Raw genomic sequence first — 72,089 nt, forward strand, 5'->3', positions numbered from 1 at the left:
AAAGCTTAACATGAGCCGGCAGTGTGCGATTGCAGCCCAGAAAGCCAACCGTATCCTGGGCTGCATCAAAAGAAGCATGACCAGCAGGTCGAAGGAGATGATCCTGCCCCTCTACTCTGCTCTGGTGAGACCTCACTTGGAGTACTGCGTACAGTTCTGGTGTCCTCAACATAAAAAGGACATGATGCTGTTGGAGCGAGTCCAGAGGAGGGCCACGAGGATGATAAGAGGGCTGGAGCACCTCCCGTATGAAGACAGGCTGAGAGAGTTGGGGCTGTTCAGCCTGGAGAAGAGAAGGCTGCGTGGAGACCTCATAGCAGCCTTCCAGTATCTGAAGGGGGTCTACAAGGATGCTGGGGAGGGACTCTTCCTTAGGGACTGTAGTGGTAGGACAAGGGGGAATGGCTTCAAACTTAAACAGGGGATGTTTGGATTAGATATAAGGAAGAAGTTCTTTACAGTGAGGGTGGCGAAGCACTGGAATGGGTTGCCCAGGGAGGTTGTGGATGCTCCATCCCTGGCGGTGTTCAAGGCCAGGTTGGATAGAGCCTTGGACCACATGGTTTAGGGCAAGGTGTCCCTGCCCATGGCAGGGGGGTTGGAACTAGATGATCTTAAGGTCCTTTCCAACCCTTACGATTCTATGATTCTATGATTCTGCATACCGTCTCTCCTGCCCTGAAAGACTATTACAAGAGATGGAGCCTGTCATCATGGACTGGATGAGTTCAGCAATTTTACAGGGATTGGTCCATGGACTAGGGAATGATATCTTTCTTTGTGTGTGGGTGTGGGTTTATATATATGTGTATATATGGGATGGGGGCGATGGTGTGTTGAGAGATGTGGGATCTGAGCATGACGTGAATGGTATGGAATAAGGGGTGGATACTGTCCTGGGTTCAGCTATAGCAGTCATTTTTCTCCTTCTTAGTAGATGGTGCAGTGCTGTGTTTTTTAACTTTCACCCTGGGAACAATGCTGATAACACTGATGTTTTTAGTTGTTGCTAAGTAATGTTTATTCCAACCAAGGACTTTCTCAGTCTCATGCTTTGCCAGGGAGGAGGGGAAGCCGGGAAGAAACAGAGACAGGACACCTTACCCAAACTGGCCAAAGGGGTATTCCATACCACAGCACGTCATGCCCAGTATATAAACCGGGGGGAGTTACCCGGAAGGCCCAGATCACTGCTCGGGTCAGGCTGGGTATCGGTCGGCGGGTGGTGAGCAATTGTATCCTCTCCCCTTGTTATTTCACCAATCGTTATTATCATTGTTGGTAGCAGTAGTGGTTTTGTATTATACCTTAGTTGCGGGACTGCTCTTATCTCAACCCGTGGGAGTTACATTCTTCCAATTCTCCTCCCCATCCCTCCAGGAGCGGGGGGAGGAAGAAGGGGGGGAGTGAGTGAGCGGCTGTGTGGTTCTGAGTTACCGGCTGAGCTCAAACCACGACAAGGAAGAACTTTTTAATTGGCCTGGCAGGGAGAAATTATTTGGACTGTCCTGACAGATGAATAAACTCTCTAGATTCCTGACCACCAAGAACTGACCAAATGCATCAAAGTAACTCAGCAGTGAGCTAGTAGACAGTATTAACATTTCAATAGCTGAAAAAGTCACTTTTTAAAAGTTTCCTCCAAACTGCTTTTGGTTAATTTCCCTGAAGGAGAAGTACAGACAAAAGCCTTATTAAAACTGCCTGTCCTCACGTTTTTTTTCTCAGTATGTTGGTGCAGTAAACTTAGTTCAAGATTAAGCTACAAACATGAAACAAAAACTCTGTTGTGCCAGCCTCACAGATACACTCATTCATTACTACCCGTGTGGAAGCATTAGTGAAAGCATTACAGTTAATATTATCTGGCAGCTGTACTTCAGGCTATTTTAAGTAGTAATCTTCAAAAATAATTCTCTGCTGAGGCTTTGCTGCATTTTTCTCCTGCAGACATTTTGTCATCAAAAAAAAAAAAAAAAACCCCACCAAAAAAACCCCACCGAAACTCCTCTTAGTTGGCTTAAACCACAACAATTGTAATTTTCTTCTTAAGTCCAGAGGTAAATGATTCAGACACAAACATTTTGCAGGAGTACAAAGCTTTTACCTGCTGATGTGAAGTTTTAGTCCCAGAGCTGTATCTGGAAGGAACTTTCGTGGAATGGTTTGTGTTAGAAGGGACCTTAAATATAATCTGATTTTTTATTTTTTTTTTCTTTCCCGATCATCTATGAATTTGAAGCTGAAAGGGGTATTTGTTTCTCTCTGCTGTTTTCCTTTAAAAACGCACTTTACGAGACTCGCCCCTGCTTCCCTCCGCCCTACTCTACTCCCCTCCGCTCCCGGTAAGCGAGGCTTTTTCGGCGCCGGGACGGGTAGGGTCTGCTGAGGTTTTGCAGACTGCGGCTGGTGCCGCGCCCCTGCTCTCCCGCCCGGCACTCTGGTAGCGGCGGCAGCACCACTACCGAGCACGTACTCGAACAGGGCCAAGAAAGCGAAGATGGCCACCAAGTCCTGCCCGGAGGGCGACCAGCAGGTGGGGCGGCCGCCGGGCCCGCTCCCCGTTCGGGCCGGGGGGTTTAGTGACCGCGGGGTTCAAAGGGCGGCCCCGCGAGCGGGGAGGTCACTTCCCCCCCCCCCCCCCGCGCCTGAGGCAGGGTACGGAGCCCGCCCCGCCAGCCCGTGGTCGGGGCTGGCTGTTTCAGGCCGATGGGGAGTTCTGTGGTGGAGGACTCGCCGGCTGCCTCAGCGAGGACAGGTGTCGCCGCGGCTGACGGGAGGGATGGGAGCCGGGGGAGGTCCGCGTCCCTCGGCTGCGGTCGGTGAGAGCGGCAGGGCCGAGTGGAGCTTAGGCCGCTCGCAGCCGCCTTCCCGCTTCCCGCGCCAGCGCATCCTGCTGGGCTTCCTGCTTCCTCCTCGCCGTGTAACACCCACCGCCGCGCACCAGGCGTCTGTAGCAGTGGGGCGAGGAGCTGTCGGCCTAGCTGCTTGGTTCTGAGGTGGGGGGAAAACACTAAATCGTCTCCGTTCCGCTGTGAAGCAACGTTCGTATGAGGCAAATAACTGTTGCCTTTGCAGTCTCTGCCTGGAATGTGAGTGAAACACTGTGTTCTTCTTGCGAGGTAGTGTGATAGTTATATTATGCTGAAGTATTTCTGTGTGATGTGAAGTGTTTATGTGCTAGTATTGTTTAGAAACAAGGTAATTTATTAAGAATATAACGAACTTGGTAATTTATGCAATGGTGTTTGTCCTTTAGATGAATAATGAGCCTAAGGCTACTCGGAAGAGCCTTCAGTTTTCTCATGGAGCGGTTCATAAACGGCAGGATTTAGACCTTTGTTGCCATTTCTATCGTGCAAATGTAAATGTGATTTGTTGTTTGTGCCTCACTGTGGTTTTGTTATGGGTGCAGAATGGAGCTACTTAAACGTTAACAGCAGCTTATTTTCACTGTTAGAGTATCAGGACTTGACTTCATCTGTGCTCTTTGCTGGTGATGATTTTGCTGTTAAAACCAGGCCGTGTGATGGGGACAGCAGCATCCCACTGCAGGAGGCTGCCAGGGGCTTCTGTGTGTGACCCTGAGAATAACAGGGGTTTTTTGTTTGTGGTTTTTGTTTTTGTTTGGGTTTTTGTTTTTCTGTTTTTGTTTGGTTTTTTTGTGGGGTGTTTTTGTTTGGTTTTTTGTTTTTGTGTGGTTTTTTTTTTTACTTACGAAGACTAAAAAAGAGTCATTTGTTCTGACTTGCATAGATTTTATAGTGTTCCTGCTCATTCTGGAGTGGTTTGGAATGTTAAGCTGTGCAGGGCCATCCTTTCATGTTTTAAGCAATAGATGAAACTTTGCAAATGCTCACGTGTTGAGCATGTCACTGAAGTACTATTTCTGAGGAAAAAAATCATGTGCCAAGTTCTGTTTGTTCAGTTGGTGAAAGAAGAAATTAAAATGAGCAAGGAGTTGAATATGACAGGGGTGCTGGGGTTTTTTGAGAATAACTGTGATGAATATCAAACCACCACCAGTAGGAAGAGCAAGTAAGCAAACATTACAGGCTCTTTAAACTGATGCTGAGCCTTTCAAGTTGTTCTGTGCTTTAAAACTGAAACACATGGTATGCATGTGTCAATTCAGGACAAGAGGAAACTGCCTCAAGCCACACCAGGGGAGGTTCAGACTAGATATTAGGAACAATTTCTTCCCTGAAAGGGTGGTCAGGCATTGGAACAGGCTGCCCAGGGCAGTGGTGGAGTCACCGTCCCTGGAAGTGTTCACAACCTGAGTAGATGAGGCCCTCAATGACATGGTTTAGTGGTGGCCTTGGCAGTGCTGGGAAAACAGTTGGACTTGATGATCTTAATGGTCTTTTCCAACAGAGTTGATTCTATGATTCTAATGTAGATTTTCTGTTAGCAGCTCTTCCGTGGCTAACATAGAATTAATGTGCATTGCATGTGTCCTGCCCTGGCACAAACATTGCTTGTAGGACCTTGCTCTCCAGTCCCAAATGTTTGAGAGGGGATGAAAAACTAAACCCACAGTACAAGTCAGCCCTTTGCAGAGTGTGGGGAAGCTCCTGTGTGACTCTTAAGTGGTTGTCCTGTGCTAGCATTTCTTAAATTTTTCCATAAACAAGGGCTTTGCATTTGTTTCTGATTTCTTCACTAGAAGTGGCATGCATGGAAATATTTATACAACCACGATTATTGGAATGTAACATTGAGTAACACTACTTAGGCTTTTAAACTTTTTCTGTTCTAATTTAGATCATATGTAGTTGCCATTTAGGCTTCTTTTAATTAAAAAAAAAAAAAAAATTTGATATTTTCCCAGTCAAAGCACAGCCCTATTTAACTAGGGAGCCTGAAGTACTTGCAGTCAGAATAAATAATTATCGTTTCTTAATTCAGGTGAACTTTCTTGTACAAGAAGCTAATTTTCTTTTTGCTTATGAAAATGTTAAATAGAGCAAAATAGTGTTTGTAGGGCTATGTTGCATTAGTTATGTTACAGAATGCTATCAGTGTAGGTCTTCAAAAGATAACTGGTACGTTTCAGTGAATAAGCCCTTTCCCACCTAATCCCCTCATGCCCCCAAACACACACACACACACCACCTACATGCCAAACCTGTAACACAAGAACAATCTTGTTCTGTTAGGTACCGTTAAGTTCATTGAAAAATATGGGTCTGTTCCAACCCCCTTGGGTGATTTTCACCAAATTATTTTAGGCTGAATCGGGAAACATAATTATTGGAGAGACCCTGGTGTTCTAAGCTAAGATTAAATGGATACTCCTCTATCACCCTAATGATACAATCTATCTGCTAGATAGTGTTTTCTAGTACTCTTATACTGACATATGAATAAGGAGATAAGTGTGCACACAGTCTGCTAAATTCTGAGCTTTAAGGTTCATTAAACCTTGATTAGTCTCGATAAAGGGAATTAAAAGGTCTCTAGTTATAGAAAACCTGTATCAAAATTCTATCTGTAAGCTGTTTGTAGGGTCAAGTACAAGAGTTAAGATGTGCTACAGAAAGCAAAATAACTTGTTTATTCTGAGTAGCAGTTAAGTTCCCCTTTACAAATTCATGTACTAACTTGGCAAGTCTTTTCCTAGCCAGTAGAACACTGGAATTTGGTTCTTGTGCGTGTCCAGTAAAACTGAGCAGGCAGTCATGGTTTTGTACTCCTCTTTGTTTCTGTGGACATTGGCAAACTTGCAGAGACCTGTCTTAAAGAATTACCCTTCAGAAATTATCACCTGCTTTTTTCCCCCCCACTGTCTTGCTTCAACATGACTTGACTTTAATGTGTGATGTTAATCTTTTCCAGATCTTTGTTTAAACTTGCTTTGATTTGTGTTTTCAGTCTTAAGCCTAATCAAAGCAATATTGTGTATTCCTTACTGCTTTAAAAGATCTCAGCTTTAAGTGAAAGTAATGAAATTTGTAATTTATCAGCATCGCTTTTTTTAATTGCTCAGAGTAAGGTTTTTGTCTTTTTTTTTTTTTTCTTTTTCCATGTAAGTGTGGTATTTCCAGCTGTTCTCATTGTGATAAATTAGTCGAGTCCCAAATAGGAATTTTAGAATTTATTAAACAAATAAAGGCAAGCAAACAGCGCTGGGTGCGCCGGGAGTCTCTGCCCACCAAGACGCGCACCCCACAGTTCCCGCCCCTGGTTTATATATCTTTCAGGGATAGGCGTGTCTCAAACTTTCCCGCTTCGGACTTTTCCCGCCTCGGCTAGCAGCGACCTTCCAGGGGTAGGCGTGTCTCCAACTTTTCCCGCGTCGGCTAGCAGCGACCTTCCAGGGATAGGCGTGTCCTGAACTTCTCCTGCTTCGGCTAGCAACAAAACCGGCCCGACCGGTTTTAGGCTGGTATGCTGCAATGCCTGCCAAACGACCTCGCAAAAACCTTTGCAAACATAGGAACTATATACATTACAGATGTCCATCACGAGTCTTATCGCCATCTTAGCCCTCACACATTACCGCCATTTCTTATATGGTTATTTGCTCACTGTATAGGTTTCACAACATTCTATAACAGAATACATTTCCAGGTTTCCTAACCCCTTAAAAGCATCTAAGCAACCAAACAAGGAACAAAGCACTTCTTTTTAGCAATTGTGTGATTAACCAAGAAAATTATTCCCTTGTCTCTTCTTTCCCTCTCACTGTCCCTGTCGACAGGGACATTTATCATATTCTTTCCACATAATGATCACTAAGACTTCCTATTTATTGACACGAATCACTCCTATGTTCCTCACAAATCCCCCCTTTGTTTTTGTGTAAATTATTGATTCGTGTCTTTAGCTTCCAATTTAATAACTGCTCTACGAGCTGCGGATAACATCGGAGTCGTTTTCGTTTTTAATGTCATTAATGGGTAAGTTTCTTCCTTGTTTGGTTCCAACGGCATAACAGTTAATTGCATGTTTTGTGCAACCGCATGTATTAGCTTAGTGAAACACGGAATCATACATGGAATAATTAACAATCCTCCAAATATTCCCAATATCACTATGCCAACTTTAGTTATCCAGCTCCCATTAAAAAATTGTTCCCAGGATCCCATTCCCCCAAGATTGATTCCATCCCATGTTTGCACTGGAACATGGGCTATCTTTTTAATTTCTTTTACAAGTTCATTTACAGCTTTCCCTTCATCATCAATTTCTAGGCAACAATTACTAAGATTAAATTTTCCACAAACTCCTCCTTCCTGAGCTAGTAGATAATCTAAAGCCAAACGATTTTGATATATTGCAGTTCTCATTTTGGTATTTTGTTTTGCAATCAATCCTAATGCACCTCCTGTTTTATTAACTACTATTTCTACTACAGCTTGTAACCTGATAATCCTATTTAACATATATACAGGAGTCCTATATCCCCAGGACCCATCTTCAGCCCAAGTCGCCGGATCATAGTAAGAGATTATTCGTTCGGGCGGCCACTCGTTATCTTTCCAATTACCGATTTGCAGTTCCCTTTTATATCGTGTTTTCCTTAGTTCCTCTGTTTCTGTGTATAACTGGACTCCCAAGTGTTCCCCTCGGTTTATAGGTAATAAAAAGAAACTAGGTCTAATCGTTCCTAAGATACACGATCCTGTCCAATTTCGAGGTAAGAATGCAAAGGCTATTTTACCACAGATCCAGTAATGTCCATCTGGGGTGGGCCAGCCCTTTGGTATATTAGTTCCGTTAGTCCAGTTACTAAATTGTTGATTTATTTCCATAGGATCTCCCCATTTTTCCCAGTCTTTCTTTGTTTTGTTCCATATATATCCCCCTTCACAAAGTAAATTCCCTACTGGTTCCCCATCATTTTCTAGGTTCTGCCAACAACTTTTCCCAATTATACTCGTTTGTAAAACCCATTGCTGTCTTCTATTGTTCCCTTCTCGATTTTTCCAGATGGCTGGGTCGCTTATATTACTCTCCATCGCCTCCCAGGGCCATCTCTTCCCCTGGTTAGTTCCCCCACAAACATAACAGTTAGTTACATTCAATGCCTTAGCTATATTTTCAGCCAAGTTTACCAAAAGATTTCTAGCAACTGTGGGAATTTCATACTGGACTCCTGTTTCCATTTCATGATAAAAAGAATTGAATAATAAATGGTGTTGCACAGATTCTCTTTTCTCTTCTTTGATTTCAATATAAATGATCACACCCGGGTCTTCTCCTGACCCATATATCTTGAGTCCAATTTTGGTTACTCCTTTCTGTTTCCAATTTCCTGAATTTATAAGAGTTAAATTTACTGGATTGCAAGTACGGGTCGTACAATTACTGTCCGTTTGCATCCTTGCGATTGAAGCTTGCAAATCCCCACATTGATAATCATATCCCCAGCCTGCAGTATCCTAACATACACAGGACCAATCTCTCCTTCCACATAGGTGTGTCGATTGATATCTTGCTGTTGGACCAGGTACATAATTGGGATCTATTTGACATTGATATGCACCGGGGCAGGTGTATTTTGGTTGATTACTATAATATCGTCTCCACTCCAAACTTCCACAATTAGTATCTAGATCATCATCTATAATATCGCATGCATCAAAGATTACTGACACTGATGCATTCAAATTGGCTATGGCCTTACTTGTTCCAATTAATCTCCCTGCTTCCGAATTTGTCTTCATTTCTACCCAATATTGATAAGGGAGTTCTTTTGGGTTAAAGCATACCGTTTTGCTTTTCCTCTCTTTACAAAGTCCATACTAGGTTTGGTTATGTATACAGTAGCCAATTATTGTTCCTTTACATTCATATACAGTGTGATAAACCAGTGTTTGAGAGGTTACTCTCCCTCGTCTTGTTGTGGTAACACATTCACTGCAGTTGTTGGGAATGTTCTCGGAAGCCACGGTATTTTCTCCTATGGTTCCTATCAGAACCCACACCAAAAGAGGTCTGGTCAGGATCATAGCGCTTAGCGGTCACAGCCCTAGGGGTTGCAGACCTTTCCAGCTGCAGCACCAATTCCCTCCGGTCTTGCCCTCTCTGGTAGGTCAAGGGTATATTTCCCGTCGGCTATTATGATGAATAATATTTGTCCCACAACAACTGTTCCAACAAGGTTGTGGTCTCACACTGAATGCAAGGAACAATTTTCTTACTCCCCTGTGGTCTCACACCGAATGCAAGAAACCATGATCAATCTCTCACAAATTGTTCTTAGTTTTTCCCACGAGTAATAATATAGTTTCAATTATACCTACATTCCTATATCACTTTTACAGGAGTCCATATGAATTCCCTCAGTTACCTTTAGGTCCTTTTAAGCATTATCTTAGTGTCTCCCGGCTCGGTCATGACTTTCCATTCTTTCACAGGTCCTTTTACTCGCGACGCATGAGTCCAACCCTTTTTGGCGGTCCTTACAGCTGTCTCTGTAGTTAGAAGAACAAGAAAAGGTCCTTCCCAACGAGGGGACAAACTTTCTTCTTTCCAGCTCTTTACCAATACCCTGTCCCCGGGCTGAATTTTATGTATTGAGAATTCCAAAGGAGTGCTTTGAGCTAGCATTCCTTTGGCTCTGAGTTCTTGTATGTTTTTATTCAAAATAGTGATATATCGTTGGATAGTCTCATCTTCCAATTTGGGGTGACTTATTGGTAGCCCTTGAGTGTAGGGCATCCCATATAACATCTCAAAAGGTGAGATTCCAGTTATCGAATTTGGCATAGTTCTAATATTCAATAGGGCTAGAGGAAGGCATTTTGTCCAAGGCATTTTAGTTTCTATTATTAATTTTGACAATTGATGTTTTAGGGTCTGATTTACTCTTTCTACCCTCCCAGAACTTTGGGGATGCCAAGGAGTATGATAATCCCATTGGATTCCCAAAGCTGATATAACATCTTTAAGGACTTTAGAGGTAAAATGAGATCCCTGATCCGAATCTATTATTTCGATCATCCCATATCTGGGAATTATTTCCTCCAATAATTGCTTCGCCACCACCTGAGCCGTTGCCCTTGCAGTGGGGATGGCCTCAACCCAATGTGTTAATTGATCTATTATTACTAACAGGTATTTATACCGTCCCACCTTTGGCAATTCGGTAAAATCGACCTGTATTCTTTCAAAGGGTCGATGGGCCAAAGGCCTCCCCCCCTCTGGGGCCTGTCTCATTTGTTTCTTATTAATTTTCTGACATGTTAAGCATCCTTGTACTTCTTGTTTTGCCATTTCAAAAAGTCCAATACACCCATATAATTTTAAGAATTGATCAACAAGTGCTCTTGTTCCCCAAGGTGTTTGCTGATGTAATCTGCGTAATATCCTCCTAGCAAAACCCTTAGGTAACATTTCTCTCCCATCTGGTAATACCCATTTATCGTTTTCAAATTTGGCCCCTAATTTTTCGTGAGATCCCTTTAACTCATTTTGAGAGTATGTTTTTGGTTCGTTTATCTGTTCTCCCTCTTTTTCTAGATGTTCACCAGTGGTTAAGGCTAAAAGAGCTGCCCGCCTGGCTTCTTCATCTGCCAGATTGTTTCCTCTGATTCTAAAATGGAGCCCCTTCTGGTGTCCAGTTTTCCTATTTCTCCCTTATTGTGCCAGACTTCTAAATTAATCCGCTCCTCATCCTTTTCCGTTAATTGATATAAGTTTACAGCAATCATTCCCTTTTCCACCTCTAAATTTATTCCTAAGTTTATAATTAAATCTCATCCTAATAGGTTACTCTCTGCTTCTTCCACTAATAGAAAATCCCCTATACAAATTTTCTTTTCAGCTTCTATTTCTACGTTTTTGATAATAGGGACCCTAAAGGGTTCCCCTTTTGCTCCCACCACTAGGGTGGTATCTTTACTTATCTGACATCCCATTGGAAGATGTCGAACCGTAGATCTCTCGGCTCCAGTATCAACTAAAAATATTATTTCTTCTCCCTGGGGACCTATCTTTAATTTTATCAAGGGCTCTAACGATGTTCTTGTCCCCAGAATATAGAGTCCCTGACACCCCTATTCCTCGTCTTGAAACATCTTCTCATCCCGCATCCGCTTTCTACAATCCCTCTTAAGGTGTCCTTTTTTTCCACAATAATAACATTCTAGTACCTCTCTAGAGAGGGTCCTAGCCTCTTCCTTCTGTTCTGTCTCTTTCCCTTCTCGATACCCAGGTCCTGAAACCTTGGGTATTGATCTTGGCTGTTCTCGTTTCTGAGTTTCTCGCACTGCTGCTACAAATATTTTTGCCTTTGCTTTCTGTTTCTCCTCATCCCTCCGTACATAGACTTTTTGGGCTTCCCTTAGTAACTCCTGCAATCCTCGATCCTGCCAATCATCTAATTTCTCCAACTTTCTTCTGATATCTCCTCAGGATCGTGCTACAAATTGGGTTTTTAAAAGTGCCTCTCCTACCGGGGAAGCCGGATCAACTCCAGAATACATCTGCAATGTTTTCCTTAATCTTTCTAACCAGTCGGTAGGAGATTCATCTTTTTCCTGATGTTCACTAAAGGCTTTATTAATATTTTGTCCTCTCGGAACTGCTTCCCGAATTCCCTGTATAATAATTTCTCTCAAATCGGTCGTGTTTTGTCTATCATGACCATTTTGATTATTCCAATTAGGATTTTGATTAGGCCATTTTTGTTCTCCGGGAGGACCCTGCTGATGTCATCTCTCCCAATTTCACATTCCGGCTTGCCTAATCATAGATCTTTCTTCCGCAGTAAATAATATTCCCAATATTGACTGCATTGTAATGGCAAGCACTTAAGCCAGTTGGCCCTTCCAGTCCTCCGGAATTTCAGTCTTGAAAAAATGTGGAATCTGGAAAAACTAATAAAACACTTAGACGAGGTGTGCTGTCATTCTGGCAATACCAGAGAGGGACAAATCATGGCAATGTGCTAGGGTTTGGCCTATGCCTATAGGGCCCTCTTCTGTAAGGAGCAGGAAAAAGATGTCCCTGGATCTGATGGTGAAGCAACAGCCAACGCAGCTACTCAAACCCCAAGCAGAGCAGCTACACCAACCCCAGCGACAAGCAGAGGAGCTACTCAAATCTTGACAACAACAGACAAGAAAGCTACTCAACCTCCAAGCACTGCAGCCACTCCAACCCTGGTGGCAGATGCTTGCAGCCACTCCAACTACAGTCATAGACAGTGCAGATGAACCAAAGGACCAATCTGAGCCAACATCAGTTGCCCCTATAAGCAAGGGGAAAATCAAACAATAGCCACAACAAGGAACCCATGCAGTGAAGATAGATGAAGACCCAATGCACTTAGTACAGGGGATGCCATCTGAACGAAAGTAATTAAGACAGGAATTAGAGGAAGAGGTGACTTCTCGATCCCGGACCTCGACCGAGCTGCGGAATATGCGAAAAGGTTTCACCCGTCTTCCAGGGGAGCACAGCGTCACTTGTTTGCTCCAATGCTGGGACAATGGGGCTGACGGTCACAAACTAGAAGGTAGGGAAGCCAAGCAGCTGGGATCACTTGCTAGGGAAGGGGGAATTGACAAAGCGACTGCAGAAGAGAAATGAGTCCTCAGCCTTTGGAGGCGGCTCCTGGCAGCTGTGAAGGAAAGGTTTCCCTACAAAGACGATATTATGAGTTGCTCAGCCAACTGGACCACGATAGAGAGAGCCATCCAGTCCCTGAGGGAACCAACCATTCTAGAGATGATCTATCATAGGCCGGATACCAGGAATGCACCTGTAGATCCAGATGAAGTCGAATGTACACGACCCATGTGGCAGAAACTTACATGGGGTGCACCATCATCATATGCCCACTCATTGGCATCAATGACCTGGAGTGAGGCAGCACCACCAACAGTGGATGAAGTGAGTCATCAACTCTGAGAGTTCGAAGACAAACTCACCCCTTCGATCATTTCAGATGTGGAAAAACTCCTGTCCCAGGAGTTCAAAGAAGTGAGAGACGATTTATCCGATCTATCCAGCTCCCCACGTGTACCAACCCATGTCTCAACTGTTAACAGAAGGTGCCCTGCTGCTCGAGACAGAAGATAGAGGAGGAACACGCCATGGGCCACCCTATGGTTTTACCTGCAGGATCACAGAGAAGACATGAGAAAGTGGGATGGAAAACCTACCTCAGTTCTGGAGGAATGGGTGCATGAATTGGAGAACAGGGGTCAAGGATAACCCTCCCAAGAAAGTTGCTGCTCCAGTCTCTGGTGAGCAGCTTCCCAGATGGAGTGGAAGAGCTGATTTTACTCCAACTCTTATGAGAAGGAATATTAATCCCGTTCTACAAGACATAAGTGGAGAATCTTATGATCACTATTAGAGGGGCCCTGCCTCCAGCCAGGTGGAGGAGAGGGACAATCGGGTTTACTGGACTGTGTGGATCAGATGGCCTGGCACATCAGTCCCACAGGAGTATAAGGCTCTAGTAAATACCGGTGCACAGTGTACCCTGATGCCATCAAGGTATCAAGGGGTGAGACCCATTTTTATTTCTGGAGTGACAGGAGGATCCCAAGAGTTGACTGTACTGGAGGCTGAAATCAGCCTGACTGGAAAGGAGTGGCAAAAGCACCCTGTTGTGACTGGTCCAGAGGCTCCATTCATCCTTGGCATAGACTATCTCAGGAGAGGGTACTTCAAAGACCCAAAAGGGTATAGATGGGCTTTTGGTATCGCTGCCTTGGAGACAGAGGAAATTAAGCAGCTGTCCACCTTGCCCGGTCTCTCAGAGGATCCTTCTGCTGTGGGGTTCCTGAAGGTCGAAGAACAACAAGTACCAATTGCGACCACAACAGTGCACCGGCGGCAATATCGCACCAACCGAGACTCCTTGATTCCCATCCATAAGCTGATCTGTAGACTGGAGACCCAAGGAGTGATCAGCAGGGCACACTCACCCTTTAATAGCCCCATATGGCCAGTGTGAAAGTCTAACGGAGTGTGGAGATGGACAGTGGAGATGAACAGTAAACTACTGTAGCCTGAATGAAGTCACACCACTATTGAGTGCTGCCGTACCAGACACGTTAGAACTTCAGTGTGAACTGGAGTCAAAGGCAGCCAAATGGGATGCCACAATTGATATTGCCAATGCATTTTTTTCAATCCCTTTGGCAACAGAGTGCAGGCTACAGTTCGCTTTCATTTGGAGGGGTGTCCAGTACACTTGGAATGGACTGGCCCAGGGGTGGAAACACAGCCCTACCATCTGCCATGGATTGATCCAGAGTGTACTGGAACAGGGGCAAGCTCCAGAACACCTGCAATACATTGATGACATTATCATGTGGGGCGATACAGCAGAAGAAGTTGTTTTTGAGAAAGGGAGGAAAATAATCCAAATCCTGCTGAAGGCCGGTTTTGCCATAAAACAGAGTAAGGTCAAGGGACCTGCACAGGAGATTCAATTTTTGGGAATAAAATGGCAAGATGGACGCCGCCAGATCCCCACAGACGTGATCAACAAGATAACAGCAATGTCTCCACCAACTAACAAGAAAGAAACACAAGCTTTCTTAGGTGTTGTGGGGTTCTGGAGAATGCACATCCCAAATTATAATTCTGATTGTAAGCCCTCTCTACCATGTGACCCGGAAGAAGAATGATTTCAAATGGGGCCCTGAGCAACAACAAGCCTTTGAACAAATGAAACGAGAGAGAGTTCATGCAGTAGCCCTTGGACCAGTCCGGACTGGGCCAGACGTGAACAATGTGCTCTATACTGCAGCTGGGGAGAATGGTCCTACCTGGAGCCTCTGGCAGAAAGCTCCAGGGGAGACTCGAGGTCGACCCCTTGGCTTTTGGAGTCTGGGATATAAAGGATCCGAGGCCGGCTATGCTCCCACTGAAAAAGAGATACTGGCAGCCTATGAAGGGGTTTGAGCTGCTTCAGAAGTGACTGGCACTGAAGCGCAGCTCCTCCTGGCGCCCCGGTTGCCTGTGCTGGGCTGGATGTTCAAAGGCAGGGTCTCCTCTACACATCATGCGAGCGAAGCTACATGGAGTAAGTGGGCCACACTAATTACACAACGAGCTCAAATAGGAAATGCCATTTCTCTAGGATTTCTAGAAGTCATCCTGGACTGGCCAGAGGGCAAAGATTCTGGCATGTCACCAGAAGACGAGGTGATGCATGCTGAAGAGGCCCCACCATATAATAAACTGTCAGAGAGTGAAAAGAAATATGCCTTGTTTACTGATGGGTCCTGCTGTATTGTGGGAAAGCGTTGGAGGTGGAAGGCAGCCGTGATAAGTTGCAGAAAATGCGAAAGGAGAGGGTGAATTGAGTCAGTTTGCAGAGGTGAAAGCCATCCAGCTGGCCTTGGACATTGCTGAACGAGAAAAATGGCCAGTACTTCATCTCTCTACTGATTCATGGATGGTGGCAAATGCCCTGTGGGGTTGGTTGCAACAATGGAAGCAGAGCAACTGGCAACGCAGAAGTAAACCCATCTGGGCTGCTGCATTGTGGCAAGATATCGCTGCTCGGGTGCAGAACCTGGTGGTGAAGGTACGCCACCTAGATGCTCATGTACCCAAGAGTTGGGCCACTGAGGAACACCAGAACAACCAACAGGTGGATCAAGCTGCTAAGATTGAAGTGGCTCAGATGGATTTAGATTAACAACATAAGGGTGAATTATTTTTAGCCTAGTGGGCCTATGACACTTCAGGCCATCAAGGCAGATATGCAACATATAGGTGGGCTTGTGATCGAGGGGTGGACTTAACAATGGACACTATTGCCCAAGTTATTTACGAATGTGGAAAATACTGCAGTTAAGCAAGCCAAGTAGTTAAAGCCTCTCTGATATGGAGGATGATGGCTGAAGTACAAGTATGGGGAGGCCTGGCAGATTGACTATATCACACTCCCACCGACCCACCAAGGCAAGCGCTATGTGCTTACCATGGTGGAAGCCACCACCGGATGGCTGGAAACATACGCTGTGCCCCATGCCACTGCCCGGAACACTGTCCTAGTCCTCGAGAAACAAGTCTTGTGGCAATCCGTCACCCCAGAGAGAATTGAGTCAGACAATGGGACTCATTTCCGGAACAACCTTATAGACACTTGGGCCAAAGAGTAAGGTATCAAGTGTGTACATCACATCCCCTACCATGCAGCAGCCTCTGGGAAAATCAAATGGTACAATGGGCTGTTAAAAACTACCCTGAGAGCAATGGGTGGTGGGACTTTCAAACACTGGGATACACATTTACCAAAAACCACCTGGTTGGTTAACACTAGGGGGTCTGCCAACAGGGCTGGCCCAGCCCAATCAGAACTTTTACGTACTATAGAGGGGGATAAAGTTCCTGTGGTGCACATAACAAATTTGTTGGGGAAGACAGTCTGGGTTATTCCTGCTTCAGGTAAAGGCAAACCCACTTGTGGGATTGCCTTTGCTCAGGCTCCCAGGTATACTTTGTGGGTAATGCGGGAAGATGGGGAAGTCTGATGTGTACCTCAAGGGGATTTAATTTTGGGGGAAAACAGCCAATGAACTCAATTGTGTGCTGTTGCCTGCTCTATAACACTTTTATAACCCATCAGCTAGATGCCCATCTCCACCATTCTTGCCAAATTATTCCCAATTTCTTGATCAGAATTACCTCTTTGATGCCATTTGCAGAATCAGTCCATGTATTTATCCATTTACCTTTTGCCAACTCCAAAGCCCTAGTCAGTGCTGTTATTTTAGTTTTTTGTGTAGATGTATTACAGGGCAAGGGTTTTGCCTCTATCACCCATAAGATTGCGGTTACAGCATAACTTGCTTTTTGTTTATCGTTTCTCATGAAGCTATTGCTGTCAGTAAACCAGGAATCTGCATTTTCCAAAGGTGGTTCTTTTAAATCTGGTCGACTGGAGTCTACAGTTTCTGTTGTGGTCAGACTGTCATGAGTTAATGGTTCAGTGGGATTCTCCTGAAGCAAAGATGCTGGGTTCACACCATTAGTAACCGTGATTTCAATGTCATCTTGTTCCAGAAGAGTGGCCTGATATTTTAGAAAATATGATGGGGACAACCAATGAGTCCCTTTTTGTTCCAGAACTGGTGATACCTCATGTGATACCAGCACAGTAATTTTCTGTCCCAAGGTAAATTTGCGGGCTTCTTGGATGTTAGTGATGTCTGCGGCCACTGCCCTTAGGCGTCCTGGCCAGCCTTTGCTCACTTCATCCAATTGTTTCAAAGAAATAGGCTACTGCCCTTTTATAAGGTCCTAATCTCTGGGCTAGGACTCCTAGAGCTACTCCTTGCTTTTTTCATAGGAGTATAACCAAAAGGGCTTAGTCACATCCAGAAGTCCCAAAGCCAGAGCTCTCATGAGTTCTGTTTTAAATGTTCAAATGCCTCCTCGGCTTGATCAGTCCATTCCAAAAAGGAGGGATTTTCTTTTAACAGTTCGTATAACGGTCTTACCAGTATATCATAATCATGGATCCAGAGTTGGCACCATCCAGTCATACCCAAGAATGTTCGAAGGTCCTTGGTTGTGGATGGCCTTGGCGCTTGGCAAATAGCTTCTTTTTGGGCTGTTCCAAGTTCTCAAAGTCCTCCTGTTATTTCATATCCTAGATAAGAGACTCGAGTTTGAATTTATTGTGCCTTCTGTTCGGACACTCGGTATCGCTTAGTCCCAGAGAATTCAACAATTCAACAGTCCACTGTACACGTTCTTCCTTAGCTTCAGTAGCAATTAACAAATTATCAACATATTGTTGCAAAGTTCCTGTCTGAGTGGGTGCATTCCATGATTCTAGTTCTCGTGCTAATTGGTTTCCAAAAATCATTGGACTGTTTTTAAATCCTTGAGGTAACACTGTCCAAGTTAACTGAGTTTTTCTTCCCATATCGGGGTTTTTCCCATTCAAAAGCAAATAAATTTTGGCTTTCTTTGGCTGAGGACAGGCAGAAGAATGCATCCTTTAAGTCCAGGATGTTAAACCATTTTTGGTTATTGTTTAATTTGGTTAACAAGGTATATGGATTAGCCACTAGTGGATGAATGTCCTCCACAATTTTGTTGACTGCCCTTAAATCCTGAACTAACCTATAACTCTTTCCATCTGGTTTCTTTACTGGTAAAATGGGAGTATTATATTCTGATTCACATTCAATCAATAATCCATACTTTAAGAATTTATCTATAATTTCTTTGATTCCTTTCCGATTTTCCAATTTTAAGACATATTGTTTTATTTGAACTGGGTGGGCCCCCCTTTTTACTTCCACTTTAACAGGCAAAGCATTTTTCACCTTACCTGCAACCTCAGATGCCCATACCCCCGGATATACCTGGTTAAAGACTACTTCTATTTCAGGGAGGTCCTCCTTTTTTGCTTTTCTGTTGAATTAAAGATAAACCCAGGATTTCAATTAATTGTTCCTCCTTAACTCTTAATTCCATTTCTCCTTCCTTAAACATTTCCAAATGCTCTAGTAAATCTCGCCCCAACAAAGATTTTGGAGAATTTGGCATATATAAAGACTTATGCATTCCTATTTGTTTCCCCAGTTTGTACTTTAAAGGTTTCAAAAAGAACGCTTTTTTTCTTGGCTGCCAGTAGCCCCCACAACCATAACAAACTCTTTTGCTAATGGGGTGAAACTCTGGTTCAACACCAAGTAAGTTGCTCCTGTATCCGCTAAAAATTCCACGTCATTTTCTCCAGTCCCTAGCTTCAATTTAACCAGTGGATCCCCTAGGGTAGATTCCCCAGGTCCCCATCAATGCAGCTCCAGTTCTGTCACCGGATCTATCTGGGCATTCTTCAACTTAGGACAATCTTGCTTTCAATGTCCATTCTCCTTAAAATATGCACACGGATCTGATCCCACAAGAAAAGGATTCGCTCTTTCACTTCTTCCTGACATTCCTCTACCAATCCCTGCTTGTGCTAAAGCTGCCACCATGGCTGTGGCTATAGTATGACCCAACTTTTTCTTCTCTCTCTGTTCTCAATTACTGTACACTCTCCACACTTCTTCTATCATTTTTTTTTATATCACAATTATCTGGTTCTTTAAATTTCTGAAGCTTCTTTCTAATATCTTCTGATGATTGCCCTAAAAATAGATTTGCTATCTGGTGCTTCCCTTCCTCTGAGGAGGGGTCTAATATAGTGAACTTTCACGTTGCTTCTTTCAACCTATCCAAAAACTCGGTGTTTCAGCCTGCCCTTGTTTTACAGCATACAAGGCTGACCAATTTACTGTTTTTGGAATTGCCTTTCCCAATCCAAATTTTATCCAATTTTGATAGCTTTTCAAAGCAGCATAATTTGCAGGCATATCATAGTCCCAATCTGGTGTTGTGGTGGGAATATGATCTTCCACTCTGCCTGCTAATGCTCCTGCAGTAATCTGAGCACTTACATGAGTGTGGGCGGTTTTTAACACCAGCTGTTTTTCTGTTTCAGTTAATGCATCCAGCATTACATCTACGTCTCCCCGGTTAGGATCTTGGCTTTTAATGATTAACTCAAACCTTTTGCCACTCTGTTGGTTTCATATTACTAATTCTATACACTCACACACGGGATCCCACAAGCACACTTTACACGACTACACTACCTAAAACACAAACAAAATCCAACTAAACAATCACAATATGCAGTACAGCCTTAACCATATCATATTGTCAATATCAAAATCATAGAATCATAGAATAGTAAGGGTTGGAAAGGACCTTAAGATCATCTAGTTCCAACCCCCCTGCCATGGGCAGGGACACCTTGCCCTAAACCATGTGGTCCAAGGCTCTGTCCAACCTGGCCTTGAACACTGCCAGGGATGAAGCATCTACAACCTCCCTGGGCAACCCATTCCAGTGCTTCACCACCCTCACTGTAAAGAACTTCTTCCTTATATCTAATCTAAATTTCCCCTGTTTAAGTTTGAACCCATTACCCCTTCTCCTACCACTACAGTCCCTAAGGAAGAGTCCCTCCCCAGCATCCTTATAGACCCCCTTCAGATACTGGAAGGCTGCTATGAGGTCTCCACGCAGCCTTCTCTTCTCCAGGCTGAACAGCCCCAACTCTCTCAGCCTGTCTTCATACGGGAGGTGCTCCAGCCCCCTTATCATCCTCGTGGCCCTCCTCTGGACTCGCTCCAACAGCTCCATGTCCTTTTTATGTTGAGGACACCAGAACTGTACGCAGTACTCCAAGTGAGGTCTCACAAGAGCAGAGTAGAGGGGCAGGATCACCTCCTTTGACCTGCTGGTCATGCTTCTTTTGATGCAACCCAGGATACGGTTGGCTTTCTGGGCTGCAAGCGCACACTGCCGGCTCATGTTAAGCTTCTTGTCAACCAACACCCCCAAGTCCTTCTCCACAGGGCAGCTCTGAATCTCTTCTCTGCCCAACCTGTAGCAGTGCCTGGGATTGCCCTGACCCAGGTGTAGGACCTTACACTTGGCTTGGTTAAACTTCATAAGGTTGGCATCAGCCCACCTCACAAGCGTGTCAAGGTCCCTCTGGATGGCATCCCTTCCCTCCAGCGTATCAACCGAACCACACAGCTTGGTGTCGTCAGCAAACTTGCTGAGGGTACGCTCAATCCCACTGTCCATGTCGCCGACAAAGATGTTGAACAGGACTGGTCCCAACACCGATCCCTGAGGGACACCACTCGTTACAGGTTTCCAACTGGACATGGAGCCATTTACCACAACTCTTTGCGTGCGGCCATCGAGCCAGTTTTTTATCCACCGAGTGGTCCATCTATCAAATTGATGTCTCTCCAATTTAGCATCAAGGATGTTGTGCAGGACAGTGTCGAACGCTTTGCACAAGTCCAGGTAGATGATGTCAACTGCTCTGCCCCTGTCATTACCATGATAATCTGCAAAACTCGGTCAAATACCGGCAAGTCACAAACAGAGTTCCAAATAAATCCAAATCTGTACCAATTGGGTGCTAGCAGCTGGGTATATGCTTCTACCTATGAAACTTTCTCTGTCTCGATTTATGGGAGGCACCAAACGGGTAGCTCATAGGGTTCTTTTTTGCAGAATACCCCCACCACAGCTAGGGTAGCTCATAGGGCGTTTTATTACCAAAACACCCCCACCACAGCTAGGGTAGCTCATAGGGCGCTTTATTACCAAAACACTCGCACCACAGCTAGGGTAGCTCATAGGGCGCTTTATTACCAAAACACCCCCACCACAGCTATCCCAGGTTAGCTCATAGGGCACTCTAATATGGAGTCCCCCCACCACGGCTAACCTCCTGTAAGAGCTCTTTTTCCTTGACCATTACACCTATATAATATACCTTATAAGCGATGGTCCTTGTCTGCTCCTGCAGTGAACTGAGTGAGTCAAGGGGTCCCTCTGGGAAAAATTCCCTGGGGGCCCTAGGGAGCTCTGTTCTCAGCGGGTCCTGCAGCTGAGCAGAGAGGGTCCCACCTGGGTCGCCAGACTGATTTGTAGAACTCATTAAGAACTCGCCAACAAAGTTTTAAGTTGACAAGCAGGTATTCTTTATTGCGGTGCCGGGGAACGCGAGGGATAGCTCCTCCTAGCGTGTCCCATCCGAGCATCAAACAAACTGTGATTATATCATTGTTAATCATACATATTCATTATATTATATGCATATTTATGAAGTTGCTTATACATGACATCACATTTCTAGATTATTCTTCCCGCATGCGCACTCTATTATGGTAGTGGTCTTTGGGACCCCTGGTGGTCGTTTCTTCATCATCTTCCTCTTCATCACCTTGTCCTTTGGCTGAACTTCAAGTTTGGAAAGTCCTATCCTCAAGCCAACTACCACCAGTCCAGTTCTGGCTGGTTATTATGCACCTCATTTCTGTTACTTACTTCTTTCTGTTGTTCAAAACCACCAAGCTCAACATCCCATAACCACAAAAGAAAACTGAGTTTACTTATTTACAAAAGATCATTTTTCATTTTGTACTTTACTGTCTCAACATACACATAAATATATATATATGTATGTCATTTTGTGTGTGGAATTTCCCCATTATTCATGTATGCAAACTGGTGTCCGAAGGCCAGACAAGAACATGGCACTACTTTTGTTACACTGTGCTATTTTTCTCCTAAGAGGTGGAGTGTCAGGATGAGGCAGGAGAGCGTAGAAGCTTTCACTATTGTGGCCTCTTTGCAAACATTCAGGAACATCTTTGTGTGCAATTTATAGGCAATGTTACCTCCAAACTGGTTGTTATAATGGCACTAAACCCAGAGGGACTCCCTTGTGTTTTCCCTATGGGATTTAGGCTCTGGCTGGTAGCTATAGGTGCTGTGCTGCGGGTCCATCTGTGTTAGACAAGTCTAACAAGGAGGAATTGGTCCGTGGTGGCCCACCGCTATCAATCATCTAAAATGAGGAACTGGTCCGTGGCGGCCCACTCCCAATACTCCACTAACTTCCTCTATTTTCTGGAAGCGGTTACTGAGGTGACGACGAAGAAGGAAGGGGAGGAGGAACATCTCCACAGATGGAGGCGATTAGTCCACACACAGATCATGCAGTGGCATGTGTTAGACGGGTCTAACAATGAGGAATTGATCTGTGGTGGCCCACCCCGATCATCTAAAATGAGTGTGCATGGCAAAGAGCCAACAAGGCTACTCCTCCTGGTGCAGGCTGGCCCCCTGCGTCACGATGAGTCTGCACTTTTGTCGTGGTTTGAGCCAAGCCGGTAACTCAGAACCACGCAGCCACTCGCTCACTCCCCCCCCTTCTTCCTCTCCCCCCTGCTCCCGGAGGGATGGGGAGGAGAATCGAAAGAATGTAACTCCCACAGGTTGAGAAAAGAGCAGTCCAGTAACTAAGGTATAATACAAAAACCACTACTGCTACCACCAATGATAATAACGATAAGGGAAATAACAAGGGGAGAGGATACAATTGCTCACCACCTGCCGACTGATACCCAGCCCAACCCGAGCAGTGATCTGGGCCTTCTGGGTAACTCCCCCCAGTTTATATACTGGGCATGACATGATGTGGTATGGAATACCCCTTTGGCTAGTTTGGGTCAGGTGTCCTGTCTCTGCTTCCTCCTGGCTTCCCCTCCTCCCTGGCAGAGCATGAGACTGAGAAAGTCCTTGGTTGGAATAAACATTACATAGCAACAACTAAAAACATCAGTGTTATCAGCGTTGTTCCCAGGCTGAAAGTTGAAAACACAGCACTGCACCAGCTACTAAGAAGGAGGAAAAATGACTGCTGTAGCTGAACCCAGGACAACTTTTTAACAGATAAAAGCCCAGGGTTCGGGAGAGACGGATCCAACTACCACCAAGGTCAACGTTACCTCCGCAGGGACGCCCGCTAAAGTAGTGCCTACCACCCCATCTCTTCACGATGCACCTTGGAGCTGGCCTCTTGGTCATTGGACAAGTGCGTGGGTCTGTAAGAATCTGTGCCCAAGCTATATTTGGTAACCTTTAGTTATCTCTCTCTAGCCTGTTATATCTCTGGATTTTTATAACTATTTTAGATTTTGTAATAAACTTTTTAGCAGCTTTGTGTGTGGGTGTGTGTGCGTGGCTTACGTTCTTCTCCACCCGGGATCCTTCGATCCCTGGAACATAATTTTTGATGACGAGGATGGGATTCCGGTATTGAGAAGGCAGCCACACCCGGGTTTGGTGAATAGTGGGGCCGTGTAGTGGAGTGCACAGCTACCGGATCGTGCCACTGTAGTCCATGCGTTTGTCTGTTAGAGGTTGTGTAATCATGTTTAAGAGTCCGGCAGCGGCCCCTGCCGCTCCACCGGTGGAGTGGCCGGGGTGGGAACCGGAACCCTGGAGTACTTTGTGGGATAGGTGGGAAACCTGTACCCAAGTACGTCCAGAGCCCTGGAATGAGCAGAGTCCCATGGACTTATTGAAATATTGGGGACAATTCGTAGAGCTGCCCCAGACAAAAACAAAGGAAAGGTTACAGCATGCTGGATGCATGGGGGGCAGCCTACTCAGTGCCTTTAAGATCATTTGGGGACACAATCAAGCGTTAGAAAAAAAGATAGGACAATTAGAAAGAGAATTGTAGGCAGAAAGGGCCAAAGGCATTGTGCAGCAACAAGCTTTAGTGGCTGCCACCCAGGCAGGGGCTGGGTGGCAGGAAAAATTGGAAAAATTAGCTGCCTCCTATGCAGTACAGGCAGCACAGCGCCGAAGAAGGCATCCCAAGAAAATTGATGACCCTGGACCATGAGTACGTACAGTCATCACCCAGCCAGAATGGGATCCAGAAACGTGGGATGGAAATATCTGGAGCTCCTCGGAGAATGAGGAGGAGGAGGACTCAGAGCAGGGTGTTGAATCGGCTTGGGCCGCTCTGGTGGTTAAGAGAAAAGGGGCCCTGGACCCCCTCTCGGGGTGGTGGGCAAGGGCAGATGTTATGGAGGATTTTTCACCAGAAGATGTTAAAAACCTACTGGCTAAGTATAGTCAGCAGTTGGGTGAACGGCCACAACAGTGGCTAGTACGCCTGATGGAGGAGGGTGCGGACAGTGTCTTGCTGGACAGTATGGATGCCACTGGTTTTAATGGATTGTCCAATGATCCATATGTGCAGCAGGCACTACGAGCATTACCAGCGGGGATGAATGTCCCCCTCATTACTGTGATAGCCTATGGGCTGAATCAACGCTATAATTCTGATGGTGCTTGGCCCCTCATTTCCAGTCAATGGGTAATGTTAGCACAAGCAAAGACCTTGTTAAAATGGGAAGGGATGAAGATGGCAATACAAGGAGAGGACCCAGGCAGGTATTTGGCTGAGCCATTTACAGCTTCAGTTCGCAACCTTTTACTGGAAGGGTGTCCAGCAGCCTGGAAACCATATTTGATCCCAGTAGTCATGACAGCGCAGGGGTTAACTCTCAGCGATATGATAGAGAAGCTAGGGCAACTGGGTGAATTGCCTGGACTAGAAAAGCCAGGTGGGCTTCCAAGATCAGACTTCTCTCGACCAAGGGGGCAGCGAGGGCATGGCGACTGGGGGGAACCTAGTGAGCATGCTCGTTTATTCTGCCAACTCCTCCAAGATGGCGTTCCAAAAAAGGACATCGGCAGGCAACCGATTAGCGTGTTGCGTTGTATGGTGAAAGAAAAGGGGCATAACATTTTTGTGTTTTATTCCCTTCAGGCTTTTAGCCTGGCCTGTGATACAGCCTCGAACCAATGTATGGATCACCCTTGCCAATCTCACCCACCATGACACTCTCTGTTTAAGTACCACAACACTGTCGAATCCATTTTCGACATGTCTAGTGGGTGTTCCCTTGCCGATAGAAGAACTCTGGAATGTTGTTAATACTTCCCTCTAAGGAGCATGCTCCCCACCCCCCCTGCCACGTGGTGCCACGGAACTTGGAACCCGTGGCGGTGCAGCACGGCAGTCTGACGTCTGGCCGGGCTGGCGCTACCCGCATACGCTGAAGTTGGCAACCGGGTAAAAATTGGAAATTGAATACTCCCAACAAAGTATAACTGACTAGATGCAAATCGATGGCACCATCATGATTGTCACTGCCCCTGATGGCCACAAGTGGGTCATGCCAGTAAAATGCCTCTGTGAGAGCAAAATGCTTAATAGATGTGAATTAGGCGCAGAAGCTTCCTGGTATAATCAGGATTATGGAGTTTGTGCACACCTCCAGGTGTGGCGTCGAGGAAGCTTAAGCATAGACATGTCCCCTGAGCTTGGAGGGAAGTGGTGGATGGGAGGTCCTGACAGATTTAAGAAGGAGTTTACCATCATTGCTGTCTTACGCCCCTTCATCTCCAAAATAGGCCCTTACGTAGTCAAGCAGAATCGCATCCAAGAGCTGTTGACGGGGCCTGTCCACTCACTGAAGAAGGTGGTGTTGTCTCTATTCACTGTCAACATTTCATCCATCAAACCTCACTGTGCCCCCTTCCTCTCCATGCTCCACGCGGGCTGGCTGGCATGGCTCCACAGCCGCTCCATCCAGGGCACCCGGGCCAGGAGAGACCTGCTGGCCATGGTGCTGGGAGGAGGAGGTGCTGGGCTGGGAGTCCTCAACACTGTGAATGTTGAGGTTTTAGCCAACAAATTGGAGGCTGTCACCTTGGGTGTTCAGGGGCTCCTTAAACCCCTGAATTCATCCCTGGCCAGCCTTGGGATGGGGCAGTGGCTCGTGTCAGAGGTGTTGCCTACCTGGGAACTAATAAATGAGAAAGACCACCAGATGCTGTTGCGAGTGTTGGGCATCGAACAAAATAACGTCTCTCTTGCTCATCACTGCATCCAGGCCCAGATGTGGGTGCAGACTGTCATTGCAGGTGTCCTGAGAGATGGGGACAATGGCATCCTCCCCACCGAGATCCGAAAGATCGTGTGAGATGCGGCCGCAAAGAAGACGCGGCAGCTCCAAGCCTGGTGGTGGCTTGTCAACTTTGCCCACAACCAGGTCTTCAACGCAGTCATCACCTACGTCCTGACTGTGACAGGGGCTCGCATTGAAAAGATCTACCCTGTTGGGGCCCTGGGGGTTAACACAAATGGGTCTGTGGTCTACCCCCTGGACCACCGCCTGTGGGCAAGGGTGTCTGGTGGGAAATGGCAGTCAGTAGATTTGGAAGCCTGCATTTTGGAAAGGGGGCTGGGATTCATATGTGAAGATGATGCCCTTAAGGTGAGCGCCAACCCCTATTGGTATGGATTTGTCACTTGTAAAAGAGATGTCAGAGCATGCAAATTTACAGCAGCTGTTAGAAAATGCTAAGGCAAAAGCTAGAAGGATCTCAATAACTGTACATCATGATGGTAGTGTTATAAAGCAGGTAATGGAACGAATTAAGAGGGTGGGAGAACACCACTGGTGGAAAATTTTCTTTGGCTGGTCCCCCATGGCCACCAGCATCCTCAGCGTGCTGCTGCACCCTGTAGTAGTTATTCTGCTAATGCAAATCTGTGTGTGCTTTGCCATGGTAGTAACTTGTTACTGGATGAGGCAGGTGAAACTCTGCATTGACAACGAGGTGCAAGGACTGAGGCTGGCCAAATGCCTCCTACCATAGTCAAGGGCAAGACTGGGTGGCCTCTGTGTTTGCCACCAAGAAGAACCTTTAGCTCCGCTGTTGGCTGCAACCCAGTAAGCGTTGAGCGGTGGGGACATATGCCATGACAGACCTTGATGTGAGGGATGGCCTCCTCTGTTATAAGAGGGCCATCCAGGAGGGAAGGGCAGGCCAATCTGCCTGCGGTTGGCACGAATCACAGAATGGTGGAGGTTGGAAGGGACCTCTTGACATGATCTGGTCCAAACCCCCTGCTCAAGCAGGGTCACCTAAAGCAGACTGCCCAGGACTGTATCCAGCTGGGTTTTGACTTTCTCCACAGATGGAGATGATTAGTTCGACTTGGAGATGGACCACACACACGGACCACGCAGTGGCATGTGTTAGACGAGTCTAACAAGGAGGAATTGGTCCGTGGTGGCCCACCCCGATTGTCTAAAATGAGGAACTGGTCTGTGGCGGCCCACTCCCAATACTCCACTAACTTCCTCTATTTTCTGGAAGCGGTTACTGAGGTGACGATGAAGAAGGAAGAGGAGGAGGAAAATCTCCACAGATGGAGGCAATTAGTTCGACTCGGAGATGGTCCACACACGGATCATGCGGTGGCATGTGTTAGACGGGTCTAACAATGAGGAATTGGTCCGTGGTGGCCCACCCCAATTGTCTAAAATGAGTGTGCGCAGCAAAGAGCCAACAAGGCCACTCCTCCTGGCTCAGGCTGGCCCCCTGTGTTAGGATGAGTCTGCACTTTTTAACAGATAAAAGCCCAGGGTTCGGGAGAGACGGATCCAACTACCACCAAGGTCAACGTTACCTCCACAGGGACGCCTGCTAAAGTAGTGCCTGCCACCCCATCTCTTCATGATGCACCTCAGAGCTGGCCTCTTGGTCATTGGACAAGTGTGTGGGTTGGTAAGAATCTGTGCCTAACCTATATTTGGTAACCTTTAGTTATCTCTCTCTAGCCTGTTATATCTCTGGATTTTTATAACTATTTTAGATTTTGTAATAAACTTTTTAGCAGTTTTGTGTGTGTGTGTGCATGGCTTACATTCTTCTCCACCCGGAATCCTTCGATCCCTGGAACACCATCCCAGCTGCCCACTGAGCGCTGCCTTGGAGGCTCTGCCTGTTCTGTGCACTGAGGATGGCCCAAGGTGTTTGAAGCAGTGGGGAAACACTTGCTGTTACCTGTGGAAGTCAGTGCTTGTTCATCGTGGTGGTGAACTTGGAAAGAGGCAGCAGGTTCTGAAGCAGCTGGTTAGTTTGGATGGGACAGGGGCTGTCTGAGCCCCAAACGAAGTTATTGGTTTGGGGAGGGAGGCTGATGGATGATGGGAAGGCAGAACCTAGAGCAACGCCAGGGGAAGATGCAGCCTTCCTGCACAGGAAACCCACTATGTGTTTGTGTGTGGAGTCACATGAGGGTGGTGAATGCCTCTCTAAAATGAATGCAACTTTCAATGAAGTCTGTAAGCCCACACAGAAGTGTCAGAAGGACATTGTGTTCCCCTACTTGGAGAAATGCCGAGAGTCCTGCCGAGTTCAGGCTTGACCAGATAGCAGTGGAAGTATTTGCTTGGAGCTGCTCTGATGGCTCACTCGGGTGCAGCTTAGATTCATAGCACAACACAATGGTGTTAAAGGTGCTGAAAATGGGACACTTCAGAATCCTGTTATGTGAAAGCAGTAGCATTTTCTAATATCTTTTGTAACAACATTGCTCTGCCAAAAGAGGCAGTAACTTTTGTGAAAATGAGATATGTTCTCTCCTAGACATCAGAAATTCTTTACTTGCTGTTGTATAAAATCTACTTTACAACTTCACAATTTTCAATTCAGCCTCACTGAAATCAGACTGTGTTCATGACGGAGCAGTAAGAGTTGACTCAAAAATTGTCATACAAATGTCTTTGGATTTTAGGAGCATAGAGAATTGGTTTTAACATGTTCTTCTTAGACAACAGAAGAGGAAAAAATATTAAACTAACTTTTGCAGTAGCTAGAATGCCAAGAAAATAATATTGATGGAGTAAGAGTTTACGGAAGTTACATTTTTAACAGAAGGCAGTGGAAAGAATGCTGTCCCATCAGAAGACACAAACACAGATGTCTGAGTGTGCAGGGAACCAGCTGGAAGAGGACTAGGATGGATGCAAACCTCTGGATTTGTAGAGCCATATGAACAGTCAGCCATTTAGATGATCAGCCTGTAATTTGTGAAGGCAATCACTACCCCCTCTCAGCCCAGACAAGTGGCATTTTATTAGACCAACTGTAATAGTCACATAAAGCTGGTAAGCTTTGAAATGTGGGATTAACTCTGCAGTGTGAGACATTTTGTGTTCAGCAGAAGGCAGGAATACACACGGATGAGGACCCAGAAAAACACCAGCATGCTTTAAGGTGCTTTTCCTTTAGTGTTGTATTTCCTAAAAGGATTTGTACAGTTAGATTTTTTTTTTTTAATGCTGTAGAAATATGTGGTTTGGGGAGCTTACAGTCCTGTCCCATCCCATCCCCCCCCCCCAGTTACAAAAGCAAGGCTAGTCATCTGCATAAAATGTCAACTGTTTGCTCTGCAGGATATCCATCATTGTACATATGACTGAAATGAAAGAAAAGATTGAGATGATCAAGGAAGGAAACTTAAATGATCCCAAAGTAAAATCCCCACCCTCCACACCAGCAGAAGTGGAAGGAGTCAAAGAGCTGCCTGACAAATTAAAACTTCAACAGTCCTAAAAACATTAGCACTGATCCAAATCAAGAAGTGACAGGGGTCAATAAGCAAAATGAACCCGCACCTCAAAATGGGAAGCAACAGCCATTACTAAGCAAGCCCAAATCAGGTAAAAAGGCTGAAGAGAAATCAGAATTAAAATGCAAGCCCATGACCTCACAGAATATGTCTGCAAAGGAGCCTGCAAAGGAGCCTGCAAAGGAGCCTACAAAGGATCTGGGGGTAGGGGGGAAAATCCATCAAGAAACAGCAAAAGCAAAAGAATCCCAAACAGATACCAATACTGAGAAGAGAGAATTCAAATCTGCATCTTCAGGGGGAAGGGAAAATGATGCTTGTCAGTGTGCAGGAATGGCACCAGAGAAGACTGAGACACTGGAACCCAGCAAAGAGCTACCCACTCAGGATGAAATGATCATCGGTAAGTTACAGTTACTCTTGGAAACTTCTACACTGAGGATTTAGTCCTACTCTTGTGTTACATGTACAATAATAGCTGGAGCAGTGCTCAGTAGACCACCTGTGTATTACAGTTCAAGACCATTTTGCCATGGGTATCTTTGAATATGTAAATAACTGAATTAACTTTTGTACAAATGCTTTTAATAGTAATTTTCCTTTTAAAGTGGTTTTTTGGGGAAAAAAAAGTTCCATTGAAATAAATTTGGGTGAAATGTACATGTGACCAGAAGTATGAGCCATCTTGAAAACATCCATTTTCTTTCTATTAAAGCATTTATTCCTTGAGATAGAGTATGCAAACCAGGTATGCTTTAACAACTATGGACTGGAGATCCAGAGAGCAGCAAAATATTGTGGGAGGAGTATCTTGCCGTAGTCCTTGTTGTGTTATTGGCTGTAGATCTCAGTTACTGTGTGAACACTCAACTGCATAGTTTCAGGGAGTACTCTCTCCTAGAGTGTAAATATGTCCAAGAATGTACTTCCATGTGTAGATGTCATGACCTAGATCTGACTTTCTCAGCAGTGACTGGAGATTAGTTGAATACATGTTAAATTGCAGCCCAAGATATCTGGAGGTTAATTGTAAAATTGTTTTGAATGTGGGACACCAAAAGTGAGTTTATGGAAGCTTCACCCTAGAAAAACTTGGACATTAAGTGCATCATGGTTAACTGATGTAGCTTATGTGTTAAAAAATGAGGGGTGAGATTCAGGAGGTGGGATCCTGTTCTCTGGCACTTTATTCCTCATCTGTAAAAAGCTGTTAGCAGTAAAAGTCCCTCACTTGAACTAACAGGGCAGTTTTGGATCTTTTCACCATCTCCCTTTTTGCAGCTTGATGCAAGTGCAATGGTTATTTTACTTGCATGCCACTCTAAAAATAGTAAAAGGAATCACATGCTTAATGTTATCCAAATACTTCAGTGCTTGTCTGAATTCAAGTAGAAGAAAAAATGATGGCATGGTAGAGAACATAAAGCAAAGAGAAAAGGTGGGAGAGGGCAGTGAGTGCACTTGAGTATAAAGTTGTGTCTTGAGTTTTTGCATTGGCAGCTGTCATGGTTTAAGCCCAGCCAGTAACTCAGAACCATGCAGCCGCTCACTCACTCCCCCCCTTCTTCCCTCCTCCCCTGCTCCCAGAGGGATGGGGAGGAGAATCGAAAGAATCTAAATCCCACAGGTTAAGAACAGTCCAGTAACTAAGGTACCATACAAAACTACTACTACCACCACTAATAATGATAAGAGAAATAACAAGGGGAAAAAATATGAAACTAAAAGGGGAAAAGGAATAGAAACCAATAAACACAAGTAATGCACAATGCAATTGCTCACCACCCACCGACCAATACCCAGCCTGACCTGAGCAGCGATCTGGGCCTTCTGGGTAACTCCCCCCAGTTTATATACTGGGCATGATGTGCTGTGGTATGGAATACCCCTTTGGCTAGTTTGGGTCAGGTGTCCTGTCTCTGCTTCCTCTCGGCTTCCCCTCCTCCCTGGCAGAGCATGAGACACTGAAAAGTCCTTGATCAGAGTAAGCAGTACTTAGCAACAACTAAAAATATAAAAACATTGTTCTTGGACTAAAGTTGAAAACACAGCACTGCACCAGCTCCTAGGAAGGAGAAAAATAACTGCTACAGCTGAACCCAGGACAGGAGCATATTGGCAGAAGTGGCAGGCTGGCTTGTCTGTGTACATGTTGGCACTGGAGTTGCTCCCTTAGAGCCCCACACAAGCACCAAGGGCTGCATCAGTGATGCCACGCTGAGAAACAGTTCATCCCTTCAGGAACAGTGATGCCAAGGGTAGGGGGAGCACAAGGGTATAGTTTGGTGGAGCTGTGGATACTGGGAGCGCAGAAGGCAGTTCAGAATTCTTATTACACTTAGCAAACACAGCAAGGTGATGTGTGTGTCCTGTGGATAGAAATCACTGGTGTGAGGGAGATGGAATCAAGTGCAGTGATGTGTGCAGAAACATCTGAATGACTGGCTTGTCTCCTCTTTATATGACAGCCCTTCTCCTCCGGCTCCTTTCGAACATCGCGTGGTGAGTGTCAAACAAACAGAGGTGACAACGTGCTACTTGGCGTGTTGGCACGAAGTACTGGGGGGGTAAGTATTCCTGTCCCTAATGCTGCACTGCTGTTGGTAGCTAAGGCATGGAGAAATGCAGTGAGCTGGAGAGCTAGAGCTTTCTTCTTCAGACAGCCCCAAGGTGTGTGGGTGAGGTGCGACAGGGTCACAGCAGCCAGAGCAAGCAGGTTCATCCTTGAGACCTTTTGGGCCATCATAGTTGCTGGGTTCCTTGTATCAACCTTCTATAGATTTTGGGAAGCGTGTGTGTGGTATCCCTTAGGTGACTGGTTTCTGCCCCAGGTCCATTTTCAGATCCCTAACAGTGATCTGGGATGACTGGTTTTGCATTTGTCACAACAATCCTGGCCATAGCTGGTGTCAGTAGGAAAACCTGTACCTTTCAGGCAGACATACTCAGAGCAACTGAAATCAGCAAAGCCCACTGGGTCAGGCAGATTCCAATTTTTTTTTACCATGCTGAACTGCACATTAAAGAAAACTAAGGGAGCAGTTATTATTTTGGCCTTATGTTTAATTTTCACTCTTAAGAAGTTTGCAGCCTTTGTGTTCTTGTATCCTTACTTATCTGACAAAGTTTGATTTACAGGTTGATCCAAAAGTACAAATAGAGCTTAATAAGTATAAGCAATATGATGCCATAGCAGAGAAGATAACGTTTAGAAATCATCCCGAGGGGCATTAACATGTCTGGGTGACATGGGGGAGAATTTACAGTGCGTAAGAGATGCAGTCTGTGGAGTGGCTACAGTTACTGGTCTTCTAGTCATTTGAAAAGTTATGAGATGAAGATAGAAATACCCTTGTTAATATACCCACAAACGCATCACTGAAGGACAGCAAGCGTGTACAGTTACAGAACCCGCAAAGAATATCATCAGGTCATCATACTGCAGTGAAATGTGGGAATACGAAAAGGGCATAATATTCTAATGTAAGCACTGAACAACTGGCTGGAAAGATGAAACTAATCCTTCATAAGCTGAGAGAAAGAGGAGATTCATGCTGCTGGTCACCTGATGCCGTTCACTTTGTACTGTGCTATTTTAATGGATGATAGGACTAGTTGCATGGGAAGTTTCTGGTGAGCTGTATTAAGCAGTTTCCCATCTTCTTCGTATCCACAGGGGGCAGTTTGGGCAAGTTTATAAGTGCACAGAGATATCAACTGGGCTGCACCTGGCAGCCAAAATCATAAAAGGAGCAAGAGAGAAGGTAACTGAGCTGCTGTGAACCCAAGTGAGCACACTCTAAACCTGCCTTGTTGCAAGCACCTTAACACCACTTCCCTTAATTGGCATTGGGTAGTATTGAATACTGTAAAATCTGTCTTAGTAAATAGAAGCTTGGACTTTATATGACTGTTTGTCATCTCCTGTGTTTGTGATTAAAACTTCTGCCCATAGGAGACCTGTGATATAGCTGTCATTGGGGTTTACAAATGATTGTATTTGAATATACTGGAATTTAAAGGGCATATTTTGCTCATTTTTTGTTAATTTGTTGTTTTTTCAGGAGGAAGTAAAAAATGAAATCATCATTATAAACCAAATAAATCATGTGAATATGATCCAGCTTTATGATGCTTTTGAAGCCAAAAATAGTATCACTTTGATCATGGAATAGTAAGTTTAAATGATCTCAGGAATTGTTAGATATTTGGGTTTTTTCAGGTCACTAAAGGAAATAGGGAATGATGATTCTAAAGTGTGAGGAAGACTTGAGTGGTATCCCAGCCTGAGAGTTGATTTTGCTTTCAGAAGGGAAAAAAAAAAAATGTTTTAAAAGTAACTTCTTCAGGTTAAAAATTATTTGGCAAGATTACAGTTTAAACAAATAATAAGAAAGGCAAGTATCCTCAAGAGTATGACCCAAATAACAAGATTGTTAATGAACAGAGCTCCACTATGGTTCACTTTTCATATAAGTTAAGCTTAATTCTCAGTTTCATTTAGTAAATTTTATAGATTGAAGACTTATTTGTTCTAGACTCATAAGATGAGCAAATAATAGATACTTTGGTACTTCCTGTAGGTTTTTCAGGTCCCCATCAGATCACCAGGTCATCTGGGTTTGGGTTTGACACACATCCCCCCCAGATATTAGCGGCAACTTTTCAATTTTAATTTATATTGATACTTAATTTCACACTCGGAAATAATTCTCAGTCATTGAAACTACTGATACACTTTATACTGGATGTACTGTTAGGACCCTTGCTAAATTAGGGCACCTAAGTTCCCAGCTTGGAAATAAGTTGACCTAATGAGGAATTTCAGGGTTTTAACACTTTTCTATGTCAAAATTTTAGTCTTGATGGTGGTGAATTATTTGACGAGATCACAGATGAAAACTACAATCTGACTGAGTTGGATGCAATCCTATTTACCAAGCAGATTTGTGAAGGAGTCCATTACCTGCAGCAGCATTATATTCTCCATTTGGACCTGAAGGTCAGTAGTTCATACTCTCTGCTCTTTAGCGATGCTATGGCTTGGACCACTGCAGAGTCTCTAATTACAAGAGTGATCTCTCATTCTGTCCTGGGTTCAGCTATAGCAGTCATTTTTCTCCTTCTTAGTAGCTGGTGCAGTGCTGTGTTTTCAACTTTCAGCCTGGGAACAACGCTGATAACACTGATGTTTTTAGTTGCTGCTAAGTAATGTTTACTCCAACCAAGGACTTTCTCAGTCTCATGCTTTGCCAGGGAGGAGGGGAAGCCAGAAGGAAGCAGAGACAGGACACCTGACCCAAACTAGCCAAAGGGGTATTCCATACCACAGCATGTCATGCCCAGTATATAAACCGGGGGGAGTTACCCAGAAGGCCCAGATCACTGCTCGGGTCAGGCTGGGTATCGGTCGGCGGGTGGTGAGCAATTGTATCCTCTCCCCTTGTTATTTCCCTTATCATTATTGTTATTAGTGGTAGTAGTAGCAGTTTTGTATTATACCTTAGGCTTAGTTACTGGACTGCTCTTATCCCAACCCGTGGGAGTTACATTCTTCTGATTCCCCTCCCCATCCCTCCGGGAGTGGGGGGAGGAAGAAGGGGGGGAGTGAGCGAGTGGCTGCATGGTTCCGAGTTACCGGCTGGGCTCAAACCACGACAGTTCTTTGTGATGCCCAACATGGGGCACGAAGGGTTGAGATAATGACAGATCTGACCAGAGTGTGTCTAATCATATTTGTGATAAGCATTCATTGTTACTACTCGTCACAGTGTTGATTTATTGGCTCTCAGAGTCGTTGCGCTTGATCTCAGAGTTTCAGCATGTCGTACCTTACTTACAGCCACTATTTGCTGTTTTAGTGTTTATCAGCTGGGGGACCTGGGCTAAGGTTCTTGTTTCACTGTAATTCATGGTAACGACATGTAATACAATAGACTCATTGATCATGAAACTGGTCTGGCTTGCATTCCCAGCGTGGTCATCACCTCTATACTTTGGGAGGTACATAATGAAATTTTTTAGCAATTGCATATCTTTTATTTTCTCCTCGGGGGGTCAACCTACGAAGGAGGCATTCCCTTACACCCCCCGTTCCCCCACCAGGCTATTTTCAACAGCAGTTGAGAGTTCTGAAGGTTTTGGATGGCCTTTGAATACCCTTGAGACCTGCCTGCTGATTGTGCTGGGGATCAGCATGTTGGCAAACATACGGAGTGTGTTTTACCCACGGCCATCCCACCCTGGGAACACCCTATTTCATCTGGTTTTGAAAGTTAAGCAGTATCAGGTTCAAATCTGGTCTAGGGTTAGACGACGATATAGGAGGACCACTAAGAGATTTTCCCTGAGGCTGGACAGTCATGAGTGGCAGGGTGTGTGGGATAGTATGAGCAATTATCTAGGCCAGTGGGCCCCTCCAGTGCTTTGGAACTTCACCACTGAACAAGTGCAACATCCGGAAAAACTAGTAAAACACTTAAATGAGGTGTGCTGTCGTCCTGGTTATACCAGAGAGGGACAAATCGCTACAATGTGCTGGGGCTTGACCTACGCCTACAGAGCCCTGCTCAACGCTATCCAGCACCTTCAAAGGGAAAAAAATGTCTCTGGATCTGATTGCAAAGCAACAGACAACGCAGCTACTCCAACTCCAAGCACAGCAGCTACTCAAACCCCAGTGACAATCACAGCAGCTACTCAAACCCTGACCAGAACAGAAAATGCAGCTACTCCAAGTACAGCAGCTACACCAATCCCAGTGACAAGCACAGCAGCTACTCAAACCCTGACAGCAATAGACAATGCAGCTGTTGGTGTTACTCAACCCCCAAGCACAACAGTTGCACCAACCCCGGCAACAGACACTGCAGCCACTCCAACCCTAGTGGCAGATGCTGCAGCCACTCCAACCACAGTGATAAACACTGCAGCTAAACCATATGGCCAATTTGTGACAATATCTGTAGCCCCTGTAAGCACAAGCAAACGAGACACACAAAGAGCATCCCCTGCAGTGAAGAAAGATGAAGTCCCAATGCAATTACTACAGGGAAGAGGAACTGAACAAGAGTTACTACTACGTGTATCAGAGGAAGAGGAAGAGGAAGAAGAAGAAGAGGTGACTTCTCAACCCCGGACCTCGACCGAGCTGCGGAATATACGAAAAGATTTCACCCATCTTCCAGGGGAGCACATCATCACCTGGTTGCTCCGATGCTGGGACAATGGGGCCGACGGTCATGAACTAGAAGGTAGGGAAGCCAAGCAGCTGGGATCACTTGCTAGGGAAGGGGGAATTGACAAAGCAATTGCAAGAGAGAAGCAAGCCCTCAGCCTTTGGAGGCAGCTCTTGGCAGCTGTGAAGGAAAGGTTTCAGTTTAAGGCAGTTTCAGTAATACTGAGGAGCACAGGGCACCGAGACAATGGCAGCAAGGGCAGCTGGGTTTTCATGGCAGATTTCTTCTCCCACAGCTGCTGGATGAGCGCAATGCAGTGTCTGAAGCATGAGTGGTTAAGCAACCTACCTGCCAAAGCCAAGAAGTTCAAGCTTCACCTAAAGTCCCAGTTGTTGCTGCAGAGTTACATGGCTCACAGAAAATGAAAGGCAAATAGACAACGTCTGGCAAATCTACTTCCAGAGGGAAAATCAGCTCAAATGCAGGCAGAGCCATTCCCTCCTTTTTTGTATGGTGGCTCGCTGTTGTCCACAGGCTTCTTTCTTGTAAATATGAGTTTGGAAAATCTATTTTCACTGGTAAATTAAGGGCTTTTCTCCTGCACAAGTATACTGATTCTATTTTTAGCAAGTTTAGTTTCAATTTTTACTCCTTCTGATTGGTGTTTAGAAGTTTTACACCTTTTTCTTTACAAGTTCAGAGACTTCAGATACTGCTTAGCTTAAATGTTCTTTCTCTTCATATTGGAGACATTTTTCCATTGACAACAGTTGCATTGTTCTGTTGTCACTATGGAGTAGGGACACAACATAACGCAGTTTTGTCTCTCTTTGCAGTGAGTAGAAGTGTGGGAGAAAGAAAAAGTTAGGCTTAAACCCATCCAGAGAACTCTTCAGGACTTACCTGATCACCCCACACTCCTTCAGAACTAAATGTTATATGAGGAACTGATAAGAATTTTTATTGGAGTCTCTATTGGACTGTAGATAATGGATCCTGAAAGGTGAACACAGTGATCTTGGTACAAAGAAGCCTGTGGAAATGTGAGGAAAACTCAGTGAGGACCATTTCCTTTTCTTTTGTCACTGGAGAGTTGCAATTCCTTGTCAAGGAGCTAAACCAGAGGCTTACACTTTTTCCACTCCTGCAGCCCAGCTGTTTGGCTGCAGACTTCTGCATTTGGGTTTTAAAAAATACGTAAAGACATATCACTATACAATTTGTAATAATGCTGCAGAAGTTCATGGTGCCATCAGTCTTGTTCTGCAGTGGTGGTCACCCAGTACAAAGCTGTTCTGCACTGCAATCCACACAAGGTGTGGGTCACTAGAGGTAAATTCATTTATCAAGGAGAAAAATCTGTCAGCCACAGAAAAGGTCCATTACCTCAGCTGTACTCACACTTGGACTGTTCCGTTCTATTCACAGAAACATTTTTATGTAGTGGCTGCTGCTAACAGGCTGAAGAGATTTCAGACTATGTCTGTCAAGCTTGCATAAGTTTGTGTGAAGCATCTACTACTCTTGGAGCCATGGAAGACATGACATGAAATCATGGAAGAAGGACGCGGTATCTTCAATAATTTCTACCCCTTTGTTTTATAACATAAGGTTTTGGGTCTGTCCTCCTCAAATATTGTGTGTGTAGTGCAGAGCTTCCAGAAGTGTCTCAAGGAAGAAGTACTGAAATTATTTCTAAAAGCAGAAGTTACCTTGTTTTGTTTTTACAAGTTTTTAGTTGTTGTGCATAGTGATGGAAAAACATGGCTGTTACTGGGGCTGATTCTTGCTGAAGGCTTTGATTCTGCAGTGTTGTTGGGGTGTTTATACCAGAAAACACCTTGTCAGGTTTCTGATTTCTCACACCGAGCATGGGATCTCTGAACTTTCTTCATGACTGAAGAGCACTGCCACAACAGTGGCACAATTTTCCCCCTGGTGTTTGTTACTTAGAACAAAAGATACCAGGTATCCTTTTCTTCTGTAATTTTTTCAAAAAGATTTTTTTTCCTCCAAACATGATGATGATGATTCAGTGCAACTACACAGAGTTGAATGGTTTGGGTTTGTTGGCTTTTTTTTTATTCTACTCTCTCTTTTAAAAAAAAAAGTCATATCCTATAACTCCATAGTTAGGAAATAGGAGGAATCCTGGTTTGAAGCAACTAAAGTCAGTTAGCCATTGCTGCTGTTTCTTATGGTGGGTTGAGCTGAGCTGAATGGATTGAACTTTTAGAAGGAGAGGGGTGAAACTGCCACAAATCAAAATCACCTAATGACCCCTGGGTCTATGCAAAAAGATCTCATGTTGTCCAGAAAAGATTTCCAGACATCCTTTTTATGTATTTAAAACTTGTAAGTGGCTTCAGCTGCAACCCTTAGTTCTGTAAGTAAGTTTTAGTTTGAGAATTTTTTATTTTTTTTCTTCTATGACAATTTTAATGAAGTCTGAGAAGTTGATATGGTGTGATGTGCAAAACACATTTTATTGCTATTCAGTGGCAGGGACACGGTGTGTTGCTGGACTCTGTCTTCAGCCCAGTTAGGAAGTTGAAGCCCTTTCCCCCCCACTTTGCTCCTGAACATTAAATGTTTTCTTCACAATACTAACTTCTTTTGTATTTTAAACTTTTTCCTGATGTATAAAGACTTGGAGCCACTTACAATCTCTCTCAGCTAAAATTATAACATTATTAAGCCTCTGGTTTCCTTTATTCCTGTTCTAGATTCTGCAAAACCCTGTGTGAGCTGGATGGACTCCCTAGCAAAACCAGAAACTATAGTACTAAAACTAGCTTTCCAGCAAAGGCATCAAACCACTGTAAAGCTCCCTTTAATTTTATGGACATGTGTGTTCCTTGAATTAGCAAAAGTATTGGTTGCTAATGAAGAGGTTTTAAGATGGGCTTACCCTACTGTAGTTATCTTTTCCACTCTAGTGCTTCTCACTTTGCAAAGTCCTGAATTCTGGACTTCAGCATTTCCAGAATTGAGACAGAGAATTATTAAAATCAAGTGTAATAATCTTGACAGTGTATCGCATTCTGTGAAGGCCCACTTTTGTTCATGTTTTACTCCCACAGTGGTTCTGCATGTAAAATGTGATTATATTAATTGGTTTGTATATTTCTGAATTAATGCTAATAAATGCCATTAAGGTGGAACAAGCCTATTCCTTAGTTTTGGTTTAATCCCTCCCACCAAACAAACCTAAAAACATCTCTGAGTAGGTCTTAACAGCAGAATGCTAATGGTACTAGGCTGGATTTTCTCCCATCCTGAGGACCCTCTGCTATGTATTAGATCAGCCTCTCAACAGCAGACATTTTGTTACAGCTCTTACTCAGTGTGGGTTAATTATGCCCGATGTGCAGAGAAAATATTGGATTAGTTTGGAGTCTATTCTCCCAATAGTTACTGTTACATTTCATAACTCTCCTCTGGAATGAAATTAGCTCTTGCTAATTAAAGTTGGCTGTTGTGGTTTAAACCCAGCCGGTAACTCGGAACCATGCAGCCGCTCGCTCACTCCCCCCCACCTTCTTCCCCCCCACCACTCCCAGAGGGATGGAGAGGAGAATCGAAAGAATGTAACTCCCACGGGTTGAGATAAGAACAGTCCAGTAACTAAGGTATAATACAAAACCACTACTACTACCACCACCAATAATAATAATGATAAGGGAAATAAATAACAAGGGGGGAGAATACAATTGCTCACCGCCCGCCAACCAATACCCAGCCTGACCCGAGCAGCGATCTGGGCCTTCCAGGTAACTCCCCCCGGTTTATATACTGGGCATGACGTGCCATGGTATGGAATACCCCTTTGGCTAGTTTGGGTCAGGTGTCCTGTCTCTGCTTCCTCCCAGCTTCCCATGCCCCTCCTCCCTGGCAGAGCATGAGACTGAAAAGTCCTTGATCAGAGTAAACATTACTTAGCAACAACTAAAAACATCGGTGTGTTATCAGCACTGTTCTCGGGCTAAAGTCAAAAAACACAGTACTGCACCAGCTACTAAGAAGGAGAAAAATGACTGCTACAGCTGAACCCAGGACAAAGTGAAAGGAGAATGGTCAGTAAGTTTTAATTTTCCAATTATTGTGTGTTTCTTCCTGTCTTTCTAAGAGGGTAACAGATGCTCTCTGCTGTCTTGTATGTATTTCTCCATTTTCTACAAAACAAAGGTGCATCTGGCCAGCAGAATTACTATTTTGTTTCTAATAGAAATCCCATTAGATTTGGCAGCCATCCCATGGTTCTGCAGTACAGGGAAACCCACCTCTGCAGCCTTATGGGATGTTTCACCATGTCCTGTGCATTTTGCTTTGGGGTCTATAAAAAGCTAAAAGGACAAACAACAGGTGACCTGTGAGTCACTGAAACAGGAACTTTGACAAAAACCTGACCCATACACTGATATCTAAAGCAGTTAATGACATCAACTACTGTAATCCTGGTGCAGTGAGTATCACCCAAGTAAGCAGGAGGATGCACACCAGCGAGGCCTTTGGCAAGCCATTATAAAATACTGCTGAAAAGAAGCTCAGGTGGGGTAGCATTTCAAATCTAAATGCTCAGACATGAGATAAATTATCTTGTTTCATATGGACACGTGGGGTTTTCTGAGCTGTTTTGAAACAAGGGTTTATGAAATTTAACTTCTCTTTGCACATCCCAGGCAGAAAACAGGCAAGAGAAATGGGCTGGCATAACTGTACTGCTAAAAGTAATGATTTTTCCTTCAAAACTGTAGTTTGAGTAGCTAGGATGAAAGTGTAGGACCACAGAAGTTGCCTCTAAGGTCTACAGGGCAGGGCGTTTGCCTCTTCCCTAAGTTTATGACTGCTAGATGCAAAAAACCTGTATCACCCAGACAAGATCCTTGTCCCCTGGATAACTGCCACCTTAAAGCGAAGGCATCTCTGATGTGTCTTTTATTTTGCATTCTAAGGGTTTTATACATGACTAGTGCCAAGAACCTGATGCCATAATACAAACCTTTTCCTTCCACTGTTTTTATTGTTTCTTGGAATATTTGGGACCCCTTACAAGCACAAGAGACTTCAGCCCCATACAGGTCATAAAAAATAAGTCAAATTCAGTGACTAAACAATGTTTCTTCAACAGTACAAAAAATAATAAAAATATATCAGTCTTAATTCCTCTGCTGGTTTTGCAGTTTAACAAGGCACTTAGTCCCCTCCCTTTTTTTTTTCCACTACTTCCAGCCAGCGGCCCAGGTGCATATAACTTAGAACTTACACTTAACACAACATTAGAATGTTACCTGCTTCTTGCAGTAAAAGAATTAAGCTGTTCTACCACCCAATGCCATAGCTGCTCAGGTACCAGCCTGGCGAGTAGTCAGACAGGCTCCTTGTAAAATCACCTCAATTCTGGGGTCGTTTACTAAAAATAACATACTTGTACTTAAACACTATCTAATAAATAAGCCGGCTACCAGGCAGCCATCACTCATATGCTACAGGGTCTCCAGGCAGAGGGAGAGTTAAAATTCTGAGCGAGCAGAAGATACATTTCTAGGTGGCACTACAGACAATACTCCTACTTGTCTCTTGTGCCTTAGAAGCATTTTCCAGGATTTTCTTTTTCCATTCTTCATAGTCTTGCTTTGTTTCAGTCTTTGGCCATTTGCATGGCATCTCCTCATCATCTTCAGATCCTACAAGAGGAGGAGAAAGTCCATGACAGGCCACCATGGACAATATGTTGCTGGGAATAACCATGGCAGTGAGCAAATGTACGGACACAAGCACAGGGTCTGTCACCGTGTTATCTGATCCCATTGTTTGCTGCTCCTCACCTGCCGGAACAGTCACCTCTTCACCTTTGTGTCTGAATGGAATAGTTGTCCTGAATTCTACTAGGACTACTCAGCATAAACACCACTGTCCTGCTGCTGCTTCTCTTTGTCCTTTCATGAGCCAGTGGTTTGCAGAATGGAGTAAGCTGCTGTGAACTGAGTATTATGGCATATTGCACAACTAAAATACTAAGCAGCAATACAGCTCAGAACTGCTCTGATGAGGTGATTTATAGTTCATAGCTGAACACAACTTACCATCTTTTTTCTCACAGTGCTTCAGGTTGGTCTGAAAGCTTTCGGGTGTCTCTGCAGCCACTGGAACACCTAAAAAAATAACAAAGTTGCTTGAATGGCATTTGGGGCCCCAAGGATGGTGCTCTAGATGGAATTCTTTGACAGCAGGGCCACCCTCCAAAAGTACTGTCTCCCAGTCAGAACATTCCCTGGTCCAGATGGATGCTCAAGCTGTACATGCAGAGGTGCCGGCACACTTCAAGGGTTGCAAAGACTGGTTAGCTGCTTTAACTAGCATTGCAGCTGCATTTATAACCACAGTGATTCACTGTCCTGGGTTCAGCTATAGCAGTCATTTTTCTCCTTCTTAGCTGGTGCAGTGCTGTGTTTTTGACTTTCAGCCTGGGAACAACACTGATAACACTAACGTTTTTAGTTGTTGCTATGTAATGTTTACTCTGACCAAGGACTTTCTCAGTCTCATGCTCCGCCAGGGAGGAGGGGAAGCTGGGAGGAAGCAGAGACAGGACACCTGACCCAAACTAGCCAAAGGGGTATTCCATACCACAGCATGTCATGCCCAGTATATAAACTGGGGGGAGTTACCCGGAAGGCCCAGATCTCTGCTCGGGTCGGGCTGGGTATTGGTCGGCAGGTGGTGAGCAATTGTATCCTCTCCCCTTGTTATTTCCCTTATCATTATTATCATTAGTGGTAGTAGTAGCGGTTTTGTATTATACCTTAGGCTTAGTTACTGGACTGCTCTTATTTCAACCTGTGGGAGTTACATTCTTCCGATTCTCCTCCTCATCCCTCCGGGAGCAGGGGTAGGAAGAAGGGGGGGGAGTGAGCGAGCGGCTGCGTGGTTCCGAGTTACCGGCTGGGCTTAAACCACGACACATTCTATGGACTATGTCCTAAAGGAATAGACTTAATTAAACAGCTACAATGAATGGAGCTTTGGAAATTCATTTTTTGTTGGTTTTTTTTTTTTTTAATGTCTATTTAGTAGCTTTCTGAGAATAGTGAAAAGAACAGGATCTGTGTGGAATTAAACAGTGCCCTTTTGTCATTAATGAAAAAACCACACCCCAAACTCTTTTTGGCTAGAAATGCCTTCACTCTTCCCTCCACTTCCCCCTAGCCCCTTGCAGCTGTGTTAAAATACCTATTCAGTCATCTTCCTATTGTACTTTTTACTGCCTGGAACTGAACTGCAGTGAAATGATAGTGTTTTCCTAATGGCCCCTTAATAACTGGCCTTTTTAAACAGAAATACCAACTGATTTTTTTCCTGCTTGTTTATACAGTGCCTTACACAAATGATATTAGACCTGGTTGGCCTGTAGACAGCTCTGCAGCTGTAATAAGTTTAGACACTGTTGTCCCCCACCCCTACCTTGAAAAATATTCTCATTAGAAAAAACCCAAGTTTTTGCCTTCATGGGCAAACCACAGGATGCATTTGACATGTTTGTTGAAGCTTTTTATAGAGTTACTCTTATACTTAAGGAGTAAATCCAGTGGGTAAGCCTCAATAATCTGACCGACTCTACCATTTTACACAGAGGGGACTTTCCATTTTAAAATCTTTGTCATCTATGGAATACTGTTATACAGGAACAGAAGTTAAACTTCTTTATGGGAGGCTGAAACCCAAACCTGTCACTAACTCTGTATTCCAGTCAAATCCTTCTCTCCCGTGATAGGAATAGAAAGAAAAGTATTATACTAAAAAGTACCATTACAATCTGACATGTTTATACTGTTTTGCTAGATCTCTCAAACAGTTAGACATTTAACTCAAAATACCCTCTTCTCTTTTTGTAGCCTGAAAATATATTATGTGTAAATCACACAGGAAATCAGATTAAAATTATTGACTTTGGATTAGCAAGGACATAAAAGAGTTCAGTTATGAATTAAAAAAAAAACCCCAACAAAACACAACAACAAAAAAAACCCCACCACAAAACCAAAAAAAAAAAAAAACCAAAAAAACCACCCAAAAACCAAACCCCAATAACACCAAAGCAACCCCACAAACCTCTGATGTGATTTTGGTAGTTCTTAGGGGGGCTTTATGCATTTTGGTAGCTCTAATGTAATTCTGCTATGTGAATGAACTAAGCGTTATGTTGCTGTGGGCATGAGTTTTCTGCTGTGTGCATTAGTTATCTAATTACTTTTTCAAATAACATTTCTGTTGGGTAAAGCTATACTGCTGATCTAATTACCTCAAAATGATTCCCCATGTAGAGCTTTTACTCCAGGGACTCCAGGCAGGCTCTTGGACTTCTTGACTGCTAGGTTTTACTGTGCAAGTTCTAGTTGTAGAAATTTTCTGCTGAACTCTACGTAGACAAGTTGCTTATCTTTCTTCCTTCAATCATGTTTGAGTCATCCCATGTGAAACCCTCAGAGAAATACAGACTTTTCTCCATTCTTTTTCTTTGCTCATATGAGTGTGTTAAAAGAAAGCTGTCAAAGCATGAGCCAATTCCCTTAAAATAAAAAGGAATGATTCCTGTTAGTATAACGGTAAGAACAACAGAATTTCTCAGTTTCTTTTCTAAATCATTTGAGACTTTTCTTAAGCCCAAATCTGGTACATTCATGCATATATGTACCTATGTGTGTGCATGTATCTGTCCAAGGACTACTTTAGAAGTATTTTCTAAAAACAAATGGATACATTGAGGGTGGGTTTTTTTTAAATTGGGAGGGTAAAGATACAAACTTCTACTAAAGTAGTTTTGAAAACCAGATCTTCCAGGAAATAGAGATGTAAAAGCAATGCTTTAATGGTTTGTTCTGTCTGTAGACAGATGTAACCAGCTACTATCAGCTACAATCAAGACTGGTTTAGTTTTGTAACCTTTCCCTTTTAAGCAATAGAACAGAATTATTTTCTCCCTGTATTGCATCACTGTTTAACTTGTTACCAAGCCCAAGTAATCTTCTTCAGAGTCCCACCTTAGCGATTATGTTGTGCTCACATCTGTTATGCATACCTTTACCCTGAGCTGTAGCTGGGTACATTCCACTAAGCAAATGGTCTCCAAACTTGTTTCAACAGAAGCTGCTTTATTTGTTTTATGTTGGACAACATCTGCTGGAAGGGGTCCTGTGGAGCCTGGCAGAGAGTGAAGCTGCCAGCACTCTGTGAGGAGGCCTTTGCAAGTTTTATTGCCCTTGTTCTTCCTTCTGGCTTTGCTCTGGCAAAGGGTGTAGCTGATGGTATATTCACCTGAAATTACCAGTTTATTCTTTAAAGACTCCTGTGGAGTCCGCTATGATTGCTCTGCTGTGCTTGCATGGTCAAAAGCCATGCCTTAATTTTTACAGATGAGATGTGTTCCTCAGCCTGCTCTCAGCACTGATTACTCTCTCTTTCTGGTAAAGGTACAAACCTCGTGAAAAACTGAAGGTTGATTTTGGAACTCCAGAGTTCTTGGCTCCTGAAGTGGTGATCTATGACTTTGTTTCCTTCCCAACAGACATGTGGAGTGTCGGCGTCATCACATACATGTTGTGAGTAACCCTGGGGGCTCTGCCAAGGGGGGGGACACACTCTGCCGAGGAGGAGTGTGGCTGCCCCTGAGCCCATCAGCCTGTGACTCCTAACTCATTCTGTTAAAAACCCAGCCCTTAATGCAAAGGCACCTCGCTGTGCATACTAAGTCTCTAAACAACAAATAATCCTTTTGATAAATGTGTAAATGTTCTTCTCACCACTTTACTCAGTATGGTAAAATGGGTCAGGTCTCTTCTTACTCAGAAAAGTTGCCCCAATCATGTCAGAGTTCTCAAGAACACCATCAAAAATGAAGACATGGATTATTTTAAAATTTACAATCTCATCATTTTAGTCGCTTGGACTTGGTGTGCATCTGCACAGAGGAATTAGTGTTGAGTGTTAGGCTGTGGGTCTAAGAAATATCATGTCACAAATAGGGTTAAAACTTTTTTCTGGTATCTGGATGGTGGCCATGGACAGCTTGTCTGTCCAAAGTCTCTGCCTTCTGATGAGCTGACTTTGCATCCCAGAATCTTTCACAGATGCTTTCTGTGAACTGGATAAGTTTCTGGTTTAAATTTTTATGTGAGCCAAAACCCAACTGAATGAAGTAATAAACGGCTGAAGCAATAAATCTGGGCTTAGAGACTAATCGGAAAAAGTATGCTATTGGTCAGAATTGTGTTTAATTCAAACCACATAAGGATATGGGCCTTGATTCAGGAAAGCTCTTGAGTCCCCCTAGCTGTCCTAGCTGGGAAGGCACTAATGTATGTACCTAGATCCCCACTGAATTAATTTCCTTGGGGCTCTATTAGTAGTGCTCCCTGACGTAGCTGAGTGAACTGCTAGAGAGTAACACATTTACAACACTTTATTGTTCCAAACTGTTGGCTTATCCTGGTAGGGACTGAGTGGAACACCCCATAGCCGAGAGTCTTTTCCTCTCCATAAGCTAACAACAGTTGTAAAGCAGAGGATTCACAGAAGGAAAAACACATCTTGCATTTAATAACTACTCATCTCACACTCCTTTTCTATTCTTTCTTTTCTTTTCTTTTCTTTTCTTTTCTTTTCTTTTCTTTTCTTTTCTTTTCTTTTCTTTTCTTTTCTTTTCTCTTTTCCCTTCTCTCTTCTCTTCTTTCTCTTCTTTTCTCTTTTCCCTTCTTCTCTCTTCTCTTCTTTCTCTTCTTTTCTTTTCTCTTTTCCCTTCTTCTCTCTTCTCTTCTTTCTCTTCTTTTCTTTTCTCATCTTTTCTTTTCTTTTCTTTTCTTTTCTTTTCTTTTCTTTTTCTTTTTCTTTTCTTTTCTTTTCTTTTCTTTCTTTTCTTTCTTTTCTTTTCTTTCTTTTCTTTCTTTTCTTTCTTTTCTTTTCTTTCTTTTCTTTCTTTCTTTTCTTTTCTTTTCTTTCTTTTCTTTCTCTTTTCTTTTCTTTTCTCTTTCCCTTCTTCTCTCTTCTCTTCTTTCTCTTCTTTTCTTTTCTCTTCTTTTCTTTTCTCTTCTTGGCTTAGTGGCCTGTCCCCATTCCTGGGAGAAACTGATGCAGAGACAATTAATTATGTACTCAATTGCAGCTGGGATTTTGATGCAGAAGCATTTGAACAGCTATCAGAGGAAGCTAAAGACTTTATTTCCAGACTACTCATGAAGAAGAAAAGGTACCTCTTTGTCTGATTGCAGGGACAGTAGCACCTAATGACATTAAGTTCCTCCTAGCCAACTGTGTGGATTGCATCCAACAATGAGAAATCACTACGTGACACTTTTTATGCTGTATCTGTGCTTGCTGGGCAGTTCCTCAGTGATTCAAAAGCCCCTATTTAAAAGGAATATGTCTATGTACCTTGACTGAAGAAAGTTGCTTTTCACAATAGCATCAATACAAGCAGATCAGAGGAAATCTGTGAGGATTTTCTGTGTAGAAATCTATCTATCTTTAGTATTCCTTCTCTGAGCAAAAGCTGTTTCGATTGTTGCTTTGGATTCTCACAAGCCCTGACACAAATTGCAAAAATGTCTCTGGAGTGTCATGGAGGATAAATGGAAGCTGCAGCTGCAAAAATGCACATTGTTCTCTTCTAAAGTGCTCTAGATGCATTCAGTGGATATTAAGGAGCATTTGGGATTTAACTCTGCATGTGGCTTCTCAGTCTTGGCTCCACTGAAATAAAAAGTGATTGCACATGCGAAATGACAGGGGAGGGTGAGAATAACATTGATGTCAGACCGTGGCTATGGGGTTGGGTGAGTGAGTAGAGAGATTTTTCTCTTGCCGAGTAGTGATATAAAACTAATTAAGCCAGGAAATGAGGCATACAGTAAAACAGATTGTGTGTTTGAGGGGAATTCAAAGGAGTGCTTAGAATATTAACAACTTCCAGATCATTACCTAAATTGGATAAATCAGTTCTAGCACTAATTACATTTGAACAATGTCATATAAAAAGCATAAACTGAACATCAGGAGGGGAAGTTCAGGTTAGATATAAGGAAGAAGTTCTTTACTGTGGAGGTGGTGAGGTACTAGAATGGGTTGCCCAAAGAAGTGGTAAATGCTTCATCCCCGGCAGTGTTCAAAGCCAGGTTGGACAGAGCCTTGGGCAACATGGCCTAGTGTGAGGTGTCCCTGCCCATGGCAGGAGGTTGGAACTAGATGATCTTCAGGTCATTTCCAATTCAAACCATTCTATGATTCTATATTGTCAGCAGGAGACCACAAAGGGGTGTTTTGCTTTGTTTTGTTTTTTCAGACGTGAGAAAAACAAACACACCCAAACCCTAAAAAGGTAAAATCCAGCATTTAACCACAGCTCAATTGACCCACTGCAGGCTCACCAGCAGCTTTTCACACCACCTTGAACTGGAGAGTGCAGGAATCGCCACTCACTTGTGTTGGTTCATTTAAGGCAGAATAAAACGGCAAGATGGATGTCGCCAGACCCTCGCAGATGTGTTCAAAAAGATAACAGCAATGTCTTCAACAATTGTCCTGGGTTCAGCTATAGCAGTCATTTTTCTCCTTCTTAGTAGCTGGTGCAGTGCTGTGTTTTTGACTTTCAGCCTGGGAACAATGCTGATAACACCGATGGTTTTAGTTGCTGCTATGTAATGTTTACTCCGACCAAGGACTTTCTCAGTCTCATGCTCTGCCAGGGAGGAGGGGAAGCCAGGAGGAAGCAGAGACAGGACACCTTACCCAAACTGGCCAAAGGGGTATTCCATACCATGGCACGTCATGCCCAGTATATAAACCAGGGGGAGTTACCCGGAAGGCCCAGATCACTGCTCGGGTCGGGCTGGGTATTGGTCGGCGGGTGGTGAGCAAGTGTATCCTCTCCCCTTGTTATTTCACTAATCATTATTATCATTGGTGGTAGCAGTAGTGGTTTTGTATTATACCTTAGTTGTGGGACTGCTCTTATCTCAACCCGTGGGAGTTACATTCTTTCGATTCTCCTCCCCATCCCTCCGGGAGCAGGGGGAGGAAGAAGGGGGGGAGTGAGGGAGCGGCTGTGTGGTTCTGAGTTACCGGCTGGGCTCAAACCACGACAGTTCTTTTTGGCGCCCAACGTGGGGCACGAAGGGTTGAGATAACGACAGATCTGACCAGAGTGTGTCTAATCATATTTGTGATAAGCATTCATTGTTACTACTCGTCACAATGGTGATTTATTGGCTCTCAGAGTTGTTACGCTTGATCTCAGAGTTTCAGCATGTTGTACCTTACTTACAGACAGTATTTGCTGTTTTAGAGTTTATCAGCTGGGGGGCCTGGGCTAAGGTTATTGTTTCACTGTACTACATGGTAATGACTTGTAATACAATAGACTCATTGATCATGAAACTGGTCTGGCTTGCGCTCCCGGTGTGGCCATCACCTCTATACATTGGGAGGTATATAATGAAATATTTTAGCAATTGCATATCTTTTATTTTCTCCTCTGGGGGTCAACCTACGAAGGAGGCATTCCCTTACACCCCCCGTTCCCCCACCAGGCTATTTTCAACAGCATTTGAGAGTTCTGAAGGTTTTAGATGGCCTTTGAATACCCTTAAAACCTGCCTGCTGATTGTGCTGGGGATCAGCATGTTGGCACACATACGGAGTGTGTTTTATCCATGGCCATCCCACCCTGGGAACACCCTATTTCGTCTGATTTTGAAAGTTAAGCAGTATCGGGTTCAAATCTGGTCTAGGGTTAGACGACGATGTAGGAGGACCACCAAGAGATTTTCCCTGAGGCTGGACAGTCATGAGTGGCAGGGTGTGTGGGATAGTATGGGCAAGTATCTAGGCCAGTGGGCCCCTCCAGTGCTTTGGAACTTCACCCCTGAACAAGTGCAACATCCGGAAAAACTAGTAAAACACTTAAACGAGGTGTGCTGTCGTCCTGGTTATACCAGAGAGGGACAAATCGCTACAATGTGCTGGGGCTTGGCCTACCCCTACAGAGCCCTGCTCAACACCAACCTTCAAAGGGAAAAAAATGTCTCTAGATCTGATGGCAAAGCAACAGACAACGCAGCTATGCCATCTACAAGCACAGCAGCTACTCAAACCCTGACCACAACGGACAACACAGCTACTCCAAGTACAGCAGCTACATCAACCCCAGTGACAAGCACAAAAGCTACTCAAACCCTGACCACAACAGTCAACACAACTACTCCAACTTCAAATACAGCAGCTACACCAACCCCAGTGACAAGCACAACAGCTACTCAAACCCCGAAAGCAACAGACAATGGAGCTACTCCAAACACTGCAGCTCAAACCACGACACCAACCAAAAAGAAAGAAACACAAGCTTTCTTGGGTGTTGTGGGGTTCTGGAGAATGCACATCCCAAATTACAGTCTGATTGTAAGCCCTCTCTACCACGTGACTCGGAAGAAGAATGATTTTAAATGGGGCCCTGAGCAACAACAAGCTTTTGAACAAATGAAACGAGAAATAGTTCATGCAGTAGCCCTTGGACCAGTCCGGGACAGGCCAGATGTGAAAAATGTGCTCTATACCGCAGCTGGGGAGAATGGTCCTACCTGGAGCCTCTGGCAGAAAAGTCCAGGGGAGACTCGAGGTCGACCCCTTGGCTTTTGGAGTCGGGGATATAGAGGATCAGAGGCCAGCTACACTCCCACTGAAAAAGAGATACTGGCAGCCTATGAAGGGGTTTGAGCTGCTTCAGAAGTGATTGGCACTGAAGCACAGCTTCTCCTGGCACCCCGGTTGCCTGTGCTGGGCTGGATGTTCAAAGGCAGGGTCTCCTCTACACATCATGCGACCGATCCTACATGGAGTAAGTGGGCTGTACTAGTTACACGATGAGCTCAAATAGGAAATCCCAGTCATCCAGGAATTCTAGAAGTCATCCTGGACTGGCCAGAGGGCAAAGATTTTGGGATGTCACCAGAAGAGGAGGTGATGCATGCTGAAGAGGCCCCACCATGTAATGAACTGTCAGAGAGTGAAAAGCAATATGCCTTGTTCACTGATGGGTCCTGCCATATTGTGGGAAAGCATCAGAGATGGAAGGCAGCTGTGTGGAGTCCCCTGTGACAAGTTGCAGAAACTGCTGAAGGAGAGGGTGAATAGAGTCAGTTTGCAGAGGTGAAAGCCATCCGAATGGCCTTGGACATTGGTGAATGAGAAAAATGGCCAGTACTTTATCTCTCTACTGACTCATGGATGATGGCAAATGCCCTGTGGGGGTGGTTGCAGCAATGGAAGCAGAGCAACTGGCAACGCAGAAGTAAACCCATCTGGGCTGCTGCATTGTGGCAAGGTATTGCTGCCTGAGTGCAGAACCTGGTGGTGAAGGTACGCCACGTAGATGCTCATGTACCCAAGAGTCAGGACACTGAGGAACACCAGAATAACCGGCAAGTGGATAAAGCTGCTAAGATTGAAGTGGCTCAGATGGACTTAGATTGGCAACATAAGGGTGAATTGTTTTTAGCCTGGTGGCCCCCCGACACCTCAGGCCATCAAGGCAGAGATGCAACATATAGATGGGCTCGTGATCGAGGGGTGGACTTAACAATGGACACTATTGCCCAGGTTATTCACAAATGTGAAACATGTGCTGCAATTAAGCAAGCCAAGCAGTTAAAGCCTCTCTGATATGGAGGATGATGGCTGAAGTACAAGTATGGGGAGGCCTGGCAGATTGACTAGATCACACTCCCACCAACCCACCAAGGCAAGCGCTATGTGCTGACCATGGTGGAAGCAACCACCGGCTGGCTGGAAACATATGCTGTGCCCCACGCCACTGCCCGGAACACTATCCTGGGCCTTGAGAAATAAGTCTTGTGGCAACACAGCACCCCAGAGAGAAGTGAGTCAGACAATGGGACTCATTTCCAGAACAACCTTATAGACACTTGGGCCAAAGAGCATGGCATTGAGTGGGTATATCACATCCCCTACCATGCACCAGCCTCTGGGAAAATCAAACAGTACAATGGGCTGTTAAAAACTCCACTGAGAGCAATGGGTGGTGGGACTTTCAAACACTGGGATACACATTTACCAAAAGCCACCTGGTTGGTCAACAGTAGGGGATCTGCCAACAGGGCTGGCCCAGCCCAATCAGAACTTTTACGTACTGTAGAGGGGGATAAAGTTCCTGTGGTGCACATAAAGAATTTGTTGGGGAAGACAGTCTGGGTTATTCCTGCTTCAGGTAAAGGCAAACCCACTCTTGGGGTTGCTTTTGCTCAGGGACCTGGATATACTTGGTGGGTAATGCGGGAAGATGGGGAACGTCCAATGTGTACCTCAAGGGGATTTAATTTTGGGGGAAAACAGCCAATGAACTCAATTGTGTGCTGTTGCCTGCTCTATAACACTTTTATAGCCCACCAGCTAGATATCTTCAGGTCGCCAGCAATTGACCCTGACTTCCCTCCGATCATCACCTCAACAAAGAATGAATTTTGACAAAACCAGACGAGCTCAGCAGTGACCAGATGAGTTTGGTGGTGTCATCAGCAGGCAACAGCCCAACACTACACACCATCCTTCCTGCCCTGAAAGAAATAGTACAAGAGGTGGAACCTTGCATCATCTACTGGATGAATTCAGCAACTTTATAGGGATTGGTCCATGGACTAAGGAATGATATCTCTCTCTTTGTGTGTGGGTGTATATATATATATGAGATAAAAGCAATGGTATATTGAAAAAAATGTGGGATCTGAGCATGACGTGAATGGTATGGAATAAGGGGTGGATACTGTCCTGGGTTCAGCTATAGCAGTCATTTTTCTCCTTCTTAGTAGCTGGTGCAGTGCTGTGTTTTTGACTTGCAGCCTGGGAACAACACTGATGATAACACTGATGTTTTTAGTTGCTGCTAAGTAATGTTTACTCCAAGCAAGGACTTTCTCAGTCTCATGCTTTGCCAGGGAGGAGGGGAAGCCGGGAGGAAGCAGAGACAGGACACCTGACCCAAACTGGCCAAAGTGGTATTCCATACCATGGCACATCATGCCCAGTATATAAACCAGGGGGAGTTACCCGGAAGGCCCAGATTGCTGCTCGGGTCGGGCTGGGTATCGGTCGGCGGGTGGTGAGCAGTTGTATCCTCTCCCCTTGTTATTTCACTAATCATTATTATCATTGGTGGTAGCAGTAGTGGTTTTGTATTATACCTTAGTTGCGGGACTGCTCTTATCTCAACCCGTGGGAGTTACATTCTTCCCATTCTCCTCCCCATCCCTCTGGGAGCAGGGGGAGGAGGAAGAGGGGGAGTGAGCGAGTGACTGCGTGGTTCCGAGTTACCGACTGGGCTTAAACCATGACATCCACTATGCTCCCACCCCAAACCCATGCTGCTGCCCTTCATTGTTCAGGCAGGATTATAAGTTATTTCTTTATCTTCTATCCTATTTCCACACTTTGTATTACCGATGCCCACAACCTGCAGGGAGCTGTCTGTGCATATAGATGCACACTCTTCCCTGAACTGACACACAAACTCCCAGCTGTCTTTAGCTGCTTCAGTGGTTGGGTAAGGTTTTGGGGTTTCTATAGGGCACTGCACTATGGGAACATCCATGCCTAGGGAGAGAGCAGCAGCTTTTGGTTTGGGTTCAGGCAGCACATTCCAGAAGACTTAATGATATGAAGCATGAAGACAGGGTGAAGCAGGCATTCTATCTGTGGGAGAGTAAGAATGAAAGCCTGGAAAAGGAAAAAGGAGGTAAGTAGGAAGGAGCAGATTCAAGGACAGGAAGGTGTGTATCGTATTTCAATCTTCCTCCTCCACAAAAAGGAGTGGAGAGAGCTGCAGGTTCAACCATTGAGAAGGGATGGTGACAGGTAACGGATGAATTACTACCAGGAAAGCAAGTCTCAGGCTTGTTAATCCTGCAATAGGGGGAAGGAAAACGCACAAGTGAGTCAGTCAAAGCAAGACAGGTAGCGAGATGTTTATGTTAATTTGTGTGCCATGTTGCCATGTTAACAGGATGCAGAAAGCAAGCAAGAAGGAGGAATTTAAGAAGGTCAAGTAGTATGGGAGAAGCAGGGAAATAAATTGCAGCAGCAGAGAATGTAAGGAGCAGAGAGAATTTGATAAGAGGAAAATATTTATTTCTGGCTTTGTCACATGCTAAGCTGTTGTGACTTCCCCAGAAGCAATGACTGGGACTGTGGGAAACGTTGGAATGGCTGGTCAGGTTTGGCTGGAAGGGGACAGATGAATGATCAGAATGAAATTGCAGTGGAAATTAGAGAAAGGGCTGTCCTACAGGGATAAAGCTGAAAACTTACTGCTGAGTTGCTGGCTCATCTTCTCCAGCTGATTGCACAGCTGGTCAAATATTACTTTTTTCACCCCAGATATAGCCAACATTTTAGTTTTGTCCACTTTTAGCTTCAAACATCTACAAGAGAAATTTATCTTTGTACAAAGCAACACTCCAGCAACTATTACTCAGGTGAAGAGACATTTATGGTACCAACACTGCCTGTGAGAATGAGGAAGGCGGGCCTGAATTGTTTTATCCTATCTAATCCTTGTCTGACTCAAATTTGCTTAAAAAATAGACCCCTCCACTACTCAATCAATACAGCCCAGGAATTAAGAGTCAGGGTTAGTTCAAGTTAGTAAGGAAATTCTATTAGGAAAAGGTACTTTTCAGATTTTGAAGGAAACAATAAAATCCCACTACTGCAAAAAGCTGAATGGGACCCCTGTGTTACAAGAACATTTGCCAGGAGCTGTGCAATGACACAGCACCTGAATTGCTTCATAAGACTGTTTCAAGGTGTAATACTTAAGAGGGAAGACATTTGCACGCAAGCAAACTCTTACAAAGGGTTGGCTGAGTTAGGTGCTCCTGACACATATCTTCCAATCTGATACAGGCCTACAACTATTACATCCATCTCCCAAAGATTAGAGCACCTTCAGGGTGTGATGGTGTGGGGCTTAGGGCTTTTCCTTCTTCAGCATGGCTGCTTCTTGGTGCTCAGCAGTAAGCTAGCTGTCATCCTTGCACCTTCAGCAGCATCTCACCAAAAGCTGTGCAACTTTATGCTTTGTGCCCAGCTCAAATGTATCCTAACAATGGAAAAAAAGTCCCACTAAATCTGAAATATGTTACTGTCATGGTTTAAGCCCAGCTGGTAACTCAGATCCACACAGCTGCTCACTCCCCCCCAGCTTCTTCCTCCCTGCTCCTGGGGGGATGGGGAGGAGAATCGAAAGAACGTAAATCCCATGGGTGTGGGGTTGTATTTGGAGGACAGTGGACATGTGATGAGCCAGCCGTATGAGGGCCTCTTCTAAGCATGCAGCCGCATAGCAAGAAGAAGATAAGAGGATGTGAACCAGCCATCAGAGAGCTTCTTCTAAACACGTAGCCGCATACCAAGAAGAAGAGGAAGAAAACATCTGCAGTTGGATACATGGGAAGAACACCAGGAATTAGATGAACCAATAAGGACACTTACTGAGCCGCGTGATTGCCTCGTGCAAGAGGGCTTTTACCAATCAAAAGGCACGTGACCGCATGTAGAGATAGAAAACTCTGTATATAAAGGGATCGTGGGAACAATAAAGTGGCTTCTGCTTGATTCACATTGAATTGTGTAGGGTCCATTGTCGTCTCTCCTCAGTTGGTGACCCCGACGTGATTGTCAGACAATAGTACCGGGAGCAACCCCGAAGGAGAGGACCGGCTGGAGAGCCGAGCCAGCGGGACTGGAGTCGGGACGGATCGGAGGACGGTCCATGAAGAAAAAGAATGTACGTTGCAACGGGACACCCTTAGAGGTGAGCAGCCGGTAATAAGAGATGGGGCAGAGTGTAACAAAGGAAGAATGTGCGATTGTGAAACTGCTCCTACATATACTCTCTAAGAGAGGAATTAAACATGATGAGCTTGTGCTCCGAAACTTATTAATATGGTGCCGAGAGAACGGGTTCCCCCCAGATCCACAGGCTGCTTTTAAGGTCGAAACTTGGGAAAAGGTTGGGGAACGGTTATGGGATGCCGTAAGCGATGGCAACAAAGAAGCTAAGGGACTAGCAACAACTTGGAAGCTGATTCTAACGACCCTTCAAGCAATGAAGGTGGAACGATCAGACGTTGCCGGAGCTTTTATAGCTTTACAGCCCCCATCGCCTAAGATTAGAGTTTTCGATTGGCTCCCTGTCCTTTCCCCCGCTGCCCCGTCGGCACCTCTGATAGAGGACGAGGTGGATCCCCGGAAAGACGAGGGGATGGAAGTGGATGAATCCTGGTCCGTACCACTGCCTCCCGACCCCTGCATAGAAAAGCCACCCAGGGGAGAGCCGCCACCCATCCCACCCGACCCATCTCACTCCAAGAGCCAGCCATTGCTTTTTCCACCTCTCCCTCCGTCCACGCCTCCCCCACCAACGTCTCCGCGAAAATCATCCACGCTCAAGCCCCACAGGGAACCGGACTGGGCACAGAAACTACTTCGAAAGTTGGAGGACTTGGAAAGAGATAAGATCGCTCGAGAAGAACACAGGGGTGGGGGGAGGCGAGAGGCGAAGCTGCGGGAAGCTCCAGGGGGTGGGGGGAGGCGAGAGGCGAAACTGCTAAAACTGACAGGGACCCAACATGGCAATGGAGAGGGATTATTCAGAATGCGTTAGCGAAAAAATTGCAAAAGAATTTGCAAAAGGATAGAAAAAAGGGGGATTTGAGACAAGGAAGTACAAAATGCAATATAATCTTTTGTAAATAAGAAAATGTAGTTCTAAGTAACTTTAAGCTTGGTGGCTTTGTATATAACAACAAAACTTTCCAAACCTAAAAAAGGCCCGACCAAAAGAACACAATAAGGGTCCTTGTCTAAGATGAATCGTTGTAGCTGACATAGCTTTGGAACTTTATGGCCTTCACATAAAATTTATTGTAGCCAAAACAGGATTGTAGCTAAGGAATAGCTGAAACTAAGCAGATGTTCAGGAGGTGATGTAGCGAAGTTAACTGATAAGTAGAAGGACAAGGAGAAATCACTCATTTATGCCAGCAGTGTTACCGAACTAATTAAGTTGTCAAGTTCTTAACGAGTTCTATGAATCAATTTGGTGACCCAGATGGGACCCTCTCTGCTCGGCTGCAGGACCCGCTGAGAACAGGGCTCCCTAGGGCCCCCGGGGAATTTTCCCAGAGGGACCCCTCGACTCACTCGGATCACTGCGGGAGCAGCCTAGGACCATCTTTAAGAAGGTATTCTTTTGTAAATATTGTTTTGTTTTGGTTAACATTCCGTAAGTCATAGGAGACGTCCTGCACGGGAGTCTGTTTGAAGTTTGGATTTTGGTGGGTTAACCTTTTGTTTGGAGCCTTCCGTAAATCGAGATATAGAAATCTCATAGGTAAAGGCGTATACCCAGCTGCTAGCGCTCGATTGGTATACATTTGGATTTGTTTCTGTTTGTGACTTGCTGGTATTTGACCTAGTTTTGTGGATTGCCGAGGTGAGTATCTCCAGAGATACTCCAGAGATATCTCCACAGAGGACGCCTTTAACACCGGAGCAGGGGGAAGCACAGTGTCCAGGAGCCTCAGTTCGGAGCGGCAAGAGCGACCGAGGGAGCCTCAAGTCCTCGACAGGACTTGCCCAGGAGCCGGCAGCTCAGCTCACGCGAGCAGCTGACTCACAGGGGGCGGCGCCAGGAGTGATGGTACCAGCCCTCAGTGGGTAAAAAACCATCCCAGGGAGCGCGAGCGATCAGGAGCACGGCGAACAGGGTGGGCAAACAGGGTGTGGCACGGCAGTTCGTGCAGGCAGGGCGAGCGGGCCGCGAGCGGGATGGTGAGCACTCGCCTCAGGACCAGGGCCCGCTCTGGGAGCTCTGCCCCGGCGGTGGCCAGCGTAGGCACCCAGACAGAGCCGATGAGAGGGGAGGCTGCGGCGCAGACCTCGGAGTGTAGAAAGTGCCTCGACTGGTCTCTAGAGGCGAGGGTGCACAATGGGCAGGGCTGCACTTGGTGCGCCCTGGTGGAGGTCCTCCTGCAGCAGGTGGCTGAGCTGCAGGAGGCTGTTGGAGAGCTAAAAGATGCCAGGGAAGCTGAGAGGAAGCTGGGCTGCTTGCTCCAGGCCCAAACTGTGCAGGGGTCGCAAACGTCCAGCATTGCTCATATAGGAAAGAAGGAGGGCAGCAACCCAGGAAGCTGGGAATTAGTTACGAGAAAAACTAACAAAAAAAGGAGGAAGAGGACAATTAACGACAAGGGCCTTCCTCCTAAATCTGATGTCCCCACCCAGAACCACTTCGCAGTTCTGCAAGGGACTAATGAGAAAGCACCCACCACACCTAATGAGCACCCTGCTGATGCACCAGTAAAGAGGATCACTACTGGTGCCTCCAGGAAAAAGAGGAGGGTCATAGTAGTAGGAGACTCTACTTTGAAAGGCACAGAGGCACCCATCTGCCGGCCTGATCCAGTCTCGAGGGAGGTGTGTTGCCTGCCAGGAGCTCGGATCAGGGATGTTGCTGAGAGGCTGCCTGCTCTAGTAAGTCCTGCTGACTATTACCCCTTCTAGTGGTCCATGTGGGTGCTAGAGATATAGATAGCAGTAGCCTGGAGAACATTAAGAAGGACTACAGAGCCCTGGGAGAGGTGGTTAGGGGCTCTGGAGCTCAGATAGTTTTTTCATCGATTCTCCAGGACAAAGGGGAGGACCTTAAAAAAGGTAGGCGCGTTTGGCAGGTTAATAAATGGTTAGAATGGTGGTGCCATAGTCACGGGTTCGGCTATTTAGAACATGGGGCTCCATTTGGGAGGCCAGATCTACTGGAGGCTGGTGGAGCTGGTCTGACAAAGAAGGGGAAGAGCTGTTTTGGTAGGAGGCTTGCCAGGCTGGTCAAGAAAGCTTTAAACTAGATGTGTTGGGGGAGGGGAGCATTGATCCATCCCAACACTCCTGGTCAGTTGCCAGCACCTGTAATAAGTGCTTGGAGCTTAGCTAAGGTGCCTCTATACAAACGCCTGTAGTATGGGGAACAAGCAAGAGGAATTAGAGATGTGTGCAAGGCTATGGGAATATGATGTCATTGGTATCACAGAAACATGGTGGGATGGCTCCTATGACTGGAGTGTCGGAATGGAAGGTTACAGGCTGTTTAGAAAAGACAGGCCAGGCAGACGGGGAGAGGGCGTTGCTATCTATGTCAGTGACAGGCTAGAGAGTATGGAACTCTTTCTGGGGACGGGTGATGAGGTAACAGAGTGTTTGTGGGTCAGGATCAAAGGGAAAACAGCAATGGGGGACATTACGGTGGGGATCTGTTACAGGCCGCCTGATCAAGAGGACTCTGTGAATGAAGCGCTCTACAGACAGATAGGAGCAGCCTCACGCTCACAGGCCCTTGTCCTCATGGGGGACTTCAACCATCCTGACATCTGTTGGAGGGACGGTACGGCCCGGCACAAGCAATCCAGGAGGTTCCTCGATTGTGTGGAAGACAACTTCCTCTTCCAAGCAATAGAGGAGCTGACAAGGAGAGGTGCCATGCTTGACCTTGTGCTCACCAACAGGGAGGGACTAGTTGGGAATGTGATGCTCCAGGGCAGCCTTGGCTGTAGTGATCACGAGATGGTTGAGTTTGAGATCCTCAGGACAGTGAGAAGAGCATGCAGCAAGCTCACTGCCCTGGACTTCAAGAGAGCAGACTTTGGCCTCTTCAGGAACCTCCTTAGTAAAGTTTCATGGGATACAGTCCTAGAGGGCAGGGGGGCCCAAGACTGCTGGTCGATATTCAAGGATCACCTGCTACATGCTCAAGAGTGTTGCATCCCGACTCGAAGAAAGTGCAGCAGGAGGGCCAGGAGACCTCCATGGATGGACAAGGAGCTGCTGAGGAAACTTAGAGGGAAGAAAGAAGCTTATAGAAGGTGGAAGTGAGGACAGGCGGCCTGGAAAGAATATAGGAGCATTGCCCGGGAAGCTAGGGACCAGGTTAGGAAAGCTAAGGCCCAGCTAGAATTAAGTTTGGCAAGGGATGTGAAAGATAACAGGAAAGGATTCTATAGATATGTAGCAAATAAAAGACAGGCTAAGGACAATGTGGGCCCTCTCCAGAAGCTATCAGGAGAACTGGCTACCATGGATTTGGAGAAGGCTGAGGTTCTTAATGACTTCTTTGCCTCAGTCTTCACTAGCAAATGCTCTGACCACACCACGAAAGTCTTGGAAAGCAAATGCAGGGACTGTGAAAATGAAGACCTTAGGCCCACTGTAGGAGAGGATCAGGTTCGAGACCATCTTAAGAACCTGAACGTGCACAAGTCCATGGGACCTGATGAAATCCATCCACGGGTCCTGAAGGAGCTGGTGAATGAAGCTGCTAAACCACTGTCCATCATATTCGAAAAATCCTGGCAGTCAGGTGAAGTTCCCAATGACTGGAAGAAGGGTAATATAACCCCCATTTTCAAGAAGGGAAATATGGAAGACCCAGGGAACTACAGACCAGTCAGCCTCACCTCTGTGCCTGGCAAACTCTTGGAACAGTTTCTCCTGGAAAGCATGCTAAGGCACTTGAAAAACAACGAGGTGGTTGGTGACAGCCAACATGGCTTCACTAAGGGGAAATCCTGCCTGACCAATTTGGTGGCCTTCTATGATGGAGCCACGGAACTGATGGACAGCGGCAGAGCAGTTGACGTCATCTACCTGGACTTGTGCAAAGCGTTCGACACTGTCCCACACAACATCCTTGTCTCTAAATTGGAGAGACATCAATTTGATTGATGGACCACTCGGTGGATAAAGAACTGGCTTGATGGCCGCACGCAAAGAGTTGTGGTAAATGGCTCGATGTCCAGTTGGAAACCTGTAACGAGTGGTGTCCCTCAGGGATCGGTGTTGGGACCGGTCCTGTTCAACATCTTTGTCAGCGACATGGACAGTGGGATGGAGTGCGCCCTCAGCAAGTTTGCCGACAACACCAAGCTGTGTGGTTCGGTTGATACGCTGGAGGGAAGGGATGCCATCCAGAGGGACCTTGACATGCTTGTGAGGTGGGCTGATGCCAACCTTATGAAGTTTAACCAAGCCAAGTGTAAGGTCCTACACCTGGGTCAGGGCAATCCCAGGCACAGCTACAGTTTGGGCAGAGAAGAGATTGAGAGCAGCCCTGCAGAGAAGGACTTGGGGGTGTTGGTTGACGAGAAGCTTAACATGAGCCGGCAGTGTGCGCTTGCATCCCAGAAAGCCAACTGTATCCTGGGCTGCATCAAAAGAAGCGTGACCAGCAGGTCGAAGGTAATCCTGCCCCTCTACTCTGCTCTTGTGAGGCCTCACTTGGAGTACTGCATACAGTTCTGGTGTCCTCAACATAAAAAGGACATGATGCTGTTGGAGCGAGTCCAGAGGAGGGCCACGAGGATGATAAGAGGGCTGGAGCACCTCCCGTATGAAGACAGGCTGAGAGAGTTGGGGCTGTTCAGCCTGGAGAAGAGAAGGCTGCGTGGAGACCTCATAGCAGCCTTCCAGTATCTGAAGGGGGCCTACAAGGATGACGGAGAGGGACTCTTCCTTAGGGACTGTAGTGGTATGACAAGGGGTAATGGCTTCAAACTTAAACAGGGGAAGTTTAGATTAGATATAAGGAAGAAGTTCTTTACAGTGAGGGTGGTGAAGCACTGGAATGGGTTGCCCAGGGAGGTTGTGGATGCTCCATCCCTGGCGGTGTTCAAGGCCAGGTTGGACAGAGCCTTGGGCCACGTGGTTTAGTGCAAGGTGTCCCTGCCCATGGCAGGGGGGTTGGAACTAGATGATCTTGAGGTCCTTTCCAACCCTTACTATTCTATGATTCTATGTTTTTAGTTGTTGCTAAGTAATGCTTGCCCTGATCAAGGACTTTTCAGTCTCATGCTCTGCCAGTGTGGACGGACACGGGAAGCCGTGAGGATGCAGAGACAGGACACCTGACCCAAACTAGCCAAAGGGGTATTCCGTACCACAGCACAGGCATACACCAGAAATGTACACAGTACTCCAAGTGAAGTCTCACGAGAGCAGAGTAGAGGGGCAGGATCACCTCCTTTGACTTGCTGGTCATGCTTCTTTTGATGCAACCCAGGATACAGTTGGCCTTCTGGGCTGCAAGCGCACACTGCTGGCTCATGTTAAGCTTCTCATCAACCAACACCCCCAAGTCCTTCTCTGCAGGGCTGCTCTGAATCTCTTCTCTGCCCAAACTGTAGCAGTGCCTGGGATTGCCCCGACCCAGGTGTAGGACCTTACACTTGGCTTGGTTAAACTTCATAAGGTTGGCATCAGCCCACCTCACAAGCATGTTAGGGTCCCTCTGGATGGCATCCCTTCCCTCCAGCGTATCAACCGAACCACACAGCTTGGTGTCATCAGCAAACTTGCTGAGGGCGCACTCAATCCCACTGTCCATGTCGCCGACAAAGATGTTGAACAGGACAGGTCCCAACACTGATCCCTGAGGGACACCACTTGTTACTGTTTTCCGAATGGACATCAAGCCATTTACCAGCACTCTTTGCGTGTGGCCATCCAGCCAGTTCTTTATCCAGTGAGTGGTCCATCTGTCAAATTGTTGTCTCTCCAATTTAGAGACAAGGATGTCGTGCGAACATCTGTGTGTTATCAGCACTGTTCTCAGACTAAAGTCGAAAACACAGCACTGCACCAGCTACTAAGAAGGAGAAAAATAATTGTTACAGCTGAACCCAGGACAGCATCCACCCCCTATTGCATACCATTCAGTCATACTCAGATCCCATATTTTCCAATATACCATGGCTTTTTGTCTCATATATATATACACACCCCCACAGAGAGAGAGAGATATCATTCCTTTCTCAGAGACGATGGAAACTATTTGATTATTGCCAAAGAGAAGTAACTGCTTGATTGGAGAAGAAAAAGTTAAAGAAGAAACAAAGTAAATTGTGCAATCAAGCAGAGCAACCCAGCTGGACAGGAGCAGGAGAACAGAAAGATAAGGAATTGGTTATTTTGGGACTGTTTGTGAAACGACGAAGAATGTTGAAAAAACAAAACTGTAAACCAGGAACTAAACATAATGTGCTAAAACTAGCTTGGTATAAAAGGTAGAGCAATAGGCTAAAAATATCTTTTGCTAGAATGGTATAAAAGCTAGAGCAATAGGCAATAAAGTGATTCGCTGCATGAAGATGCTCTGAGTCCGTGCCTTCATACACCACATTCCTTAGTCTATGGACCATCACTATAAAGTTTCCTGAATTCATTCAGCCCACGATGTCAGGCTCCATCTCTTGTAACAGTCTTTCAGGGAAGGAAAGATGGTGTGTAGTGTTGGATTGTTGCCCGCTGATGACACCACCAAACTCCTCTGGTCACTGCTGTGCTGTCTGGTTTCATCCAAGTTCATTCTTTGTTGTGGTGATGATCAGAGGGAAGTCAGGGTCAGTCGATGGTGACCTGAGGACAGTTCCACTGCTACTGGATTTTCCCACGACTTTACTCTTTGCTGATGATCATGACAGCGCATACCTTCTTTTCAAAGCCCAGAGGGGTGGAGATGGGCATCTAGCTGATGGGCTATAAAAGTGTAATATATCTGGCAACAGCATATAGTTGAGTTCATTGGCTGTTTTCCCCCAAAACTAAATCCCCTTGAGGTACACATGGGACTTCCCCCATCTTCCCACATTACCCACCAAGTATATCCAGGTCCCTGAGCAAAAGCAACCCCACAGCTTTGCCTGAAGCAGGAATAACCCAGACTGTCTTCCCCTACAAATTCTTTATGTGGACCACAGGAATGTTATCCCCCTCTACGGTACATAAATCTGTATCTTACATCTCTGCCTTGATGGCCTGAGGTGTCATGGGCCCGCCAGGCTAAAAATAATTCACCCTTATGTTGCCAATCTATCTGAGCCACTTCAATCTTAGCAGCTTTATCCACTTGCTGGTTGTTCTGGTGTTCCTCAGTGGCCTGACTCTTGGGTACATGAGCATCTACGTGGCGTACCTTCACCACCAGGTTCTGCACCCGAGCAGCGATATCTTGCCACAATGCAGCAGCCCAGATGGGTTTACTTCTGCGTTGCCAGTTGCTCTGCTTCCATTGCTGCAACCACCCCTACAGGGCATTTGCCACCATCCATGAGTCAGTAGAGAGATAAAGTACTGGCCATTTTTCTTGTTCAGCAATGTCCAAGGCCAGCTGGATGGCTTTTACCTCTGCAAACTGACCCTGTCCATCAGCGGTTTCTGCAACTTGTCATAGGGGACTCCACACAGCTGCCTTCCATCTCCGACGCTTTCCCACAATATGGCAGGACCCATCAGTAAACAAGGCATATTGCTTCTCACTCTCTGACAGTTCATTATATGGTGGGGCCTCTTCAGCACGCATCACCTCCTCTTCTGGTGACATCCCAAAATCTTTGCCCTCTGGCCAGTCCATGATGACTTCTAGAATTCCTGGACGACTGGGATTTCCTATTCGAGCTCATTGTGTAATTAGTGTGGCCCACTTACTCCATGTAGCATCGGTTGCGTGATGTGTAGAGGAGACCCTGCCTTTGAACATGCAGCCCAGCACGGGCAACCGGGGTGCCAGGAGGAGCTGTGCTTCAGTGCCAATCACTTCTGAAGTAGCTTGAACCCCTTCATAGGCTGCCAGTTGTAGCAGGAGGCCCCGACTTGGACAGCAACAGAATAGGAGTATTTGACCTTGATGATAGAGCCCTGTGCCTCTGAAGAGAAAAGAAAAAACAACTTTGAGAAAGTTATCTGAGTGAAGAGGCATAGTTAGTAGAAAAGCAGGGACTTGGCTAACAGAGACTGCGCACGTGTAGGTAACACCTTAACCAATCAACGTATAGCAGGGGTGTGTGAATAAAGGCTATACCCTATCAGGAGTTGCCTGGTGGCAAAATGCTCACATCTGTTACTGTAGAACAAAGGGCTATACCTATTAGGAGTTGCCGAGTGGCAAATGCTACACCTTAACCAATCAACGTATAGCAGGGGTGTGTGAACAAAAGGCTAAACCCTATCAGGAGTTGCCTGGTGGCAACTGCTTACATTTATTACTGTATAAATAAGGCTCTGTTAAAGCAATAAAGGTCTTTGGTCTGCAGATCGCCGGAGTCCATGCCTTCAATCTCCACAAATGGCGCCCCACGCAGGGTCTGAACGCGGCAATTAGAGTGACCGGTGGAGACCCCAGCCATTCTAGAGGCAGGAGCAGCGGGATCAGAGAGCTGCACCCCGGGGAATAATCACCGTGATAAAAGGTGAGAGGCTGGGGCATTACGATGAGGGCGAATATGTCCTCGGAAGAAAAGTCTATTATCTGCATTTTCAAAAAGATTCTGCAAAGAAGTGGTATCGCTTATGATGAGAATACGCTCCGCTTGTTACTCGTCTGGCTTAAAAACAAAGGCGTAGCAGCGGATGCACAAACTGCTTTTCATGTAGAGACATGGTCGCGAGCTGGGGAATTACTGTGGGACTGTGCCACGAAAAACGATAAGGTTGCCGCCACTTTACTGACCCCTTGGGGAACTATTTTTGAAACTTTAAAAGCTCATGTCAGCTCACAATCAAAGGAAGTAGAGGCGGCACTTTCGGCTCCTCCTCTGCCCCCCTCTTTGGCGGACTCTGCCGTAAGACCAAAAACTCAGCCTGCTGCTACTGCTCCTGCGGTTCTGCCTCCTGATAATTCCTATGATGACCCGAATGTCCCTTTTGATCCAGGGATTACTGATCCAGAAAAGGAGCCTGATTTATATCCCTCAGACCCTCATGATAAATGGGCAGCTGTAAAGGGAGAAGCGAGACGAGCGGGGGATGCTGTGGGATAATTACTGAATATGATTTAGAAATTAAACTTATATTTAAAAATGTAGCATTGCTCACACATAAAGGAAAAACGGACTTTCAGGGTAAGATGCAGCTGCACATGGTATGCCAGGAATTTACTCCACAGCAGTTCCAGTGGCAACATTGCTTGATGGAGGATGGAGCGGAGTGGAGATTCTGCGGCCAAACTCTGTCCCAACACCAGCAGAGATGGGAACTAGGTGGTACTTAAAACTGATAAGCTGCATACTTGCTGCCCTGAGCCAACGGTCTGTCATCTTTTGACAAAATGCTGTCCTTTGTGTGAACTTTGCTTCATTATAATGCATTTTAATACGAAAACACACCTCCACCTCCAATGCTACCCACCTCCAAAGTGAGACCACCCCTCTTTGAGCATGCTCTTTGAATTTTTTGTGGCATATACCTTTAAAAGCAAAGCGAGGAAAATTTACACCAATAACAATAAAGGTATGTATGACTAGAGTCACTCAAGCTCCACCTTGAAAGCAAAAAATAGTATAAAATGACCCCAAAAGTGGGGGGCTTTAGGGAAGACATCATCGTGGACGAGCCGAGGAAGACCCCATCAGCTGACTACTCTCGACTCCTGGGACCGGTCGACGGGCTGGACCTTTCTTCCCCCCCATAGGGACGCCTTTGGGTAAGACTTGCACTGTATCCAGTGCCTCCCCGGGAAAATTAGGAATCTCTATATAGAGTTACTTTTTACTTTTATACTTTAAAGCCAGGCTGTATTATTCATAACTTTGTCGCGCGGTTGTATACCTTATTATTTGCACGTGCTTTTGCAGACAGTGTATTTATCACCGGCAATCCACAAGAACCTGTACCTGTTGCTTTAATAAACTGCACTGTTTAAGTAGCTAATGGTAAATCTCTCATTGAACGCGACCAGCTCCCTCAGTGTGGCCGTGCTAGTTTGTGAGCACGATTAGACTGAAGGTGCAGTGCACTATTAGTGCATCTGGAATCATGATTATTCAATATATTGAATGCAACCGGACTGATAGTGGCAAATGGGGCATCACTCAGAATCTAAGCCTAGCCGCACCCAGCCTCTCTAATATCTGAGGACCAGCTGGAAAGCAAGGGGGTTTATTTTCTGCCAAATTATTTTACCCTTTCATGCAACAGATGCGGATGTATTGTGTGCTTTCCCTGTGATGTATATGCCTGATCAAGATCCGCAATGGGAAGGTCTCTCGTATGCTCTTATCAAAGATATCAGAAGAACAGTGACGGACCATGGACTTGGAACTCCGTATACAACTCATTTGATACAGTCTCTGTGATACTCATGTATTTACCCCAAATGACTTTAAAACGTTGTTTCTTTTGATAATGATGGACATGCAATACACTATGTGGGAGAGGATAGAAACTATTTGATTATTGCCAAAGAGAAATAACTACTTGGCCAGAGAAGAAAGAGTTAAAGAAGAAGCAAAGTACACTGTGTGATTAAGCAGAGCATCCCAGCTGGACAGGAGCCAGAGAACAGAAAGATAAAGAACTGGTTATTTTGGGACTGTTTGTGAAACAACAAAGAAAGTTGGAAAAAACAAAACTGTAAATCAAGAACTAAACATGATGTGATAAAATAGCTTGGTATATAAGAGTTAGAGCAATAGGCTAAAGATAGCTTTTGCTAGAATGGTATAAAAGCTAGAGCTATAGGCAATAAAGTGATTCGCTGTATGAAAAAAAAAGAGTAAAAACTGATAATGGACCTGGATATACAGCCAAAACTACCTTAGCACTTTTCTAACAACAGATATCCCACACTCTCCCATGGGCCAAGCAATTGTTGAGCGTGCGCATGGCACCCTCAAGACTATGCTAACAAAACAAAAAAGGGGGAGTGGGGGATACACACCCTATGAATGTTCTTAATTTTTTGAACCTCAAAAAATTGATTTGTTAGGTTCTGTTAGAATGGATGAATGTTTGTATTTTAATTATACAGGTCAGAATCAATCATTAATTCAAATTGTTAGCTCTAAAATGTCTGTCTATTGAAATGCTTCTATATGGTGTAATCATATGTCTGTTAACATTTCTCGCTCTGGAGTATACTGCGACTGGACCGGTGGCCCGCTTGCGTTAGACTGGGAGAGGTTGAGGAAGCACCTTTGGAGAGTCGTATAGAGAGAAGAATTCCTTGTATCGTTTGTAATATGAATGAACATACTGTATGGACTAAATGTGAATGTGCGGAATGCGGGCGGAAGTGGTTCTGTGATTCCAAGTTGAGAGAGGCATTGTGTAAGTGGTGCAGGAAAGATACAGTAAGAACACACAGACCTCAAATTGTGGGATTACTGTGTGGAAAGACTCACCTAGTTCCGCACCTTTGGCAGGTTTGGGAAAGTGATTGGGAAAAGACAAAGGATAAGTGTGCACGTAGGTTTAAATGGAAACTTAGAAAGGTGATAAAAGGAGTTGTTGACTCAAAGGGACCAAATCGCTCCCTGCAGCCAAGATCCTTTGTGGATAGGCCAGTATCCAGGGCCGGACTCTCCGGAGGCTGAACCGGACTTGTTTCCTCCACCCCCTGATTCTGACTCTGATTCTGACTCTGAATCTGATCATTCGGTTTGCTCGGTTTGCTCGATTTGCCAGCAGCTGGTCGCAGGCTCGGGGGACAGACATCAGTCCATCCTACCAAGGCTGACAGCTTTTCCAGTGTTTACTACGGCACAGGGGGCAAAAGAATGGGAGGCACTAGACTTAAAAATAGTTAAGGAGGCTCGACAAGCTGTAAGCACCTATGGCCTGAAGTCATCTTATACTCAGGCCATAATTGCTCACATATTTTCAGCTTATATCTTAACGCCGTATGATATTCGGTTGCTTACCCAGACGCTGCTTGTTCCGCATTTACAGCTGTGGTTTTTTAATAAATGGGATCTAGCCTGCCAAAGGGCTGCTAGTCAGCCTCGCCAGCCGGGAGATCTGTTGTTTGGATTAACAGCCGATGCTTTGTTAGGAAAAGCTCAATATGATGATCCGCAGGCACAAGCCAATTTGCCAACAGCGGTTTTAACCTTGTCCCAGGAGCAAGCGTTGAAAGCTTGGTATGCCCTGCCTGATGATAAAACGGCTCCGGGTTTCTTATCAGTTAAGCAGGGTCCAACAGAATCTTACCAACAATTTATTGATAGACTGTTTGACGCATTAAAAAAACATCCCGATTTGAGTGATGACATGAAGGGGAAGTTATTAGATATTGTGGCTTTTGATGGGGCCAATGATCAAACAAAACAAATTCTAAATACACTGCCAAGGGGAACAGCTGCCGCTCAGCTGCTTGAGGCAGTGGAACGTATGGGACATAAGCAAAAAGCGGCGTATATGGCTGAGGCATTCGCTGCTGCCGTTAAACCTTTTACACAGAAGAAAGGGGGAAATGCTGGGGATAAGAAATGCTATAATTGTGGAAGATCGGGTCATCTTCGAGCACAATGCCGGATAAGACCGGCCTCTAATTATCGGATGATTGGCCAAAATGGACCAGCCTCTAACTATCGGGTGGTTAACCAAAATGGGCAAAAATGGTGCGAACGGTGTAAAAAACCCACACACAATACCGTAAATTGTAGGGGGTCGGGAAACAGGAAATCGAGCGCTTACCCTCGCGCTCAGACAAAAATGCAGGGTGCTTGGACGGCATCTCCTCAGCCACAGCCGGCAGTGCCAGAGTGGACGTGGCAACCACAGTAGATATTACGTTGCTAGACACCCAGGTGCGGCTGGTTGACTCTGCACTATGGGGTCCGTTGGGACACGGACTCAGTGCATTGTTAATAGGTCGCTCGTCGGTGTCGCGTCGTGGGGTTTTTGTGGTACCAGGCCTGATTGACGCTGATTTTTGTGGAAATATAAAAATCATGGTTTACACATTGCACCCACCAGTGTCTATCCCAAAAGGGGAAAAAATTGCACAATTAATACCATTTGAGGCACAAGTGCCGTGCCAGGGCAGGCAGGAGCGGGGGTCGGGAAGTTTCGGTTCCACAGAACAGCCTGCAGTCCTTTTGGCAAAAGAAATTTCAAAAGGAAAGCCTACAGAGTCGATCCATCTAAGCCGTTGTAACGGACAAGCAATCAAATTAACTGCTATTTTAGACACCGGGGCGGATGTTACGGTTATTCCGACACACGCTTGGCCCCCAGATTGGCCGTTAATTCATGCACCAACCTCTATTATGGGGGTCGGTGGTTGTCAACAAACCTTAATCAGCCAGGATCTAATTCGTTGCACCCTCTCCGATGGGGGCACAGCAACTATAAAACCTTATGTTTTAAATCTCCCTGTGGCATTAATAGGACGAGATATCTTGAGCCAGTTAAATACCAAATTGATTACATCACCTTTTTAGGTGCGGTCACTGAAGAGCAGCCCCCTATCCTAAAGTTGACCTGGCTGACAGAAAAGCCAGTCTGGATAGATCAGTGGCCGCTTAGAGACGAGCGGCTGCAGAAAGTACAGGAACTGGTGGACAAACAACTGCGGGCAGGACATATCGTTCCGTCCACCAGTCCCTGGAACACCCCCGTGTTTACTATCCCCAAGAAGTCAGGAAAATGGAGATTATTACATGATTTAAGAGCAATCAATGCAGTTATGCAGGATATGGGTGCTCTGCAGCCAGGTTTGCCTGCACTGACTATGATCCCGGAGAATTGGGAACTATTGATCATAGATTTAAAAGATTGTTTTTTCACTATCAAACTTCATCCAGAGGATTGTGAGAAATTTGCTTTTACGGTACCTTGCGTCAACAAACAAGCCCTGGCTAAGCGATATCATTGGATAGTTTTGCCACAAGGCATGAAAAATTCTCCTACTATTTGTCAGACGTATGTGGCGTGGGCACTAACCCCTCTGCGCAAACAATACCATAATTTATTAATTTATCATTATATGGATGACATCTTATTTGCAGCAGAAACGTTACCGAATAATATTTTGACAAATATCACCACGGTGTTACAAAAAAGAGGATTAGTCATTGCTCCTGAAAAGGTTCAGAGACAAGCCCCCTGGAATTACCTAGGGTGGCAAATAACCAGCAGTTCAATTAGACCTCAAAAAATCAGTCTAACCAGCAAGGTAGAAACACTGACGGATGTTCAAAAATTAATGG

At 45.2% G+C, this 72,089-nt stretch overlaps 1 protein-coding gene across 1 annotated transcript; it reads left to right on the forward strand.

Annotated features, from left to right (window-relative positions):
* The first annotated feature begins 25,505 nt into the window (after window positions 1-25,505).
* LOC115619000 (myosin light chain kinase 3-like) lies at window positions 25,506-48,263 on the forward strand. Its single transcript, XM_030511017.1, is given in 11 exon segments — window positions 25,506-26,366; window positions 26,442-26,686; window positions 29,640-29,795; window positions 29,797-30,218; window positions 32,277-32,382; window positions 33,492-33,579; window positions 33,880-33,989; window positions 34,676-34,817; window positions 44,889-44,956; window positions 46,461-46,592; window positions 48,083-48,263. Coding segments are annotated over 11 exon segments (2,499 nt in total). The 3' UTR covers window positions 48,252-48,263.
* Window positions 48,264-72,089: the final 23,826 nt, after the last annotated feature.

This window comes from Strigops habroptila, chromosome W (genome assembly GCF_004027225.2).
Source record: "Strigops habroptila isolate Jane chromosome W, bStrHab1.2.pri, whole genome shotgun sequence".
Classification (NCBI taxonomy): Eukaryota; Metazoa; Chordata; class Aves; order Psittaciformes; family Psittacidae; genus Strigops; species Strigops habroptila.